This window comes from Hyperolius riggenbachi, chromosome 6 (genome assembly GCF_040937935.1).
Source record: "Hyperolius riggenbachi isolate aHypRig1 chromosome 6, aHypRig1.pri, whole genome shotgun sequence".
NCBI classification, from domain to species: Eukaryota; Metazoa; Chordata; class Amphibia; order Anura; family Hyperoliidae; genus Hyperolius; species Hyperolius riggenbachi.
Window position 1 is genome coordinate 21,402,692 of NC_090651.1, and position 60,948 is coordinate 21,463,639.

At 47.3% G+C, this 60,948-nt stretch overlaps 1 protein-coding gene across 1 annotated transcript; it reads right to left on the bottom strand.

Moving 5' to 3' along the window:
* Nucleotides 1-49,211: 49,211 nt before the first annotated feature.
* COA7 (cytochrome c oxidase assembly factor 7) lies at nucleotides 49,212-60,700 on the bottom strand. The gene is made up of 3 exons (XM_068242410.1): nucleotides 60,521-60,700; nucleotides 58,225-58,365; nucleotides 49,212-49,894 (listed from the first exon to the last, which is right to left on the bottom strand). The coding sequence occupies exons 1-3, from the start codon at nucleotides 60,624-60,626 to the stop codon at nucleotides 49,449-49,451; spliced, it is 693 nt and encodes a 230-aa protein (XP_068098511.1). The 5' UTR covers nucleotides 60,627-60,700; the 3' UTR covers nucleotides 49,212-49,448.
* Nucleotides 60,701-60,948: the final 248 nt, after the last annotated feature.

A 60,948-nucleotide genomic window follows, 5' to 3' on the forward strand; every position in this document is an offset into this window, starting at 1 on the left:
GCGGAATCCGCATTGGTAACGGCGGAATCCGCATTGGTAACGGCGAAATCCGCATCAGAGGCGGCCCCCGCACTAGATACATTGCATGACAGTACTGGTGTGGCTGGGACTGATAGTCCACCAAGATTCAGACTTACACGCGCGCGAGCACACAGGCAGAGTTTAAATAGCAGTTAGAAGGGAGTCGGCTGACCAGCTGGGTCAGCTGACAAATTCCACTGCTCTCATTGGACCAGCAATTAGGGAGGTCCTGGAAAGGTCCTAGAGTATATATACTGCTGGTTGTTCACTTGCTCTTTGTCTGGCGTGCGATCACATATGTGGGAGCACCCAGATCCGTAGTCAGATCCGCAAGTGTGCCGGGACCAGCTGGAGCTGTAATCCTACACTTAGCTAGATTCTGTTGATAGCTAAAGTACTAGTTTGATTGTGATTATCTGTTATGACTTTTGCTTGCCTTGACTACCCTTCTGAACTCTGATCTTGTACCTCGATAATTCTGATACTCTGTTGCCGATCTCCGGCTCGTTTCTAGACTCCGCCTCAGCCTCCTGATTCTGTACCTCGATATATCTGATACCCCGTTGCCGAACCCTGCCTGTACCTAGACTCCGCCTTTTGTCTCCTGATCTTGTACTTTATCTGTCCGTGTGTATACGACCTGGCTTGTCCGACCTCGAGAACCGACCTTACCGTTGGAGGCGGTTCCTCGCTCTGTTAGCGACCCTTCTCCTGAGGGTCACTTTCAGACATCCTTCCTACTGTCAGTCTGACTCCTCCCGTCTTGGAGAGCTCAGGTCTGCGGAAGGAATCTGTGTAGTACTCCTTGCTGCACTGAGGCCTAGTCCTCAAAGTGATACTGTTACACCAAACACTACACTCTACTCAGGTGAACAGAGGTTAGTTTGTATATCGGATTATCGGTGAGACTGCAGATCACTTATAATCTGGTATATATCTGTATTTCCGGTGATACTGCAGATCACCGGTAATCAGATACTCTCTGCGCCCACCGATCGTTACAGAACGCCAGACCATAAAACAGATGGAACGCGCTGATCCTCTGACCGTGCTTGCCACTTCGGTGGATAGCATTCATCAAGCACTGGGCCAGCACAAAGCTTTGATTGATTCCCTATCGGGCTCTGTGCGAACCCTCCAGATGTCAGTTGATTCAGTGCGATCCCCTCCTAGTGATGACATACGTATGCCTGTACCTGATAAATTTTCCGGCCACAAGTCTGACTTCCGGAATTTCAGGAGTAGAGTGTTGTCATACTTTGAGTTGAGACCCCGATCCTCGGGGACTGAGACCCAACGGGTCATTTTTATTAAAACACTGTTAAAGAGTAACTGTTAGCCCCCAAAGTGAAATTTAAATCTGTACAGCAATGTTTTATTTAGTATTAAAGTGATCAAAAAAGCCAATGCGTTCTGCAAAAATCAATATAATTTTGCTACTATGTAGCCTTTTGCCCACGCTAACGACGCAAAGCCGCATATCAGATACTGCATGCCTATGTTTGCCCTCTCCCCCTCTCCCCCCTCTCCCCCCCCCCAGGACCAGGTGCCGATCTATTTGCACCACAAACAGCTGACCGCTCTGACACGGAGAGAGAGCGGCAGCACTTCCAGCGCCGTCACCGCAGAGCAGCCGCCGCCGTGCATCTCTCACATGTGATTCTCTCACATGTGACTCGGCGGCGGCTGCTCTGCGGTGCTCCGGCTGGAAGTGCTGCCGCTCTGTCTCCGTGTCAAAGCGGTCAGCTGTTTGTGGTGCAAATAGATCGGCACCTGGTCCTGGGGGGGGAGAGGGGGGAGAGGGGGAGAGGGCAAACATAGGCATGCTCTGCATGCTCGTCATCAGTATCTGATATGCGGCTTTGCGTCGTTAGCGTGGGCAAAAGGCTACATAGTAGCAAAATTATATTGATTTTTGCAGAACGCATTGGCTTTTTTGATCACTTTAATACTAAATAAAACATTGCTGTACAGATTTAAATTTCACTTTGGGGGCTAACAGTTACTCTTTAACTGGGGATTCCCAATCCTGGGCATACAACCTGTCTCCCACAGATACAGCTCTGACCTCAGTAGAGGAATTTTTTAAGGCTATGGCCGTGATATACGACGACCCTGACCTTGCGGCAACTTCTGAGCGGAAGCTCAAACTTTTGCGGCAAGGCAGAGGGTCAGTCGAGGATTACGCGGCAGAATTTCGTAGGTGGTCTGTTACCACCAGATTTGACAATTTTGCTCTGATGGATTATTTCCTGTCTGGGTTGTCGGAGGAGGTCTCTGACTTGATGTTAACCTTACCCGAGCCCAGGATAGTCGATGAGGCCATATCATCGGCCATCCGAGTCGATCGTCGACTACGCCATCAGAGGCAGACTAGGGGCAGTCACCGGGTCAGGGTGACCTCGTATGTGGCACCTTCTGCTACATCCTCAGTAACGGCATCTCCGCCTGTGTCACCCTCTCCGGCCGTACCTCCACCCGAACCAATGCAAATTGGTCGATCAAAACTGACCCAGGTGGAACGTAGGCGGAGAACAACAGAACAACTGTGCCTGTATTGTGCAGAAGCAGGGCATAGAGTGCGAAACTGCCCTAACAAGTCGGGAAACGGGTCTGCCTAGGAGTAGTGGGGGGTGACACCCTAGGCACATCATTCTCACCCCAAAAAGAGAAGAAGTTACTTCTCCCCTGTACTATTACATGGGATAATAAGTCTGTAGCCACTGAGGCTTTTATTGATTCTGGCTCAGCGGCCAATTTTATGAACCTTGAATTTGCTCAGGAGTTGGGTATTCCTCTCACTCCAGTAAGTCCCTCCATTCAGGTCACGGCAGTAGACGATTCCCCTCTGCAACGGGATCGTCCCCTGTCCCAGACTCCGCTGATGAAGGTTACGATAGGGGTACTGCATGGGGAACAACTTCAGTTTTTCGTTTTGCATATGTCAAACTCCACTATTATCCTAGGCATGCCATGGTTACAAGCCCACTCTCCACAGACTGGGCTACGGGTCAGGTAACCAGGTGGTCCGATCATTGTCACCAACAGTGTCTAGGGAAGGTGACATTGAGTCAGACCAAGATTTACGTGGAGGGTGTTCCCGAGGTATATTCCGATTTTTCTGATGTATTTTGTCCCAAGTCTGCTGATCAATTACCTCCTCATCGCCCGTTCGATTGCCCCATTGATCTCCGTGCTGGTTGTATGCCCCCTAGGGGTCACCTGTATAACTTGTCCGGTCCCGAGAAGTTGGCTATGCAGGAATACATTCGTGACAACTTAGCCAAGGGGTTCATTCGGCCCTCTCGGTCACCTGCTGGGGCCGGTTTCTTCTTCGTTAAGAAGAAAGACGGGGGTCTTCGACCTTGTATCGATTACCGGGGTCTCAATAAAATCATGGTGAAGAATCGCTATCCGTTACCATTGATAGACGACTTATTCACGCAGGTCACTACTGCAAAGATCTTTTCTAAGTTAGATCTGAGGGGGGCATACAACCTAATCCGCATTAGAAGGGGCGATAAATGGAAGACGGCCTTTAACACACCCGACGGGCATTACGAGTATTTAGTGATGCCTTTCGGGTTGTGCAATGCGCCAGCCGTCTTCCAGGAACTAATCAATGAGGTATTTCGGGAGGTATTGGGTAGATTCGTACTGGTATACCTCGATGATATACTAATTTATTCCAATAACCTCTCCGAACACAGGGTCCACGTGAAATTCGTCCTAAACAAATTAAGACAGAATAGGCTCTACGCTAAGGTGGAAAAGTGTATATTTGAAGTGACCACGGTCACGTTTCTGGGATACGTAATTTCCACCTCGGGCCTCTCAATGGATCCTGCCAAGGTCACAGCCGTGTTGGAGTGGCCACAACCAGTGGGGTTGAAGGCCCTGCAGAGATTTTTGGGGTTCGCGAACTATTACAGGAGGTTCATTAAGGGATACTCCACGTTAGTGGCCCCCCTTACCAGTCTCACGAAAAAAGGGGCGGATACCAACCACTGGTCTCCTGAAGCCGTGGCGGCATTTGCTCTATTGAAAAAATTATTTTGTTCAGCACCAATATTGAGGCATGTTGACACATCCTTTCCCTTTATTGTGGAGGTTGATGCCTCAGAGGTTGGGGTGGGGGCGGTGCTGTCTCAACGGTCTGGGTTGCAGGGCAGATTACACCCATGTGCTTATTTTTCCCGCAGGTTTTCACCTGCAGAAAAAAATTATGATATAGGCAACCGGGAACTTATGGCCATTAAGTTGGCATTTGAGGAGTGGCGCCACTGGCTAGAGGGGGCAGAGCACACGATCACTGTCTACACCGACCACAAAAACTTGGAATACATCGAGGGGGCTAAGAGGCTGAGTCCCCGTCAGGCTCGGTGGTCCTTGTTTTTTTACGAGGTTCAGGTTCATAATCACGTACACTCCAGGCAGCAAAAATGTCAAAGCAGACGCCCTCTCCAGGTGTTTTGAACCTGAGACAGCACAGCCCCCCGCTCCTGAATCCATCATCCCGCAGAAACTGGTGTTAGCCGCCACGGAGACTTGGGAGGATTGGACAGAGATTTTGGGTCCCTTTCAGCGAGATGTTCCTGAGGGGAAACCCGAAGGGGTCTTGTTTATCCCACTGCCATTCCGGTTACAAGTTCTGCAACTCTTTCACACCCACAAGAATGCTGGTCATCCTGGAGCGGCCAGAACGCAGGATCTGATTGCCAGGTGTGCTTGGTGGCCTTCCTTGGCAACAGATTGCAAGGAGTTTGTTAAGGAGTGTGCGGTATGTGCCAGGAGTAAACCCTCCCGGCTGGCACCTGTAGGAAGGTTGCAGCCTTTGCCCACGCCGAGTGAGCCATGGACCCACCTGTCCAGGGGCGTAGCAATAGGCCCTGCAGCGCCTGCGCCCGCGGGGGGGCCCGGCCCCCCCTGGGGCCCGCTCGAGCCGTTTTTTGGGGGCTGGAGGGGTGGCAGCATGAGGGGAAAGCCTTGCCCACAGTCGGCGGGGAGAGGGGAAGTTCCCCCCTCTCCCTCACCTCGGGGCTCTCCCCTCTGCGCTCCCCTCCAGCTAGTCAATGTGTGTGGGCAGCGGGCAGCGGCGGCGGGATACATACCTTCTTCCTTGCGTTCCATCGCCGCCTTCTCGCTCTAGCGGCTGACGTCATTTCCGGAAGCGGAAGTGACGTCAGCCGCTAGAGCGAGAAGGCGGCGATGGAACGCAAGGAAGAAGGTATGTATCCCGCTGCTGCCCGCTGCCCGCTGCCCACACACATTGACTAGCTGGAGGGGGATTTTCAGGTGTCTGCTGCCCACATTACGATTTTCAGGTGTCTGCTGCCCACATTACGATTTTCAGGTGTCTGCTGCCCATATTACGATTTTCAGGTGTCTGCTGCCCACATTGTGATTTTCAGGTGCCTGCTGCCCACATTACGATTTTCTGTTGACTGCTGCACACATTACGATTTTCAGGTGCCTGCTGCCCACATTACGATTTTCAGGTGCCTGCTGCCCACATTACGATTTTCAGGTGTCTGCTGCCCACATTACGATTTTCAGGTGTCTGCTGCCCACATTACGATTTTCTGGTGACTGCTGCCCACATTACGATTTTCTGGTCACTGCTGCCCACATTGCGATTTTCTGGTCACTGCTGCCCACATTACGATTTTCAGGTGTCTGCTGCCCACATTGCGATTTTCAGGTGCCTGCTGCCCACATTACGATTTTCAGGTGTCTGCTGCCCACATTACGATTTTCTGGTGACTGCTGCCCACATTACAATTTTCAGGTGCCTGCTGCCCACATTACGATTTTCAGGTGTCTGCTGCCCACATTACGATTTTCTGGTCACTGCTGCCCACATTGCGATTTTCTGGTCACTGCTGCCCACATTGCGATTTTCAGGTGCCTGCTGCCCACATTACGATTTTCAGGTGTCTGCTGCCCACATTACGATTTTCTGGTGACTGCTGCCCACATTACGATTTTCAGGTGCCTGCTGCCCACATTACGATTTTCAGGTGTCTGCTGCCCACATTACGATTTTCTGGTCACTGCTGCCCACATTGCGATTTTCTGGTCACTGCTGCCCACATTGCGATTTTCAGGTGTCTGCTGCCCACATTACGATTTTCAGGTGTCTGCTGCCCACATTACGATTTTCAGGTGTCTGCTGCCCACATTACGATTTTCAGGTGTCTGCTGCCCACATTACGATTTTCAGGTGCCTGCTGCCCACATTACGATTTTCAGGTGTCTGCTGCCCACATTGCGATTTTCTGGTGTCTGCTGCCCACATTACGATTTTCTGGTGTATGCTGCCCACATTAGGATTTTCTGGTGACTGCAGCCCACATTGCGATTTTCTGGTGACTGCTGCCCACATTAGGATTTTCTGGTGACTGATGCCCACATTGTGATTTTCTGGTGACTGCTGCCCACATGGCGATTTTCTGGTGACTGCTGCCCACATTGCGATTTTCTGGTGAACTCTGCCCACATTACGATTTTCTGTCCCACATTACGATATTCTGGTGAACGCTGCCCACATTACGATTGTCTGGTGAATGCTGTCCACGTTACAATTTTCTGGTGACTGCTGCTCACGTTACGATTTTCTGGTGAACTCTGCCCACATTATGATTTTCTGGTGAACGCTGCCCACATTACGATTGTCTGGTGAATGCTGTCCACGTTACAATTTTCTGGTGACTGGTGCCCACATTACGATTTTCTGGTGAACTCTCCCCACATTATGATTTTCTAAAGGCCCACATTACGATTTTCTGGTGAACTCTGCCCACATTACGATTTTCTGGCCCACATTACGATTGTCTGGTAAAATGCTGCCCACTTTACAATTAATTTACAGTGAAACGCTGCCCCATTACGAATTTTTGGCACCTATGGGGGGGGGGGGCCCCATCCAAATATTCGCAGGGGGGCCCAGTGATTTCTAGTTACGCCCCTGCACCTGTCCATGGATTTTGTGGGGGAATTGCCCAGGTCTGAAGGCATGTCTGTTATTTGGGTGGTAGTCGACCGGTTTAGCAAGATGGCCCATTTTGTGCCCCTGAAAGGACTCCCCTCGGCTCAAGAATTGGCTGAATTGTTTATCATTCACGTCTTCCGGCTGCATGGCATTCCGGAAGACATTGTGTCTGATAGGGGAGTCCAGTTTGTGTCTGGATTCTGGAGGGCATTTTGTCACCAAATGGGCATGAAATTGTCGTTCTCGTCAGGCTACCACCCACAGACGAATGGGCAGACAGAACGCATTAACCAATCTCTGGAGCAATTCCTGAGATGTTACGTTGCGGAGGCACAAAGTGACTGGGTGAAATTTTTGCCCTTCGCGGAATTCGCCCAAAATAATTTAAAGAATTCCTCGTCTGGGTTTTCCCCATTTCAGATTGTGACAGGGAGGTCACCCAAATTCTCTCCTTTTCCAATTATCTCGTCTCCATTTCCTGCACTGGAGGATTGGCAGAGGTCACTCAGGGACAATTGGGGAATTGTTAAGGGGAATTTGCAGAAGGCGTTTCAGTGTCAGAAGGGTCAAGCAGATAAGAGACGGTCCGTGGAATGGAAGTTTCAGCCAGGGGATCTAGTTTGGGTGTCCACACGTCACTTGACCCTGAAGCAGCCATCTACCAAACTGGGTCCCAGGTTTGTGGGCCCATTTTCCGTGACCAAAAGAATTAACAATGTTACTTATACCATTGACCTTCCCACCAGCATGCGGGGGGTAAAGTCCTTCCATGTATCCCTTCTTAAACCTGCAGTCCAGGTGGGTCCCACCCCTCCTCCTCCCGTGTTGGTAGATACCAAACCCGAATATGAAGTGGAAAAAATATTAGATTCTCGCAAAGTACAAAACTCGGTACAGTACCTCGTACATTGGAAAGGGTATGGCATCGAGGAGAGGCAATGGGTACCTGGGAACCGTATGCATGCGGATGAGTTGGTGAGGGAGTTTCATGCCTTACACCCCGAGAAACCTGGTGGGAGTTGTCCGGAGTCCACTCCTCGGGGGGGGGGGCGGGGGTACTGTAAGGAAACACGGAAAGACCGCCGTTTCTCGAGGTGAGGCGGCTGTTTCCGCGTCCAGCATGGCGTCACAACGCGGAAAAAACGCTGCATGCCGCATAGGCAGTGCGGCGGAATCCGCATTGGTAACGGCGGAATCCGCATCAGAGGCGGCCCCCGCACTAGATACATTGCATGACACTACTGGTGTGGCTGGGACTGATAGTCCACCAAGATTCAGACTTACACGCGCGCGAGCACACAGGCAGAGTTTAAATAGCAGTTAGAAGGGTGTCGGCTGACCAGCTGGGTCAGCTGACAAATTCCACTGCTCTCATTGGACCAGCAATTAGGGAGGTCCTGGAAAGGTCCTAGAGTATATATACTGCTGGTTGTTCACTTGCTCTTTGTCTGGCGTGCGATCACATATGTGGGAGCACCCAGATCCGTAGTCAGATCCGCAAGTGTGCCGGGACCAGCTGGAGCTGTAATCCTACACTTAGCTAGATTCTGTTGATAGCTAAAGTACTAGTTTGATTGTGATTATCTGTTATGACTTTTGCCTGCCTTGACTACCCTTCTGAACTCTGATCTTGTACCTCGATAATTCTGATACTCTGTTGCCGATCTCCGGCTCGTTTCTAGACTCCGCCTCAGCCTCCTGATTCTGTACCTCGATATATCTGATACCCCGTTGCCGAACCCTGCCTGTACCTAGACTCCGCCTTTTGTCTCCTGATCTTGTACTTTATCTGTCCGTGTGTATACGACCTGGCTTGTCCGACCTCGAGAACCGACCTTACCGTTGGAGGCGGTTCCTCGCTCTGTTAGCGGCCCTTCTCCTGAGGGTCACTTTCAGACATCCTTCCTACTGTCAGTCTGACTCCTCCCGTCTTGGAGAGCTCAGGTCTGCGGAAGGAATCTGTGTAGTACTCCTTGCTGCACTGAGGCCTAGTCCTCAAAGTGATACTGTTACACCAAACACTACACTCTACTCAGGTGAACAGAGGTTAGTTTGTATATCGGATTATCGGTGAGACTGCAGATCACTTATAATCTGGTATATATCTGTATTTCCGGTGATACTGCAGATCACCGTTAATCAGATACTCTCTGCGCCCACCGATCGTTACACACTTATATTTGAAAAAAATCTCTCTACTGCTTTCTACCATATATTCTAACATTGTCAGTCAACAGGAATAGAGTCTAGAGAAGGTTAAGCATGCCAGCCAACTAGCGAGGTAAATCTGAAGGTAACATTACTTCCATAATAGCACCACCATTTGGACAATCTGCTCTGCTCTGTTTGTGATGTTTACATTTGGTTCCTATCATTGCTGAGCTACTTAACCTTAATTTTATCACCTGAGTTAGGCAAAACTCTATATCTAATGCTCACCATACAAACATCAATTTGCGATCACCCACCAGCCTGCCAACTTTGTGCCTTTGTGCCCCGCAAAATTTGAATCTGGAGCCACCACTGAATCCCATGCAGACAGAGTCCAGCCTGTGCTTCAAACCAGCCAGGCACTCCAGTGCTGTAGGAGGAAGGCGCTGACTGCTTAGCCACGCACCTGACATAATTATTTACTAGGTGATAAATTCCCCGCACTAGCATTTCTCCTGCCACCGGTGACTGTCGGGAAAAGGAACATTTGTTTCTAAGTGTATGGAATGGATTTAATTGAGCTGCACAGAATTACAGGTTGAACAGGACAGAGCCTCAGAGGTGATGAATAGATCACAGAGCACACAAACAAAGTGTATACAGCATGGGGGGGCTCAGAGATGATAAATAGATCACAGAGCACACACACAGAATATACGGAACGGGAAGGGGGCGGAGCCTCAGAGGTGATGAATAGATCACAGAGCACACACACGGAATATACGGCGCCGGAAGGGGGGCCTCAGAGGTGATGAATAGATCACAGAGCACACACACGGAATATGGGGCGCGGGAAGTGGGGCCTCAGAGGTGATGAATAGATCACAGAGCACACACACAGAATATACGGCACAGGAAGGGGGGCGCAGCCTCGGAGGTGATGAATAGATCACAGAGCACACACACAGAATATATGGTACGGGAAGGGGGGCGGAGCCTCGGAGGTGATGAATAGATCACAGAGCACACACACAGAATATACGGCACGGGAAGGGGGGCGGAGCCTCAGAGGTGATGAATAGATCACAGAGCACACACACAGAATATATGGCACGGGAAGGGGGCGGAGCCTCAGAGGTGATGAATAGATCACAGAGCACACACACAGAATATACGGCACGGGAAGAGGGGTGGAGCCTCAGAGGTGATGAATAGATCACAGAGCACACACATAGAATATACGGCACGGGAAGGGGGCGGAGCCTCAGAGGTGATGAATAGATCACAGAGGACACACACAGAATATACGGCAGGGGAAGGGGGGCGGAGCCTCACAGGTGATGAATAGATCACAGAGCACACACACAGAATATAAGGCGCAGGAAGGGGGGCGGAGCCTCCGTGGTGATGAATAGATCACAGAGCACACACACAGAATATACGGCACGGGAAGGGGGCGGAGCCTCAGAGGTGATGAATAGATCACAGAGCACACACACAGAATATACGGCACGGGAAGGGGGGCGGAGCCTCAGAGGTGATGAATAGATCACAGAGGACACACACAGAATATACGGCACGGGAAGGGGGGCGGAGCCTCAGAGGTGATGAATAGATCACAGAGCAAACACACAGAATATACGGCACGGGAAGGGGGGCGGAGCCTCAGAGGTGATTAATAGATCACAGAGCACACACATAGAATATACGGCACGAGAAGGGGGGCGGAGCCTCAGAGGTGATGAATAGTGGGCGCGCTGACGTCATCGGACGTCCTCCGGGCTGTACTACGCATGTGGGACGCAGAAGAGCCCGTCCTTGGAGCGCAGAAGAGCCCGACCTGGCAGCCGGCCTGGCCAGGTCGGGTCGGCCACCGAAGACGACCGGAAGCCTCTGGAGCGGCGGCGAGGGCACCTCCTGCCTGCCACGGGCTGGAGGAAGCCCCAGGTAAGTGGATAGGGATTTTTATTTTTTTACAGGTTTCCCTGAACCTTTCCTTTAAAAGCTCCCAGCATGGTTCATTACTCAAAACCGCAATCATGGGTAAGACTGCCGACCTGACTGCTGTCCAGAAGGCCATCATTGACACCCTCAAGCAAGAGGGTAAGACACAGAAATAAATTTCTGAACGAATAGGCTGTTCCCAGAGTGCTGTATCAAGGCACCTCAATGGGAAGTCTGTGGGAAGGAAAACGTGTGGCAGAAAACGCTGCACAACGAGAAGAGGTGACTGGACCCTGAGGAAGATTGTAGAGATCGATCGATTCCAGACCTTGGGGGACCTGTGGAAGCAGTGGACTGAGTCTGGAGTAGAAACATGCTGAGCCACCATGTACAGGCATGTACAGGAAATGGGCTACAGGTTCCGCATTCCCCAGGTAAAGCCACTTTTGAACCAGAAACAGCGGCAAAAGTGCCTGACCTGTACTTGACGGTGGACTTCAGGCATTTTGGCATTTCCCTCTCCCCAGTCTTCCTCCAGACTCTGGCATCTTGATTTCCGAATGACGTGCAAATGTTGCTTTCATCTGAAAAAAAGTACTTTGGACCACTGAGCAACAGTCTAGTGCTGCTTCTCTGTAGCCCAGGTCAGGCACGTCTGCCGCTGTTTCTGGTTCAAAAGTGGCTTTACCTGGGGAATGCGGCACCTGTAGCCCATTTCCTGTACATGCCTGTACACGATGGCTCTGGATGTTTCTACTCCAGACTCAGTCCACTGCTTCCACAGGTCCCCCAAGGTCTGGAATTGGTCCTTCTCCACAATCTTCCTCAGGGTCCGGTCACCTCTTCTCATTGTGCAGCGTTTTCTGCCACACGTTTTCCTTCCCACAGACTCCCCACTGAGGTGCCTTGATACAGCACGCTGGGAACAACCTATTCGTTCAGAAATTTCTTTCTGTGTCTTACCCTCTTGCTTGAGGGTGTCAATGATGGCCTTCTGGACAGCAGTCAGGTCGGCAGTCTTACCCATGATTGCGGTTTTGAGTAATGAACCAGGCTGGGAGTTTTTAAAAGCCTCAGGAATCTTTTGCAGGTGTTTAGAGTTCATTAGTTGATACAGATGATTAGGTTAATAGCTCGTTTAGAGAACCTTTTCATGATATGCTAATGTTTTGAGATAGGAATTTTGGGTTTTCATGAGTTGTATGCCAAAATCATCAATATTAAAACAATAAAAGGCTTTGAACTACTTCAGTTGTGTGTAATGAATCTAAAATATATGAAAGTCTAAAGTTTATCAGTACATTACAGAAAATAATGAACTTTATCACAATATGCTAATTTTTTGAGAAGATCGTGTATTTGGCTCTTGGTGTCCATATCTTTATACTATATCCAGAGGATTACTATATCAGAGTTTACTATAACGAGATTCTACTGCATTTGTAGCAATGTGTATTGACAATAAACACTATACAAATCTGTATCTGCATGCCTCCAGTGCAGGGTCAGAACTACTATTCATACCAAGCATATTTGAGACCTTTTCCATTTCGGGCCCGTTTCCACTAGAGCGAATCTGCTTGCTTTTTTTGCATGCAGATTTGCATAACCAATACAAGTGGATGGGGCTGTTTCCACTTGTCAGGACTTCTGTGCGGTCTGCTGTGCATAAAAAATCTGCATGGCAGAGCCGTCAGAATTCGCATGCCGCACGCGAATCGGCGCTAATGTAATCTAATAGGGAAACCGCAAGCATGTTAGTCTTGCGGTTTTCCTGGCGTTTCCGCGTGAAAACACATGTCAATGCTTGCCGGCATTGACATGGTAAATATCGCATAGCGCAAACCGCGAGCGATTCCGCGTTAAAATCCACATGGAAACATCAAAGAATCCGCACCCGCATGCGGATTCGTTGATGCGTTTTCCGCGACGGGATCGCAACGCACAAGTGGAAACGGGCCCTTAGAAATACAATGTAATTGCACTGCAATGCACTCGCGTTTCTCCTTACTTTGCAGTTTCGCAATTCCGCCACAATCGGGCTGTGCACTGTCGGGTATATGGTGCAATTGCTGGGCGTTTTGCTTTCACGATTTGCACCGGGGCAAAAAAAAAAAAGACAGTTAACTGTTTTGAATTGCTGAATCGGGGGAAAAATCTCATAGCAGTGCGATTGCTCTGCTGAATGGCAACAAAAATGCAGCATTGGGGGGGGTTAAATGGCGACACAAATGGATTGCACCAATGGAAATGGTCCAGGCAGTTTCCCTTCCTTTAACTGTAATTTTTTTGCAATCTGCAAGGGATCAGATTTGGATCGCAAAGCACCAAAAGGACGCAGCACTCAGAAGCTGTGTTCAGCAACAAGCTGTATTGGAGCAGAAAGGTAACACAAACAACGTTTTGGGCGGAGCCCTTCCTCAGGCGGGGAAGGGCCCGAAATGTTGTGTGTGCTACCTTGCTGCTCCAAAACAGCTTATTGCTGAACACAGCTTTTGAGTGTTGTGTCTGGATAGTGTAATGGTTAAAGGGGAACTGAAGTAAGAGGTATACGGAGTCTGCCATATTTATTTCCTTTTCATCAATACCAGTTGCCTGGCAGCCCTGCTGGTCTATTTCTCTGCAGTAGTATCTGAATAACACCAGAAACAAGCATGCAGCTAGTCTTGTCAGATCTGACTTTAATGTCAGCAACACCTGATGTGCTGCAGGCTTGTTCAGGGGCTGTGGCTAATAGTATTAGAGGCAGAGGATCAGCAGGGCTGCCAGGCAACTGGTATTGTTTAAAAGGAAATAAACATGGCAGCCTCCATATCCCTATACTTCAGTTCCCCTTTAACCATTATACTATCCAGACACAACACTCAAAACCTGTGTTCAGCAATAAGCTGTATTGGAGCAACAAGGTAGCACACACAACATTTCGGGCCCTTCCCCGCCTGAGGAAGGGCTCCGCCCGAAACGTTGTTTGTGTTACCTTTCTGGTCTGCCTCTGACACAGGCAACCTGGGTTCAAATCTCAACTCTACCTGTTTAGTAAGCCAACACCTATTCAGTAGGAGACCTTGGGCAAGACTCCCTAACACTGCTACTGCCTATAGAGCGCATCCTAGTGGCTGCAGCTCTGGTGCTTTGAGTCCGCCAGGAGAAAAGCCTGATATAACTGTTCTGTGTCTTTTGTTGCTTATTGTACAGTGGTTTACAGGAGTGGTGTTCCTGTGGTCATTGGTCACCGGCTGGCCGGACTAGTACCAATTTTTCCCAAGGTTGGAAGCACCTGTTTGTTTCTGTATGTCCCTCTTTTGGAGGGATAGTCCCTCTTTGAGAACCCAGTCCCTCTCTCCCTCTTTCTTCCTCATTTGTTCCTCTTTCAGGACTGATGTACAGATCTGTGTGAATGTTTGTATTGTATTCCTCTGTGCCTAACAATATGTTCCAGTGAGAGAGAGGAGAGCTGTGATTCAACACTTTAACGCATACTGACAGCACTTACAGTTGCTTGAGGAAGGTGGTGCTATGAGCGGCTAGGTGGCCGCGAGGTCAAAGATCCCTGGAAAATATTTGTCTGTAGTGATTACAGAAAGGACCCCTGTGGTTTGAATCATGAAAACATGGGCTTGACTCACTTAGCTCCAGTAATATTGGCGTGCACTACCTGCACACGGCTGCGCTTAGCAGCAAAACAAATGACCACAAATTACAGCAACACCGAGATGGAAACTATCAATGTGAATAAAGAAAATATGTATTGTCAATTAATGCAAATACAGCAAAGTCATAACTCCCAACTTTTTGAGATGAGAAAAAGGGACACTTAAGCCACACCCCTGCCACACCCCTAATCACACCCCTGACACACCCCTAGTCACGCATACCATAAAGATTTCAGAGGAAAAATGTGCTGTTTTATACTTCAACCCACACTGGTCCTTTCTATCCTGGTTCATTTTCCTTCATATTCACATTTTACAATTAGAAATATATCAATTTACACAATGGGAATAAAGTTTAGAGTCAATCAAACACATTTTTTAGTAGAGAAATATATATATTTACATAGAATGAGGGACAAAGTCCTGAAAGAGGGACAAATGAGGAAGAAAAAGGGACAGAGAGACAGGGCTACCAAAGAGGGACAGTCCCATGGGCAACCGAAGGGGGTGATTACAGCTGCCCAGAATCCCCCCTCAGACCAGGGCCAGTGCAGTGTCTGGGGACAGGCCCAAGGTGAGACACCAGAATATCTGTAGGCATCCTGCAGCTCACAGCACCGCCCCCTTTCTTTCCCTGCTACAGTTGACTTTGGATGTAGCAGCAGTGTGTGTACAGAGCATGGAGCAGCAGTGTGTGTACAGAGAATGGAGCAGCAGTGTGTGTACAGAGCATGGAGCAGCAGTGTGTGTACAGAGCATGGAGCAGCAGTGTGTGTACAGAGCATGGAGCAGCAGTGTGTGTACAGAGCATGGATCAGCAGTGTGTGTACAGAGCATGGAGCAGCAGTGTGTGTACAGAGCATGGAGCAGCAGTGTGTGTACAGAGCATGGAGCAGCAGTGTGTGTACAGAGCATGGAGCAGCAGCGTGTGTACAGAGCATGGAGCAGCAGTGTGTGTACAGAGCATGGAGCAGCAGTGTGTGTACAGAGCATGGAGCAGCAATGTGTGTACAGAGCATGGAGCAGCAGTGTGTGTACAGAGCATGGAGCAGCAGCGTGTGTACAGAGCATGGTGCAGCAGTGGTGTGTGTACAGAGCATGGAGCAGCAGCGTGTGTACAGAGCATGGAGCAGCAGCGTGTGTACAGAGCATGGAGCAGCAATGTGTGTACAGAGCATGGAGCAGCAGCGTGTGTACAGAGCATGGAGCAGCAGCGTGTGTACAGAGCATGGAGCAGCAGTGTGTGTACAGAACATGGAGCAGCAGTGTGTGTACAGAGCATGGAGCAGCAGTGTGTGTACAGAGCATAGAGCAGCAGTGTATGTACAGAGCATGGAGCAGCAGTGTATGTACAGAGCATGAAGCAGCAGCGTGTGTACAGAGCATAGAGCAGCAGAGTGTGTACACAGCATGGAGCAGCAGCGTGTGTACAGAGCATGGAGCAGCAGTGTGTGTACAGAGCATGGAGCAGCAGCGTGTGTACAGAGCATGGAGCAGCAGTGTGTGTACAGAGCATGGAGCAGCAGTGTGTGTACAGAGCATGGAGCAGCAATGTGTGTACAGAGCATGGAGCAGCAGTGTGTGTACAGAGCATGGAGCAGCAGCGTGTGTACAGAGCATGGTGCAGCAGTGGTGTGTGTACAGAGCATGGAGCAGCAGCGTGTGTACAGAGCATGGAGCAGCAGCGTGTGTACAGAGCATGGAGCAGCAATGTGTGTACAGAGCATGGAGCAGCAGCGTGTGTACAGAGCATGGAGCAGCAGCGTGTGTACAGAGCATGGAGCAGCAGTGTGTGTACAGAACATGGAGCAGCAGTGTGTGTACAGAGCATGGAGCAGCAGCGTGTGTACAGAGCATGGAGCAGCAGTGTGTGTACAGAGCATGGAGCAGCAGTGTGTGTACAGAGCATGGAGCAGCAGTGTGTGTACAGAGCATGGAGCAGCAGTGTGTGTACAGAGCATGGATCAGCAGCGTGTGTACAGAGCATGTAGCAGCAGCGTGTGTACAGAGCATGGAGCAGCAGTGTGTGTACAGAGCATGGAAATTGTCAACCCAGCTTTGTGAATGCTTCTCTTTCCCCTTCATTATCAATGCCAGCTGTCCTCATTATTATCTGTATCCAAACTTTGACAACGGCATTGGTCGGGAGCAGATCGGACATGACAGAAATTATCATCAGATCCTGACAGTCGGATGGGAAATTGCATTATGTGTACCCAGCATAATATCCTATCATATTATACTGTATTGTGCGAGGCTAAGGGAGACCTTTCAGTAATCCCCCCCTTGAAAATCCTGGGTTTGCCCCTGCAGTCCCTCCAAAAGAGGGACAGTTGGGAGCTATGCAAAGTCCCCGTTATCTGAAACTCAGGCTACCAGAAGTCTCCAATAACCGGCATGCCTGAGGGGATAACGTAGACGCGCCGGAGACCGGGAGCGCTCTGCACACGTGCACTACGTCACAACTTTGTAGTGCGCCTATTAAAAGTTAATGGAAGGGTTGGAGGACAACGGGGGGATGGAGGGCATGAGGAGAACACCCTACACATGCCTGCTCCTCCTGTTTTTATATTTGTGTCAGCACTAAGGTACCGTATATACTCGCATATAACATTGACACTGAGGCGCTATTCCTGATACTACAGATTTCCTGTTACCCCCTTGTTTGCCTGATGAAGCGGGCTTGACCTGCGAAACGCGTTGCATTTCTGTCTGGGGTATCGTATAATAAATGTATTTACTTATATAAAAAACAGGACGTCTTGTCTACTTTTGGGAGGTAAGCCCACCACTTCCTCCAAGTACTTTTAAAACTTTTATGAATTTTTATCCTGCTGGCGCCTCTGTTCAACATACAAATACACTACGTCCACTCCTGGTGGAGGGGAGTGCTACCCCTTTTTTTCTCATTTCTACAGAGAGCGACTTCTTGGCCCTGAGTGAGGACAGGCTTACTCTCCTCACCTGCCTATATAGTGGTTACCTGGACGGTAACCCATGTTTGTGAGTATAACTTTTCTCACTTTACCATTTGATCTAATAATCCTAACATACTACACCATATTGGGCTCTCGGTTTCTCGTTTTATATACTCGCATATAAGCCGACCCCCCAACTTTTACCTGAAAAACCTGAAAAAAATTATTGACTCCCATATAAGCCGGGGGTAGGAAATGCTGGATTGGTGCAGGCTGAGCGCGGCTCTCTGTAGCGGCGATGTGTATCGCCGTTACCAGGGGAACCGCTCTTTCCTGCCTCCTGCCTCGTCACAGCAGCAGCGCCGGGCGCGCTGCCGTGAAACACTTATACGCATGGAGAGGGGAACCCGGATTAGAGGAAGCGGCCGCTGGCTGAGCAGGTAAGAGCAGCGGCGGCCGCGGCGGGAGCGGGGAGGGGGGGCCGCGGACCACCACGGACCAAGACTCGCATACAAGCCGACTCCCCAACTTTTGGCCCCCTTTTTGGGGGTCAAAAATTCGGCTTGTATGCGAGTATATACGGTATCCTATAAATGCACCAGTAGCTGAGCGCATGTGTCAGACGCCAGATAATGCCGACAAGCAGTGCATCATTTCTGACTGTTAAAGTGTAACTGTCGGGCATGAAATCAAAAATCAATTCTTTATTTTTATCTGGTAAACAAGAAATAAGGATGCTAACCAGGCAATCCAAAAGTTAAAATCACTATTACTTTTCTTGTTGATAAATGATCATTCCCCAGTTTACCTGACTCTTATTTGGTACACACAAAAAGGAAGTTGCAGGGCATGCTGGGCTTTCCTTTTTTGCTTCTCTTCTTTCCCCTCAGACTAATGCAGCCTGATTGGCTGAAGCCTCTTTCCCTCCTGTTTTCCCCTCCCACACCTCTGTTCATGCTGAGACATTTTCTATAGTGAAGGGCGGGCTATGCATACACAATCAGGCAAAGGAGAGTAAGGGAGGAATTTACACCAGGATTGGCTTCAAAATAGCCACAGTTAATATGGGAAATGCTAAGAAGGATTTTCTCTTTTTTTTACTGTAGAAAAATCACTCAAATCAAAACGTGGACAGCGCAATACTTATGTTATGTAAGAAGAGCAAGTATTTATCTCCTTAACCCTCCTGGCGGTATAAAAAAATACGCCAGGAGGCAGCGCGGCAGTTTTTTTTAAATTTTTTTTTTCTATATCATGTAGCGAGCCCAGGGCTCGCTACATGATAGCCGCTGCTCAGCGGCATCCCCCCGCCCTCTTCGATCGCCTTCGGCGATCTCCGATCAGGAAATCCCGTTCAAAGAACGGGATTTCCTGGAGGGCTTCCCCCGTCGCCATGGCGACGGGGCGGAATGACGTCACCGACGTCACTGACGTCGGGTCGTCATTGGGAGTCCCGGGCCACCCCTCGGCGCTGCCTGGCACTGATTGGCCAGGCAGCGCACGGGGTCTGGGGGGGGGTCGCGCGCCGCACCGTATAGCGGCGATCGGGCGCGCGGCGGCGGCGATCAGGGTGCTGGCGCAGCTAGCAAAGTGCTAGCTGCGTCCAGCAAAAAAAAAATTAAACAAATCGGCCCAGCAGGGCCTGAGCGGCACCCTCCGGCGGCTTACCCCGAACTACGTTGTGTTTTTTTTCTGAGATAGTATGCCTGACAGCTCCTCTTTACAGCACGAATAAGGAATGGACCAAGAGGTGTTTTACTAATCGCACCTGAGTGGCGCCCCCTGTAGCCCGTTGCGTCGCAGAGGTTTCGTTTCCCGATACATCACTGGCTGAGGGATTCCTCTGCTGGCTTCTCGTGCTCTTTTATTGAGCGGAACTTTAACACGCTCGTCATAAAACATGTATGATTGCACAGCATTCATCACCAGAATCTCCCCCGAGAGTCTCTCCAATATACTCTGCAGCTGATGGAAGAGTGGTGGAATGGATTGCCGTACTGCAGTCCAATCAATACTACTTTTTACTACCTCAAATAACTCAAGGAAGCGTCATTGGACAGTGTGTTAAAGCAAACCTGTAGTGAGAAAAAAAACTTATGATATAATGGATTGTCTGTTTAGTGCAGATAATGAATAGAACATTAGTAGCAAAGAAAAGAGTTTCGCATTTTTATTTTCAGTTATATAGCTGAATAACATTGCATCAGACTTTCACAGTTGCTGTTTTAATACCACACTTTGGGGTTGATTCAGTAACCAGAATCAGAGCCGGGACAAGGTCCTCCAGCACCCAAGGCTGAGACACCAAAGTGCGCCCCTCCATCCCTCCCACCCCAGCCGTCACACACTGATTGCTAAGAGGCACCCCAGGGTATCCCCCCCTCCCCCCCCAACTAGTTATCTGGCTTGCAGTCACTGCCATGTATCCCCTATTCTTATTTCTCTATGCTTTAAACAGTGATAGCTGAGTGAGTTGTGCTCCCCTCCTACACTGCGCCCTGAGGCTGGAGCCTCTCTCGCCTCTGCCTTGGCGCTGACCAGAATAAAGAGCGCTGCTTCAGCAGCAGTCGTTAAAAAACAGCTAGCGGGCGCTATGGAGGCTACACTTGCTCCTTGCAGTGTAGCGTGCCTTATTTTGTAACGCGCGTTGCTTCCTTAGCAACACGCACTCCTTTAAACGGCCGCCTCTGTGAAGTATCGTGGTACTTTACAACCGTGATACTTCACTAGCACGGCCGCTACTATGTTAATTAACATAGTAGCAGCCACAGAGGCGGCCGCTATTTAAAGGGAAGGTCCAAGTTCTAAAAAAAATAAAATCCACTTACCCGGGGCTTCCTCCAGCCCCTGGCTGCCGCCCTGTGCCCTCGCCACAGCTCAAGTGGCTCCCGGTGTCCTGCGCTGCAGAAGCAGACCTCGCCAGTTCGGCTTCCTCTGCGCTCCACGGCGCGAGTCACGTGGTCCAGCTGACGTCATCAGGTCTGTACTGCGCAGGCACAGAATTACTGCGCCTGCGCAGTACAGACCCGATGACGTCAGTCGGACCACGTGACCTGTGCCGTGGAGCGCACAGGAAGCCGACCAGGAAGCTGACCTGGCGAGGTCGGCTTCTGCAGCGCAGGACACCGGGAGCCACTTGAGCTGCGGCGAGGGCAAAGGAAGGCAGCCAGGGGCTAGAGGAAGCCCCAGGTAAGTGGATTTTTTTTTTTTTTTAGAGCTTGGATGTTTCCTTTAACCTTTTGTGGACCGCCTCTATGAGATCCTAAATTGCACTTGTGGCTGTTCTAGCCTGATGCGGCGTAGGATTTACGCCACCTGACGTTTCTGCTCCTGACGCAAACGTGTGCGTCCGAGAGGGGAGATTAAGCTGTCATATGACAGCTGGCATCTCCCCTCAGTGATCAGCAGCCATTGCGTATGGCTTCTGATCATGTGATCACTATGGTCGCCGGCGGATCATAGTGATCACTGTGATAGCAGTGGTGAGGGGGGACACACACACTCACCTTCCTGATGTTTCCACGATGATAGGTGCTCCCCTCTGCACCGGCCAGCATCCCCGCTCGCTCTAACGTCAGTGTCGGGTCCCGGCTTGATGACGTCATCAAGCCACGACCCAGAGCTGAGAGTCAGTACGAGCGGGGATGCTGGCCGGAGCGGATGGGTCCACTGTGGCTCATCACTGGAGCCTGGGAGGTGAGTAAAGGCTGCCAGCTACAGGGGGGACACCTGGCCACACAGCCCAGCAAGCCCTAAGAGGGATCCGGCTGCATGACCCCCCCCCCCCCCCATGCAAAAAAGCCTGTTTTTTAAGGGGGGTTAGGCGGCTAATCCCGAAAGGGTTAAAGGAGGGCGTGTTGCTAAGCAACACGCGTTACAAAATAAGGCACGCTACGCTGCAAGGAGCAAGCCTCCATAGATGCCCTCTGTTTTATAAAGGGACCCTGAGCAGACCCTTCAAATGAAAATCTACACTTCCCCGGGGCTTCCTCCAGCCCCCTGTAGCCCGCGAGCTCCCTCTGCGTTCTCTGGGCCCCCTCCGTGGTACCGCTGGCAGCCCCGTTAGCCCGGTGACTTTGGGTGAAGTTGTGCGACGTAAGCAGGGCGCTTTCAGAGACGGGCTCGACCTTTTAGCCTATCACATTGTTAGTGGGTGTGGTTATAGATTATGGCAGTTGGCGCTGTCTGTTTCCCCCCCCCCCCCCCCTTGTCTGCCCGCAGTAAAGATGATGACCTGAAGGCTAACAGTGTATCAAACAATATGAATTAATTAAATAGTGATTATCAACCATTTCTTGCTTCTCCTATTGTTTAAGTTCTCACTTTGCAACATCTTGGTTTATTTTTTTTCTACCTACTACGATCTTTCCGTAAAGTTCCTCTTTAAGCACTGAGAGCACCATAGCCGGCAAATTTACATAGTGGTCTTGGTGGCGCCTAATTAGCCGATTGGTGCTGGCAGTGGCAACCCAAATTACCCGTCTCGGTAATACAGGCTCTGTCTTTCCTTGGAATTCTTCAGGCAATATCCACCCATAAAATGATTTCCATGCACAAGCAGAGCCTCGCAAGCCTTTGGTCGGATTCAGCTGTGAAAAACGTGATAAAAATGTAAAAGCGCCACACAAAGGTTTCCGTTACTATAAAGGCTGTGATGTGGTCTCCAGACGTGGCGGCCACATTACAATTTCACTTTGATGGATTGGATGTATCTTGTTTAACCTCTTGAGGACCGCAGTGTTAAACCCCCCCTAAAGACAAGGCCAATTTTTACTTAACTGACCACTGCATAGCTGCAGGGTCGCACAACTCACCACACAAGTGATCCCCCACCCTTTTCCCCCCACAGAGCTTCCTGTTGGTGGGGTCTGATCCAGCCCCGCCCTCCCCTCCCACCCCAACAGTGTTCATTTTTTATTATAAATATTTACATTGGTGTTTTAGTGATAAATTTTGTTATTTATTTATTTTTCTAAAATCCCTCCCTTCCCCCAGCCAGCCAATCCCGGCTATCAGCTGTCATAGGCTTCTGCCTATGAGAGCCGATCGCTCTCTAGTGTCCCAGGGGGGCAGCCGTTTCACACGGCTGTCCCCAGTACAGCGCTGCTGCAGATGACAGCGCTGTACAGCCCTATTAGATGGCGGTTAAGCCGTCTAACAGTCTCCCGAGCAGCGATCGCCACTCGGAGACTGAAGGCGGGGCTGAGCTCCACCCCCCAAGCAGGAGATGTGCGCGCAGCCTACGCATGATCTCCTGCAGTAGCCGGCCCCAGGACTTGACGCCAACAAGGGCGTGGCCCGGTCCTTAGGTAGTTAAAGTGAACCTCCAGACTAAACATCTACTCAGCAGCACTTAAAAGGCTTGGTGTTTCTTTAACAGTTTCACAGCATCAGAATTTAGTTTTTCTTACCCAAGCCTAATTTTTAGCTGCACAAAAGAAAACTGCCCGGGCATTTTTCCCCTTTTTCTGTGCAAACCATGATGGGATTTCTGATGTTGTTGTTCTCCTTCTGCTGTTTTGGTGCAAATTTAAAAAAAAAATTGAATTTGAGATTTGAAGCCTAGCGCACAGCTGGGCGGGGTGATCAGGACACAGAACAGTTGGAACTGTGTCTCATGCTCCCTATTACCTCCTTTCAACCAAAAAGATGGCTGCCCCCATGAAATCACAAACATTTGCCTATTCTTTTAAAACAGGGTGGGTAAGAGATGATATTACCTATCTATTTTAATTAAAGAGATGGACTATTTAATTGAAGAGATGGACTAACCCAAAACCTGTCAGTAATGTCAGATTTCTACTTCTTACTGTAAGTGACAGCAACATAGGAGAAAAGTAATTTATTTTACTCTGGAAGAAACGTACTTATTTGTGTATGTTTACATGTATTTAAAATTTTAAGATTTCGTGACAGAGGTCCTTTAGTTAAATTTGATGTCTGAGGTTTGGAGAGCAGCCATTTTATTGTGATGTACAATCTGGTTCAACCAACTGACAAAAAAAAAAAAGAAATAGCAAGCATTAAAACTATTCAGCTCTCTTTTGTTATCCGCAGTATTTGCTCACCCAGATAAAAGTAATTTGCTTCTGCTTTGCTAGATACACACCACACGTTTTTTCGTTCGATAGATACGATAGATTAATTCTGTCATGTCCGATATTATTTCCAATCGTTTTATCGTTTTTCTGGTCGATTTCGCATAGAAGGGAATGGAAATTGATAAGAAAAGATACGAGAATCGAGCGGAAAACCGAGGGGAGAATCGATCGGACGGAAAAATGACCAAAAAAACGCATCGCGTGTACGTAGCATAAAAGCAGCAGGGACAGCCATACTATCCCATGAAAAAAAAAAACACATACATAAGTAAATAAATAAATACTTGTTCTCCTTAAATAACACATGTATTGTACTGTCCACGTTGATTTCAGTGAATTTTATATAGTAAATAAAGAGAAAACAGTTTTAGGCATTTTCCATCTTTTGTGCCTCTGACTGAAGCCAATCCTGTTGTCACTTCCCACCTTACATTTTTTTTTTCTCCTAGAAACTGCACTGTCATATCTAGCTTGCTTTGTAAACACATGTGAGCACAGCACAGATCGTATTTCTTCTACAGCTTCTCACTTCTCTGTCACACGGAGCTGCCCTCAGCCAATCAATGGAGCAGGAATGTGGGAGGAGTGATGATGATGACAAGCTTCCTTCTTGTCTGCAATGTACCAAATAGAACCAGGGTGACTGAGATAAGATTCATCACAGCAGTGACATTTATGATTATATTGAAGTGCTTGCAATGTAGGGTCAGGTTGTAGACTGCACAATAAACGCAGAGCAGTGGGTAAATGAAAATTGAGTTTATGGCTCACAATCCCGCTTTACCTCTTCAGGAGAGCTGAGGCTGCATTGGACTTTCTTTTCAACTGCCCTCTTAAAGCAGACCTGAACTCAGAACTTCCTCTCAGCTCTAAAAGATAAGAATCAGCATGATAACCTTTAACCTCCTTGGCGATATAATTCCCGCGGCTGCGCGGCCGCGGGAGGGTTTTTTTCACTTTTTTTTTTTTTTTGGCATGTAGCTAGCCTAGCGCTAGCTACATGCTTCCCCCCTCCCTGCACGTAGCTAGCCTAGCGCTAGCTACATGCTTCCCCCCTCCCTGCGGCGTTCCCCCGTAGCTTCTGATCGCCGCCGGCGCCGCTTGCCCATAAGGAAATTTCCTTGAGGGCTTCCCCCGTCGCCATGGTGACGAACGTCGTGACGTCATCGACGTCGTGACATCACAGGGAGTCCCGATCCACCCCATAGCGCAGCCTGGCGGCGATTGGCCAGGCTGCGCAAGGGGTATGCAGGGGGGGCTCTGTATCGCGGCGGGTAGCGGCACATCGGCGGCGGGCGGCGGCGATCAGACCAAAAACGCAGCTAGCAAAGTGCTAGCTGCGTGTTTGAAAAATAAATTATGCAAATCGGCCCAGCAGGGCCTGAGGAATCCTCCGCGGCGGGTTACCCCGTGTCCAGCACGGGGTTACCGCTAAGGAGGTTAAAGAAAAACATTTCTTTGTTACAGCTGATACAAATCCTACAAAAAATCTGCAGTGTGTCTACTTCCTGCTTTCATGGAAGCAGACATAGGGTTAACGCCCTGTGTTTACAAATTAGCTGCTTTGCCAAGGCAGCCAGCTGACTCATCTGAGATTTCAAATTACACTTGTGATTAGACACAGATGGGGGGGGGGGGGGGACTAGACAAGCTAAACTCTCTGAATAAATACAGGGTACATTTATCTATGTTTTCCATGTGCAAGAGTTCAAGTCCACTTTTAGGGCCCATTTTCACTAGAACGAATCTACATGCGTTTTCTGCATGCAGATTCGCATAATCAATATAAATCAATGGGCCTGTTTCCACTTGTCAGAAATTCTGTGCGGTGGACTGTGCAGAAAAAATCTACACAGCAGAGCCATCAGCATTCGCACACCGCAAGGCTAGTATGCGATTCACCTGTAATGTATTTAATAGGAAATTCGCCTGCGTTTTCGTTATGCGAATTTTCCATGCAAATTCGCGTACGCTTTCGCTTATAATCAATGTAAAAGCACACAGGCACTGATACGGTTAAATTCGCATACTTACAAACAGATGCGAATTTTAATGCGTTTTCACGTTAAAATTTGTATACAAACGCATACGAATGAGTTTTTGTGTTTTCCACAACGGAATCGCACCGCAATAGCCCTTAGAATGCAGAAAAGTAAGGAGTGGACACAGGCAGGTTCTAAAGGTGCGTACACACATGCGACTATAGTCGTTTGTAACGATCGTTCCCCGATCTTTACCAACGACGATCGTTACAAAAAACGAACCACCGACTATTAAGGCAAACGACGAACGAGCCAAATCGCTACAAAAGAAAGTTCTGTCTCGGCGGATTTTAACCAACGACGATCGTTTGCAAAAGTAGTACATCGTTGGAGAACGGTCGTTAGTACTAGGCTTGACATGCGCATTTCACTATTTCTCCATGGAACTTCTCATTTTTATGCGCAGGCGCAATAGTTGCTTTCTGTGATGTAACGTTCGTTCTAACGATCAGATCGTTACACACATTTTAAAACTATCTTTACTTAGGTCGTTCTTTCATCAATTAAAAGTTCGTTCGTCGTTCTTAACGAACGATCGTTGTCGCATGTGTGTACGTAGCATAAGTAGGCTTACTACTACAACACTATATTGCCTATATACACACATGAACTTTAATGACATGCAATTTTTAATCCATAGGTTTTACTATGAAGTTCACTCACCCTCTGCAACTTTAACAGCTTCAACCTTTGGGAAGTCTTTGCACAAGGCTTAAGGCTCATACACACATCAGACTATAGTCTTTGGAAAATGAAAGATCACAGACCAATCTTACCACCCTTCATGTATTATGAGAGCCTTACTCTACACAGTCTTTTCTATGGAGCTGAACTCCACATCAGAAAAAAATCTCTGCAAGATGCTGCACACACAGATGCTGTACAGACACAAAAGATCAGTATCTGCAAAAGATCTGTTCCTGCCAAAAATCCATTCCTGCAAATTGCAATGATAGTCTATGAGATCTGCAGATCATCATACACACATGATTTAACTGACATTCATCTGCAGATCAAGCAATCATCTGCAGATCTGAAAATCCATCCTGGTGGATCTGATCTGCAGATGAATGTCAGTTAAATCATGTGTGTATGATGATCTGCAGATCTCATAGACTATCATTGCAATTTGCAGGAATGGGTCTTTGGCAGGAACAGATCTTTTGCAGATACTGATCTTTTGTGTCTGTGCAGCATCTTGCAAAGATTTTTTTCTGATGTGGAGTTCAGCTCCATAGAAAATACTGTGTAGAGTATGGCTCTCATAATACATGAAGGGTGGTAAGATTGGTCTGTGATCTTTCATTTTCCAAAGACTATAGTCTGATGTGTGTATGCACCTTTAGGACTGTGTTTATGGACATTATTGACCATTCTTCTGGAAAAGCATTTGTGAGGTCAGGCACTGAAGTTGGAGGACAAGCCTTGACTCGCAGTATCTGTTACAAATTATTCCAGAGGTGCTCTTCTCAGGTTGAGGTCAGGGCTTTGCGTAGGCTAGTCAAGTTCCTCAACACCAAGCTTGCTTATTCATGTCTTTACTCGCCTAACCCTAAGGCCACATACACACATCAGACCATAGTCTTTGGAAAATGAAAGATCACAGACCAATCTTACCACCCTTCATGTAGTATGAGAGCCATACTCTACACAGTCTTTTCTATGGAGCTGAACTCCACATCAGAAAAAAATCTTTGCAAGATGCTGCACACACAGATGCTGTACAGACACAACAGATCAGTATCTGCAAAAGATCTGTTCCTGCCAAAAATCCATTCCTGCAAATTGCAATGATAGTCTATGAGATCTGCAGATCATCATACACACATGATTTAACTGACATTCATCTGCAGATCAGATCCACCAGGATGGATTTTCAGATCTGCGGATCTGCAGATGAATGTCAGTTAAATCATGTGTGTATGATGATCTGCAGATCTCATAGACTATCATTGCAATTTGCAGGAATGGATTTTTGGCAGGAACAGATCTTTTGCAGATACTGATCTTTTGTGTCTGTACAGCATCTGTGTGTGCAGCATCTTTCCAAGATTTTTTCCTGATGTGGAGTTCAGCTCCATAGAAAAGACTGTGTAGAGTATGGCTCTCATACTACATGAAGGGTGGTAAGATTGGTCTGTGATCTTTCATTTTCCAAAGACTATGGTCTGATGTGTGTATGTGGCCTTAGACACCATTGGTGGTGCCTCTCCTAAATCTCCCCATCCTGACACCTAACTATAAGGCCAGAAACCCACTAGGAGCTCTTTCTAAGCACTTGTGATTTTAAAAAGCTCTTGCTAATGCAATGCTATGTGGGATTTTTATAAAATCACATCGGTCAAGTGGGATCACACCAATAGCATTACATTAGCAAGAGCTTTTCAAATCACAAAGCGCTCAGAAAATCGCTCCTAGTGGGTTTCTGGCCTAAGACTCCCCTGGTGATGCCTAACCCTAGAACCCCCTTCCTTATGCCTACCCCTAAAAACCCTTTCTCTGCTGCAAATAACGTTAACATAAATAGCGATAAAGTTCTAAAAAATAATTTACGATATGATTCTCAAAATGAATTTCAAAACAATATTTATGCTAACACTAATTCTCAAAATGAAAAATTTCGGTTTGACAGGCCCATGCGCCGGCTATCTATCGGGTGTCTAAATTTCTTTGTTGGCGCCCAATAGCCGATATTTTGGCTATAGGTGCCCAAATATTCCAATAGTCCCAGGTGCCCAAATTTCCTGATTCCAAGAGCACTATGCGGCTTGTCATTGTCAAATCAAAAGGGGAGAGGAGTGCCCATGCCCAAGCTATATGGCATAACCACAATGGACAAATAGTGAGGTTACAGAGCTGGTTGAACTGTTCCATAATTGGCTGGACACAAGGCTGGGTCGCCCATAAGGCGGGGTGAGGTGGGTTCCTCAGGCGGCAAAGTCAGGGGCGGCAACCGCCTGGCCATGGGTGGGGGTTGCCGAGCTGGAGGAGGTAGCAGGCAGGAAGGGGGGCAGAAGGCACAGTGACGGAGAGGGGGATCGGACTCCCCCTCCCTCACCTGGGTCCCCCTCCAGCTATTAAGTGCAGCAGCGCAGTATTATCAGGCAGCGGGCGGGGATGACTCACCTCTTCCGCGTTCCAGTTTGCGTTCCACACTCGTCACTTCCTGCAATGCCGCCCACTGTACTGCAGTAAGTGACGAGAGTGGAACGCACGCTGGAACGCAGAAGAGGTGAGTCATCCCCGCCCGCTGCCTGATCGTACTAAGTTGCTGTGCTTAATAGCTGGAGGGGGAGCGCAGATCGTGGGGACCCAGGTGTGGGAGGAGAGGGGTCCGATCCACCTTCCTGCCACTGTGCCTTCGGCTCCCCTTCCTGCCTGCTACCCCCTCCAGGCTACCTGTTCTGGGGGATAATTATATTGGGGTGTGCGGGGGTGCAGCATCTCACAAGTTTGCCTCAGGCAGACAGAATTAAGAATAATTAGGCCTGTAGTTGACAATCAGATATGTATCTCCCTTTCTCTGTATGGTTCTGCTCTGAATGATTCCGAGGCAAGGAAACAACCTATATAGTGCATCAATGTTTACAAGAGCTTAGAATATCAATGAAGTTATTGCTCTGACATCTCCTGGCACACGGTTTACTTACACAATCGGCTCGTGCCAATATCCATTACCGAGAAGTGCTTCAGGCCATCTCTGTGATGGAAATGGAAGGCGGGTCAGAGAGGGGGCCAAGTAACAGCACTCACCCGTACTGCGGAAGGACGTATACATTAATTTACCACGCAAGCAGCCTCAGCCTTGCTGGAGATATATATATAAGTATATATCATACACATTTTGCTTACATATCCTCCCACCAGAAACACATAGGAGCAGGATTACTTTCTAAGAACGATTCACTGAACGGTTGAAGTGACCCTGAGCAGAGCAATGAAATCGAAATCTGAACTTACCTAGTAGCCCGCACAGTCCCTCGTGACAGACAGATTCACAGGCGGAAATGCCTCATCCGTGCAATCACAGGAAAATTGGGCACAAAAATATGAGTTGGAGTGCCCCTTTAATTCATTAGCCTGGTTTTAAGAAACCAGTGTTTAGCATTCAGCATTCAGTGTTCAGCATTCAGCATTCAGCACGGCGGCGAAGGGGTTAGCGCTCTCACCTTGCAGCGCTGGGTCCCTGGATCAAATCCCAGCCAGGTCAACATCTGCAATGAGTTTGTATGCTCTACCTGTGTCTGTGTGGGTTTCCTCCGGGCACTCTGGTTTCCTCCAACATCCCAAAATTATACAGATAAGTTAATTGGCTTCCCCCTAAATTGGCCCTAGACTACAAAACATACACTACACAATACATACATAGACATTTGACTATGGTAGGGATTAGACTGTGAGCCCCTCTGAGGGACAGTTAGTGACAAGACAATATACTCTGTACAGCGCTACGTAATATGTCGGCGCTATATAAATACTTAAAGAGGAACTGTCGTGAAAATCTTAAAATTTAAAACACATACAAATAAGAAGTACATTTCTCCCCAAGTAAAATGAGCCATACATTACTTTTCTCCTATGTTGCTGTCACTTACAGTAGGTAGTAGAAATTAAGAAAGACTGAACCACGCAGTTGTGCACGACTTCAACCAAAGTCACGCACCTAACGCAGCCACCAGTTGGACCACGGAGGACACACAGGGACCTCGTGGTCTACAAGGGGCTGGAGGAAGCCCCAGGTGAGTTCAGATTTTGAATTTCATTCCTCTGCTCAAGGTCACTTTAAGATAAAATACTCATTTTAGAAAGTTTATCACAGAGGCCCTGTAGTGACATAGAATAGATTGTAGTAAATTACCAGAAACACTTTCTACATCTATATATTACTGTATATTGGTATGTAGCCCTCCCAGTAATGCTTAGCCTTATAGCCTACGCTGTTTAGCTGTGCGGAAATCTCCCCCAGAGCATTCTGGGAGATCAGGCTTCAAATTTTCTACTTTAGTGCACACATTGGTCATGCAGCTATACTGTAATAAGAAAACGTATAAATATAAGAAATATTAGACACGTAGCAACAATATTAGGGGTAGAAAGCAGTGGCGTAGTAATAGGGGGTGCAGAGGTTGCGACCGCACCAGGGCCCCTGGAGCAGAGGGGCCCACTACAGGCCCTCCCTTATCCGTCTTAGATTTTAATTGGTGCTATACTGGTAATAAACACCTTATCTAACTGAAACTGTCCTTGGTAGGTTTTGGTGCCCCATATCAATAGAGTACTTGGGGCTCCATGTAAAACTTGCACTGGGGCACCAAGCTAAGCAAGTGGTAGAAAGATCTGATAAAACTAAATACAGGAGTTTATAAATCTCATTAGAGCACAGTGCCAAATTATTGTTTTTCACTTTTTGAAAAATTGCTCAACTTTAAATTTATAATATTCATGAACTCATCAGAGTATATTGACTGAAGCTTAATGGAAATTGTTTTAAGGCGATGCTGTGCTGATGTGGGCTAATAGCATTACTGTAATGTATAGAAAATGCAATTATGCTCTGGCATACTAAACGTGTAATTTGATTTTTTATTATGTTGAGCCTGTACTTTCAAAGAATTTGAGTTGGTGGGTGTCTATTACGTTTTATGTGTGTAATTTGCGTTTTTATTCACGCAAGGGAAGAACAAGAGAAATCCTTGGCAGTGGAAGGGTCAAATAGCTGCACCTTAACTCAAAGAAAATGCATTTTTTTAGCAGATTCATATGCAGCAACCAGTGAATGTCATTAGTGCAAGAGTGCCCCCTACTGACCATCATCAGGAACAACATTTGAAGGAATGGATGTGTAGATCTTGAGACATGCCAAAAACAAAATCGGAGAACCACTTCTTGAGGAGTACTAGTATCAGGGGAGTAACAATAGACCCTGCAAGGGATGTAGCCGCAGGGGGGCAGAAGTCACAGGGGGCCCAGTCCTGAGAGACTGACAAGGGCAAGGAGAGGAAAAACACTTTCTGCTCTCTGCACAATTGTTCTAATGACTGCATCTCCTCAGCCACTGATAAGTCATACAAAGTTTTGCAGACAAAGATTTGTAGACAGTCCCTATTCAGTGTGTAGCAGGCTCTTCTGTACAGCGTCCAACCCCCAACCTCTCTACCCAACCGGGACATGTGCAGCAGCAGGATCCGCCATATACCAGCTGTATCCTGTGCCCAAGTCTACCGACGGCAGAATCATAGGTACACTAATGGATGGCCACCTATGAATGATCAAAGGAGGCACCAGATTCTATACACTATTAAAGGAATCTTTTAATTTTTCTATCTTTTCATTCATTTCTTGTGCCCTATGCTGTGTAAGATGGTGTTTACCATCACTATTCATTTTATTTGCTTTCATGTGCTGGTTTTAAATGCCACAATTCTTTTTAGCTTAGAATTAATGGTGCATGTAACCAGCCCAGTTACAATTTGAACTCGGAATTTACTATCTCTCTCCAATGGAGAGTCTCCATCACCAGAGTCTACTTTATGTTGTGTTGAGGGAACTGTTGATTTTATCAATTTCACCAGGATGCCTGGGAAAGCCTCCTGAGTAAGGCCCCGTTCACACTTGCGGTTTAGTAAAAACCGCACCGGATGTCCGGACCGCACCGTATCCGGACCGGACCTGATCCGTACGGTTCCTATCCGGATCCGGTCCGTTTGCATCCGGTTTCCGTGCGGTGTGAACACGGTTGCGGTCCGGATCCGGTTTCTTAAGGAGATACACATCCTGTAAATACCTGGGGTCTGGGAGGTCAGCAGAAGGGTCTGGGGTCATTGTTGGAGACAAGTGGACGTGTGGAGACCATCCGTGGATACAGAGACTGCAGTTGGGACCATGGATCCAGGCATTTTTTACTCGTAAACCTGGGAATTCTCTCCTTCCTGTTGTTCGCCTCCTTGTCAGACATATCAGACATGTTGCTGCCAAAAAGAGCTCCAGCATGAAATCGCTGCTGCCCCACTCTTTGAACGCTGTGGTCCCCATCCAAAATGCATAGGAAGTGGGGTAGAACGTCCGGTTTTTGTAGCCAGTGTGTTGTGCGCTGTCCGGCTCTCATTGCTTTGTATTGGCCGGATGGTGCAGTCCGGCTCCGCCCCGGATACGGCTGCCGGAGGAGCCGGACCAAAAAATAGCGCATGTTGGAACGGACGCCGGAGTCCGGATCCGGCCCGGATCCGGTCCGGCTCCGGTCCGGCAGAACGGACGCATGTGAACGGACGCATAGGCTTTCATTGCTATGCCGTGCGTCCGTTCTGCAAGCGGTCCGGCTCCGGCACGGCGATTCCGGATGGCCACCGCTAATGTGAACCGGGCCTAAGGCTTAGTGCACACCGAAAACCGCTAGCAGATCCGCAAAACGCTAGCGGTTTTTGTAGCGTTTTTTTTTCTTATTATGAGGCGTTTTATGTAGCGTTTTTTTGTGTAGCAGATTACAGATATTGTTACAGTAAAGCTGTTACTGAACAGCTACTGTAACAAAAACGCCTGGAAAACCGCTTTGATCTGGCATTTTATCAAGCGTTTTGCGTTTTTCCTATACTTAACATTGGAGGCAGAAACGCCTCCAAAATCCCAAAATTCTGCAGCCCGGGAGTATGCGTTTCTGCAAAACGCCTCCCACTCTGGTGTGCACCAGCTAGTGTTGGGCGAACACCTAGATGTTCGGGTTTGCGAACGTTCGCCGAACATCGCCGCGATGTTCGGGTGTTCGCGCCGAACTCCGAACATAATGGAAGTCAATTGGGACCCGAACTTTCGTGTTTTGTAAAGCTTCCTTACATGCTACATACCCCAAATTTGCAGGGTATGTGCACCTTGGGAGTGGGTACAAGAGGAAAAAAAAATATTTGAAAAAGAGCTTATAGTTTTTGAGAAAATTGATTGTAAAGTTTCAAAGGAAAAACTGTCTTTTAAATGTGGAAAATGTCATGTTTCTTTGCACAGGTAACATGCTTTTTGTCGCCATGCAGTCATAAATGTAATACAGAGAAGAGGTTCCAGGAAAAGGGACCGGTAACGCTAACCCAGCACAAGCAGCAGAACACGTGATGGAACAGGAGGAGGCGCAGGAGGAGAAGGCCACGCTTTTTGAGACACAACATCCCAGGCCTTGCATGAGGACAAAAAGCGTGCGGATATAGCAATGCTTTTTGCCGCCATGCAGTCATAAATGTAATAAAGATGAGAGGTTCAATAAACAGGGACCGGAAACGCTAACCCAGGCCAGCAGCAGCAGCACACGTGATGGAACAGGAGGAGGCGCAGGAGGAGAAGGCCACGCTTTTTGAGACACAACATCCCAGGCCTTGCATGAGGACAAATAGCGTGCGGATATAGCAATGCTTTTTGCCGCCATGCAGTCATAAATGTAATAAAGATGAGAGGTTCAATAAACAGGGACTGGAAACGCTAACCCAGCAGCAGCACACGTGATGGAACAGGAGGAGGCGCAGGAGGAGAAGGTCACGCTTTTTGAGACACAACATCCCAGGCCTTGCATGAGGACAAAAAGCGTGCGGATATAGCAATGCTTTTTGCCGCCATGCAGTCATAAATGTAATAAAGATGAGAGGTTCAATAAACAGGGACTGGAAACGCTAACCCAGCAGCAGCACACATGATGGAACAGGAGGAGGCGCAGGAGGAGAAGGCCACGCTTTGGCCGAGCGAGCGGTGTACTACTATTCCCAGCAGACACAAAGTGGCAGTAAACAGAATGCTATATAGTGTGGCTGAGCGAGGTACACAGAGTGGCAGTAAACAGAATGCTATATAGTGTGGCTGAGCGAGCGGTGTACTACTATTCCCAGCAGACACAGAGTGGCAGTAAACACAATGCTATATAGTGTGGCTGAGCGAGGTACACAGAGTGGCAGTAAACAGAATGCTATATAGTGTGGCTGAGCTAGCGGTGTACTACTATTCCCAGCAGACACAGAGTGGCAGTAAACAGAATGCTATATAGTGTGGCTGAGCGAGGTACACAGAGTGGCAGTAAACAGAATGCTATATAGTGTGGCTGAGCGAGCGGTGTACTACTATTCCCAGCAGACACAGAGTGGCAGTAAACAGAATGCTATATAGTGTGGCTGAGCGAGGTACACAGAGTGGCAGTAAACAGAATGCTATATAGTGTGGCTGAGCAAGGTACACAGAGTGGCAGTAAACACAATGCTATATAGTGTGGCTGAGCGAGCGGTGTACTACTATTCCCAGCAGCGACACAATGACTGGGGGGACCCTGGCTAGCGTGGCTGGAGCGCGAACTACCCTGCCTGCCTACCCAAAGCTAAACCCACAGACAAATGGCGGAGATATGACGTGGTTCGGGTATTTATTTACCCGAACCACGTGACAGTTCGGCCAATCAGAGCGCGTTCGGGTCCGAACCACGTGACCCGTTCGGCCAATCACAGCGCTAGCCGAACGTTCGGGGAACGTTCGGCCATGCGCTCTTAGTTCGGCCATGTGGCCGAACGGTTTGGCCGAACACCATCAGGTGTTCGGCCGAACTCGAACATCACCCGAACAGGGTGATGTTCTGCAGAACCCGAACAGTGGCGAACACTGTTCGCCCAACACTAGCACCAGCCCATTGAAATACATTACCCTAGCGTATCCACATCCGCAAGCGGTTCTAAAAACGCTACCAAAACCGCTCAGTGTGCACTAGGCCTAACAGTTAAGGCATCTAATTACATTTATGTTTGCTAAAGAATGTTTCTCCTCTGTATATCAGTATACTGTATATAAGCTGTGTTTTTCAGTGTTTGTCAGGAACCAAGTCAGAGGAAGGCTTTTTATAAGCCGAAAGCTCACTGTTTATTCATCTCTAAGTTAGCCAATAAATGGTATCATCCCGATTCAAAACTCCTTGCTTTTAAAGGAACCCTGAAAAGCCCTCAAAAATGCAACACTGAACTTACCTGGGACTTCCTCCAGCCCCCCGTAGCCAATGAGGTGCCACGGTGTCTTCTGGGTCCCCTACGTTCTCCTGCTGGCGGCTCTTTTAGCTGAGCGACCCGGGAGTCGTGCGCAATTGCACATCTGCTGCCCGTCTTTATCGCGAGCCCCTCACTGTGAGCTTTCTGCACGTGTCATTCTTTTCAAAAACATGCATGCGCAGAATGCTCACGGCGACAGGTGCGTGACTGAGATGGGCGCACAGACAGCCACGCATGCACAGTTGCACGCGACTCCCAGCCAGGTCGCTCAGGTAACGAAGAAGCCAGCGGGAGAATGGAGGACCCAGAAGAATGAGGTACCTCCCAGGCTACGTAGGGCTGGAGGAAGCCCCAGGTAAGTTCAGTATTGCATTTTTGAGGTCTGTTCAGGGTCCCTTATATCCTGCACTGCTAATTATTGCATGGCACTCTGTAGATCACAGTAGGTGTCCTGTGATACTGATAATGCGCACTGGTGCTGCTTTTCTACTGGGTGGCTCCAGGACAGCTGCAAAGAAGTACAAAGGAGAGAAAGAGCTCCAATAGTGCATTCATCTTCTTTAAAGAGAATCTGTATTGTTAAAATTGCACAAAAGTAAACATACCAGTGCGTTAGGGGACATCTCCTATTACCCTCTGTCACAATTTCGCCTCTCCTCGCCGCATTAAAAGTGGTTAAAAATAGTTTTTAAAAGTTTGTTTATAAACAAACAAAATGGCCACCAAAACAGGAAGTAGGTTGATGTACAGTATGTCCACACATAGAAAATACATCCATACACAAGCAGGCTGTATACACCCTTCCTTTTGAATCTCAAGAGATCATTTGTGTGTTTCTTTCCCCCTGCAGCTATCTTCCACTGAAGTGTCAGGCTATTTCTTCCTGCAGAGTGCAGACAGCTGTGCCTGTATGTAATTCCTCAGTATGTGAAAGCCCAGCCAGCTCAGAGGAGGATTTATCCAGCTTGTAAAAGATAATAGAACAGAGAGAAGCTGCACTAATCTAAATATCACACCGGCAGTGTGCAGAGAGGGGCCTGGATGGGGGAGTTCATAGCAGAACTACAACACTGAAGAACTTGGCAGCCTTCCAGACACAGGCCTGACAAGTCTGACAAGAGAGAGATAAGTTGATTTATTACAGAGATGGTGATAGTAGAACGTGCTACAGTAAGCCAGAACACATTAGAATAGCTTTTGGAACTTGTAGGATGATAAAAAACAGGATGCAATTTTTTGTTACGGAGTCTCTTTAATAAAAATTTGCAAGGAAAAATTGCACTTATATCAATGTGAGGTTAAAGGGAACCAGAGACGAAGCACCCTCATGTATTTTATCATATAGATCAGTGGGAACATTAGAGAAAACACCTACTCTGCTCTCTGTTTCATTCTGCACTGTACAGCTTGCTTCTAATCAGCCCTGATAAAATCCCCGACTGAGCATTCAGTCTGGCTTTGCTCAGGAATATTTATAGCTCAGTCTGTGTTCTCTCATGTCTTTTCAAGTCCAAGTCTGCCCCCTGCTGGCTCTGCTCAGGAATCATTATAGCTAAGTCATTATAGTAAAGCCAGACTGAATGCTCAGTCGGGATTTTATCAGGTCTGATAAGAAACAAGCTGTGCAGTGCAGAATGAAACAGAAAGCATGGTAGGTGTTTTCTCTAATGTTCCCACTGATCTATATGGTAAAATACATGAGGGTGTTTCCTCTCTGATTTACTTTAAAAACCCGTGAAGTAGGCCACCCACGTTTCGAATCTCCAGCCAGGGGTCTGGCCAGGACCGCGATGGTGTATCCCCGGCGATAGCATCAGGTGCAGAAGATGCGGGGGCGTGGCCACTACTCGTCTGTGCCGTCACATCAATACTGGTTTCGGCGTTTGCCATTCCTTCATCTCTCGCACCTCCTGACGTTCTCGCCAGGGATGGATGGAGATTCGAGACGTGGGCGGCCTACTACACGCGTTTTTAACCTCACATTGATGTAAGTGCAATTTTGCTTTGCAAATTTTCATTAAATAACATGAATGCACTATTGGAGCGGTTTCTCTCCTTTTCACTTTTTCGCAGGATTTAAAGTCAGTTTGAGATAGAAGAAGGGAGGTGATGGGTATTGGGAAATGGGTAATGCCAAAAAATGGCTCGCTCTGCTGTAGCCAAACTCCGCCCATGCTAAATACTATTCCCTGAACGAGTTGTAGCTACTTGGGGGGGACATGTAATGTGGGCTCTGGCTATTCGATAATAACTCACTGAACACCACGATAGCTGTAATTCGCATTACGGCCTATGGCGGCACCCAAATCAGCCATGCAGCTCTGTGACAAAATTAGCTCTCTAAGGTGGATCCACTTCCTCTAAAGAACAACCACAGCAAAGTATAAAAAATCTCCACTGAACACAAAGATCATTCAATAAATTATTATTGAGGAAACTCACTCCAGGATAGATACATATGTGGAGGGAAGACTCCTTCCTGTTCTTTGGTCCGTCTTGACGTTCCTGCTCTGTCCACCATTGAGGTTCTACAACCAGTTGTGTCTTCAGTACTCCTCGGGCAGCCTCGGCAGTAATCATGCCTTCAAGTGCTTCCAAAGATGGTCACATCAATACTATGTATGCGCAAGCTGGGACTCACGATTGTGCAGTGCACATGGGCTCATCTTTTGAACCACTTGGGAACTTGAGTACTTCCGAAGGCTGCATGAAGGGCCCCGAAGAGATATTCAAACTAGCAAATCAAATAACTTCAATGGAAGAGATATTCAAACTAGCAAATCGAATAACTTCAATGGGGGAAGGTGCTGGAAGGACAGGATGAAGAGAGGACCAGGTATACAGTACTCTATGCCAGTGTTCCTCAAGGCCCACCAGCACTGCATGTTTTGTGGAAATCCACTGAGGTAGTTAACCTTCCTGGTGGTAAGCCCTAGCTGAGCTCGGGCTATGCCGCGCAGGAGGACGTCTCAGCCCCTGGTGGGGCGATTCGCCCCATTTAAAGTGCTGTACGCGCAGCTAGCACTTTGCTAGCCGCACGTACAGTTTGATCGCCGCCGCCCTGCGGCGATCGCCCACACGCAGCGGCGGAAGAGACCCCCCCGCCAGAGCCCTGCGCTGCCCGGACCAATGAGTTCCAGGCAGCGCTAAGGGCTGGATCGGAGGCGTCTGACGTCAGGACGTCGGCTGACGTCCATGACGTCATTCCGGTCGTCGCCATGGCGACAGGAGAAGCCAAACAGGGGAACGCGTTACATACGCGTTCCCGTTTGCTATTGATGCCGGCGACGATCACACTAGAGGGACACATGCGCCCTCTAGTGTTGTTTCATGTAGCTACCACTCTGGTAGCTTAACATGAAACAAAAAAAAAAAGTGATTGTGTTGTTTCCTGCAAAACATGCACTGTTGGTGGGCCTTGAGGACAGGGTTGGGGAACTCTGCTCTATGGTAAACCTTCCTTCCCTCTACATAGGGCAGTATCTAACAGGAGCACAACTAGAAATCACTGGGCCCCCTGCAAAACTTTGGATGGGTCGAGTCCCTCAGGGGGATTGGGGAGACGTATAGGTTGCACGCAGAGCTCCGATGCCTGGAGCAAGGAAGAGGTGAGTTAGTGTCCCCTGCCTGCCCGTTCTGCTAATTACTGGAGGGGGGAGCGTTGAAGGGAGGGGACCCTAGGTGAGGGATGGGCAAGGCGGGCCTCCTTCCCCACTGCTGTGTGCCCCCCCCCTCTCCCCCACAGCCCTTTCACCCCCATGGGCCCCCCCTGCGGCTGCATCCCTTGCAGGGGCGGTAGTTACATCCCTGGTATCTAACCCAGGGATGGTCGTAGTCAGCCAACTTTGCTACGCTGGAACTACGCGTAGTTTTACCCAATTACGCTTCGTCAAACTACGGCTTCGATATTTGAAGTGTAATGTATACATATGCTTATGCGCTTATGCAGAAATTTTTATGCATTAATTCCTTTCATCTTCTATGCGTACATTCCCCTTTCCCATGCGTAAATTTGTAAGCATACAATCGCACGTGAAGAATTAGACGCAAGTAACGCATTCGTAGTTCACTACGCAATACACATGTTAACTACGCATAGTGGATGTAAGCTACGCGTAGCGGTACTTTGCTACGCGTAAATTCGTAAGCGTAGTTTTGAAACTTCACCTACGAACTACGATGCGTAAATTTGCACTGGCGTAGTCCTGATCTAACCTGAAATGAGCGTCCTCACTTTAGGTTCAGTTTAAACATCAGCAGTTCTTTCAGTGTTTAAATTTCGCCTTCCAATAACCATGTATGCAGATTAGTGATGAAGTGTCGCCCTCCAGTGGTGAGAGGCATGGCTTGCTTGTAATAAGTGAACAAAGTCTGCCGTTGGCACTGTTAACGGAAGCAGAGCAGTATTATTATTTATATAATGGTAGCATCTTCTGCCGTGCTTGATTATTACATGCTATTTACATTGGGTATATAAATCTTTGGACTCTGACAATTTCTTTTGTTTCTGTATATAACCACAATGGCACTGATATGAAAGAACTGAGAGTCAGTTGAAGTGTAAACTCTTGGCTTTAATTTAAAGCGGACCTAAACTCAGAACTTCCTCTTTGCTCTAAAAGATAAGCAACAGCATAATGACCTTTAAAGAAAAACATTTGTGTTACAGCTGATAGAAATCCTGCAATGAATCTGCAGTGTCTACATCCTGCTTTCATAGACGCAGACATATTTGTTAACATCCTGTGTTTACCAATTAGCTGTTCTGCTATGGCAGCCAGCTGACTTTATTCAGGTTAGTCACAGATGAGGGGGAATTAGACAGGCTAAACTCTCTAAATACATACAGGGTGCATTTCTCTCTGTTTCTCTTCTGTCCTGCGCAAGAGTTTAGGTCCACCTTAATGTAAATCTCTGTGTCAGAGCTGCAAGGATCAGCAGGTGACAGCAGCAATAACTCCCCCACTCACCTGTAAATCATTACAGGCCTGAAACTCAGCTCTACTCTATGCGCAAAACTGCCGTGGTGTTTTTTTCTAAGGCCTCCTTTCCACAAACTGTTGAGCTGTGTGCTCAGCAAGCAGTTACCAGGCAGAAGTAAGCAGTTGTCATGAAGCAAGAAACAGTTACCAGGCAGCAGTGAGCAGTTACCAGGCAGCAGTGAGCAGATACCAGGCAGCAGTGAGCAGATACCAGGCAGCAGTGAGCAGATACCAGGCAGCAGTGAGCAGTTACCAGGCAGCAGTGAGCAGTTGAGAGAGTTTGAGAGGCATTTCACTGTATCAAGAGTTCTTGGAAAGGAGGCCTAAGGCTGCATTTCCACTTGTGCGGTGCGAATCGCCGCGGTACAAATTCGCATGCGGATGCGAATTTCGCATGCGGGTCTATACGAATTTTCATGCGAATTCGCATGCGAATTCGCATGGATGACGATGTATGCGAATTTAACCATGGCAGTGCTGTTGTGCTTTTCCATTGTTTCTATGCGAATTCGCATGAAAATTCGCATGCCCAAACCTCATGCGAATTTCCTATTAAATACATTGTATGCGATTCGCATAGCGGTATGCGGTATGCGAATTCTGATGGCTCTGCCATGCGAATTTTTTCTGCACAGAAAAACGCAAAGGAATCCTGACAAGTGGAAACAGTCCCATTCACTTGTATTGCTATGCGAATTTTCATGCGAAAACCGCATGCAAATTCGCTATAGTGGAAATGAGCCCTAAGTGTGCCGGTCCGTCTCCACCCCCACCTGGGTTACCTTAGCCCACCTCCAGCTGCGGTAGCTCTGCTCTGGGCTATAGGGGATGATGAGGGGCCTTTTGTAAATAATATGTGTACAGCATTGTATTGTATTATATTGTATAGCACTCTCTGAGGAAGCCCTTTTAGGTGAAATATGGACATATTAGAGTAACTCTGTACAGCACTATGCACATTTATTAAGCACCTTGTTTATGGTCCCCCGTTCCACCTTTTTTGTGGGATGCGTTTGTGGATACGGGGCCTGTAATAATTGGCGTCTGGGTCATACTACTTTCACCCTGCGCAATGATATTCCGATATCCACATTCACCCCAGTGAACCTGTCACTCATACCGTGGGATAGCTACACCCCACTTGTTATACTATATGAGTGGAGGGGGATCAGCCAGGACCCCCACAGTATAGTGGTGACCTTAAGTCCCCGTCTACATATATAGGGGGTTCACAGCAGACCCCCAGATATCGTTTTGGGGGTCTTTACTAACCAATTGGTTTTTACTTTCAAAGCATATACTACTTTGAGGGTACCTATAGGGCCTGTCTTTTTAGACTACAGTGTATGAGTTGTTAAATGGGCACAGAGTTTTTTTCATGTGCTCTCCCCCGTTGCCAAGTCCGGCTATGCTGCGTATCTTTGCGGTTCTCCACCGTTCACTTCCTGGTACATCCAATCCCTGCCCAACTGGCTTCATCACTCCTCGTGACTCATCAGGAGCATGAGTCAGGAGGGAGTGACTGGTGACGTGTGAATTTTTAATAAATAAAAATTTTAATAAAGTAGAGTTGTTTTTAAACTGTATCACGCTATGGGAAGCTTTTGTTTGAGGTATGTGGACATAACAAAAATGAAACTAAGCCGGCACCATCAGATGTATATATGCTCTTTTAATCAGATAAAAGCATGCAAACAGCCAATATGCGACGTTTCGAGGAGACAACCTCTTTTTCAAGCTGAGCTGTGCATGACCAAACAGTCCTATATATCTACGACATGGACACATGGCAGCCTATCAGCACTGTGCTAAAACATTGACCAATCAAGTCAGGTCCTACCTAGTGGACCTGATGGAAAACCAGAAAACTACCTACCTGATAGGGTCATTTAAAGTGGAGTCACTCCACCTCCCCATCCACGCCAGTCCCAAGTAGGGGCAAACGGCTACTCTTTGCTGGGCAGAGTCATGCGGAAGTGCGTCCCCGCCAGGCCACGCCCATCGGCGGACCCGAGAGGGGACACCCAGCACTACATAAGGGAGAGGGCGGCAACAAGCCGTCCGCTCCCCTTCCGCCCAGCAACGTGTCCTCCCTTTCTTTGTCTCCTCCCTCCATCTTCCCTGCCCTTTTTTTTGGTCATGCACAGCTCAGCTTAAAAAAGAGGTTGTCTCCTCGAAACGTCGCATATTGGCTGTTTGCATGTTTTGATCTGATTAAATTATATATACATCTGATGGTGCCGGCTTCGTTTCCTTTTTGCTACCAAGATTCTGGAGTGTTGACAGAATAGCCGAGGCACATCGCTGTTTGAACCAAGGGGAGTGCTCCACTACTCTTTCTACAAAGGTATTTGGACATATGAACTTGGACATGTGGAATGAACAGTAACAGTGAGACCAGAACCTGAGGCACCAGGGCACCCTGGAAGTGTGCGCTTTCTGACCAGTCTGACAGTGGTCACATTGAAGTTGGTGAGTGCGTTTCTGTTGGGTGCTACCTGGTGGTGGAACACTGAAAGATTTCAGTATCAAAGACAGTGTGAACCGAGATTCCAATCGTGCAGTAATGGACTGGATATGTATTTAAAGCGGAACTATAAATACTTTTTAAATACTCTGTTTCACTTACCTGGGGCTTCTGTAAGCCCCCAGCAGCCGTCCTGTCACGTGCCGGTCCTCCACGAGCCTCTATTGTCCTGCCGCCGCTCCGTTCTGTACCTCGACTTGTAAGTCGAGTCCAGCGCAGCCTGCCAAGCGTATCTTTTCTTCGCATTCCCCTCTGCAATAGCGCTATTGTGGACTGGAACGCGAAGAAAGGATACGCGTGGCAAGAGCCGCGCAGGCGCAGTGGCCCGGAGGCAAAACCGAAAGTAGCTGGCAGCAGGCAAACGGAGGCTCGTGGAGAACCCGCGCAGGACAGGACGACTGCTGGGGGCTTGAAGAAGCCCCAGGTAAGTGAAACAGTGTATTTAAAAAGTATTTACAGTTCCACTTTAAAGGATGGGCGCCGGACTACACATATACAAATAAAGTAAAACTTCCAGATGCTGGGGAAGTGAGTCTTCCCCAACCTGGCAAGCTCGGCAGGGAGGGGAGCAGTTATGGTTACCTGTCCAGATGGATAGAACAGCTTCTCTCCTCCACCGCGGCAATGTAATCCCGGTAGGTTTTCTCAGTTCATGTCATTTCATGTGATCGAGATACAGGAGACCATGTTAGCATTACAGCGCCACCCGGTGTCTTACACCTCTTCCATCACCCCCTCTTCCGGAGATGTAACGCTGAGTCTCCTGGATCCCGATCACGTCATATCATGTGATCGGGACCCAGAAGACCTGCCGGGGAGTTCAAAGCTACCAGTGAAGCTGCTAATGAGTTAATCTGCATTCAATGGACATGAGAGCAGTCATGCACACTACATGGAATTCCAATTTTGACACGATTTTACATGTGATTCCGAATTTGAATCGGTACTGCATGCTGCATTTTTATTTTTATCTTGATAGCATCCAGGGAAAAATCAGAACTGCAAATCGGATCGGCAGAGTGCCTAAGGGCTGGAACCCACTAGAACGATTTTCTGGATGGGCCAAATTCCCCTGGAGCAGGACATGCAGCATTTTTGAGTGTTAGCGATTAGCGTTTCTGCAATGTAAAGTATATAATCGCTGGCATAATCGCTCGTCAAAACCTACGCAGAACAATTTTGCTAGCGTTTTTACATTACTACACACTGTAACAAAAATAAAATTAATTGAAAGGACCAATCAGAATTAAAAACACTAATCGCTACACAACCGTTGGCAAATTGATTACGCTTTTTTTTCGCTACCCAAAACGCTCATGAAATCGCTTACAAACCACTCATACAAAACGCTAGTGATTGCGATTAGTGATAGCGGTTTGTAGTGGGTCCAAGGTCTGATAGTGTTTTTTTTTAGTGTGTTTAAAGAGAAACCGTGACCAAGAATTGAACATCCCAATCAGTAGCTGATACCCGCTTTTACATGAGAAATCAATTCCTTTTTTCAAACTGATCATCAGGGGGCTCTGTATGGCTGATATTTTGGTGAAACCCCTCCCACTGTGTGATGTCAGCACCATGGTCCTGGCAGTTTCCTGTCTGTGAACCCGGGCTTTGGAGTTGGTACAAAAATCTTCTGACTCCAACTTCTCAGTTTATGAAACCACCGACTCCAACTCCCCAAAATTGCTCCGACTCCTTAGTCTAATACTTACCAGGGCTGTGGATTTTGTACACAAATCATCCGACTCAGGCTCCTCAGTTTATAAAATCACTGATTCCGACTCCCCAAAATTGCTCAGACTCCACAGCCCTGCTGTGAACCTCATTGCATTGTGGGAGATAACTGTTTCCAACTGTCAAAAAAGCAAGCAACAGCTACATCCAGTGACATCACCTGCCAGCAGTAAAGATGTCACCATGTGATGATTGTCAGAATGTAAATGAGGGAGAGGAAAGCTTTTACAATGGGCAAACACTTTCTAAATCATTTATATATAATTATTGTAAAAATTAAGCACTTTTTTATTACATTATTTTCACTGGAGTTCCTCTTTAATGCATTAGAGAAAAAAAATGATTTTTGCATATAATCCCACTTTGACGTCTCAAAGGGGAAAGAAAAACATCTATAAAATATAAACATTTAATGTTATTAAATATTAACATTTCATTGCAATTTCCAGCAGCCGTAAATTTACCAAAAACATCAATAATTATATTGCTTCAAGTAAATGGACAAGGAAAGAAAAAAATAAAATAAAATAAACCACCACCAATACTGGGGGTCTCCCAAGAGGCAGCCACAGCCGATAAATGGCAGCCACCCCACCTGGTGATTGTCAGCGATTATTAGAGGATGGTCATGTGACTGTGCATGCTCTGCAATCAGTTCCTGTCCAATTATGAATTATTGTTCCCCGACTGTTCATCCAGTGCAAGCAATGTCTATGCAGCAGCCACACCCCTCTCCACGGGATAAACATTAAGGCATGCCCAAGACAAGCATTCCTGTTTACACATGCCAATAGCAGTAGAGTGTTGTACCGTGTTAGCCATCAGTAAGAGCAAGAGGTTTTGAATCAGGATGATACCATTTGGAAGTTGGGTGCCTGTATTTTCGATTGCCAACCCTTTGGTTGAGCGGTCGGTCACGAAGAGGAATTGTCGATCCTCTTACCCCCCTGCATGCAATTAACTAGCGGCGAGAAACTGATGTTTTGCGGGATACGCCGACATCTGATTGGCTGATGCTCTCGTGACGCACTTCCGGTTGATGGAGCGCATTGCGACCAGGAAGCGGCATGGCGGCCACTCATAGCGTGGACTGACGGAGTCCGGCCTGCTTGCCCTATACAGGCTTCAGGTACACTAAGCTGGGGGGGGGGGGGGGGGGTTCTGAGGGGCTCGGGTGTCCTGATGAAGCGCTCCATGTGAGGGTGCGAAACAGCCGTCGACTGAACTTGCTTATCCCTTCCCTCTCTCTCCATGTTGCCTATTGCATTTGTGGAACTGGATTTTAATGTGATTTAGAGTCTGAAGCCTCCCTAAATCACTGTTTTTACTTCACAATCCTGTTAGGCTTGATTGCCCCCTCTGAAACGCCGCATCCCCGCAGCTGCAGTCTCAATTACAGGGGCAATACAGCGAAAAACTGTAAAACTTAAAATATGTGCAAACATATATAAATAAGAAGTAAATTTTTTCCCAGAGTAAAATAAGCCATAAATTACTTTTCTCCTATGTTGCTGTCACTTACAGTAGGCAGTAGAAATCTGACAGAAGTGACAGGTTTTGGACTAGTCCATCTCTTCATAGGGGATTCTCAGCAAGGCTTTTATTCTTTATAAAGATATTCCCTAAAAAGGATTTAAAGAGGAACTCCAGTGAAAATAATGTAGTAAAAAAGTGCTTCATTTTTTACAATAATTATGTATAAATGATTTAGTCAGTGTTTGCTCATTGTAAAATCCTTCCTCTCCCCGATTTACATTCTGACATTTATTACATGGTGACATTTTTACTGTGGGCAGGTTATGTAGCTGCTCCTAGTTGTTTTGGCTGTTAGAGACCACTGTAAACCGCTATTTCCTGTCTGTGAACCTTGTTACATAACAAACTGCCAAAAGTACCGCGGTCCAAGAGCTTCTTGTGGGAGGGGTTTCAGCACAAAATCAGTCATACAGCACCCCCTGATGGTCTGTTTGTGAAAGGCATTATATTTCTCATGTAAAAGGGGGTATCAGCTACTGATTGGGATAAAGTTCATTTCTAGGTTGGAGTTTCTCTTTAATCAATGATGCTGGCCGGCTTCCCTGCTTGCTATAGTTTTTTGGCAGTTGGACAGAGCAACTGCCATTCACTAAGTGCTTTTGAAAATAAATATATCCCTCAGAAACCCCTATAAAGAGATGGACTAGTCCAAAACCTGTCGCTTCTGTCAGATTTCTACCTACTGTAAATGACAGCAACATAGGAGGAAAGTAATTTATGGCTCATTTTACTCTGGAAAAAATGTACTTATATGTATATATTTGCACATATTTTAAATTTTACAGTTTTTTTTGCTGTAGTGCCCCTTTAAGCCCCCCCCCCCCCCGAAATCCCCGGGGGAAGATTAGGGGAGCGCTTTCATATAGAAGCAAAGCTTTGGGCTGTAGCTCTGCCTCTACTTTGTCAATCTGCGAGGATCTCTGCCTCTCCACGCCCCTCTGTCTTCCGTCACTGAGAGTGGCGGGGAGAGGCGGAGATCTGCGGGCAGATTGACTCTAGCAGGGGCAGAGCTACAGCCCAAAGCTCTGCCACCCCGGGCAGCAAAATCCACGACCAGAAAAGTCGTGGATTTTTGCCCCGGGATTTTAGGGGGGGATTCAGTGAGATTTCAGCCGTGGGGATGCAGCGTTTCAGAAGGGGCAATCATGCTTAAGGTGAACCTCCGGACTAAAAATCGTCTCAGCAGCACTGAAAAGGCTTGGTGTTTCTTTAACAGTTTCACAGCATCAGAACTTTGTTTCTTTTATACAAGCCTCATTTTTAGCTGCACAGAAGAAAACTGCCCAGGCTTTTTTCCCCTGATGCTGTGCAAAGCATGATGGGATAACTGATGTTGTTCTCGTTCTGCTGTTTTGGTGCAATTTTTTTTTTTACATTTTGAATTTGACATTTGAAGCCCAGCGTGTGCAGCTGGGAGGGGTAATCAGGACACAGGACAGTTGGAACTGTGTCTCCTGCTCCTTGTCACCTCCTTTCAACCAAAAAGATGGCTGCCCCCATGACAGAGATGGCAGCCCCCATGACAGAGATGGCAGCCCTTATGAATCACAAACATTTGCCTGAACTTTTAAAACAGGGTGGGTAAAAGATTATATTACCTATCTATTCTAATTAACCTAACGAATGTAACTTGATGACAGTATGTTTGTTTAGGCTGAAGTTCACCTTTAACAGGACTGTGGAGAAAAAAACAGTGATTTAGGGAGGCTTCAGAGTCTCTTTAATAAAGTAGTGTTTTAATCTGGATGTGCCCAGCCGCTATTTTCTACTATTGATACTGGACGGACTGCATTTTGGGATTTGAGCACTCTGGTGAGTTTGTTAAAGCTGATCCGAGATAAACTTTTACTCATTGCATAATTTTGTTCCTTTCCTATTGTTTATAGGGCATTCCTCAAGCCAAATACTTTTTTGTTTTTGTTTTAATACTCTAACTCCCTATAAACTACACAAGCCACGCCCACAGGTTTTCAGAGAGCCAAGGCACTTTCAGACAGTAGCAAGGGCTCATGGGAGCTCAGTCTGGGCAGGAGGAGGGGGAAGTATTATTAGCCAGAGATTTCAGAGGCAGAGGGGAGGAGGGAGGGATTAGGTTTTTTTGCTCAAGATACAGATAAGCCTGCCTCTGTGTAATGTTTACAAACAACATGGCTGCTGTCATTGTATCACAGGAAGAAATAATTATATTCTATTAAAGCCGTTTGCAACTAGATTTGCTGTGTAAACGATCTAAACTTTAGATAAGATATATAGACAAGTTACTTGTTATAGTTAGTTTTTCATCTCGGATCAGCTTTAAGCTTGGGCCTGTGCACCTTTCTACCTCATTACTAATAAATAGAGATGTGGCGAACAGTTCCCAAACCGTTCGCTGGCGAAAATCTCTAAATCCATTGGCCTCTTTCTACTTCCGGGTCGCAATGACCCAGAGTAGTACGCCTGCACTGCCCGGCGGAGCGCGTCCTAGATCACGCTCCTGTTGCCGGACACTCTCTGCGCATGTGCGTGACGTCATGAGTAACGTCACGCTCATGCGCAGAGAGTGCCCGGCAACAGGAGCGCGATCTAGGACGCGCTCCGCTGGGCAGCGCAGGCGTACTACTCCGGGTCATTGCGACCCAGAAGTAGTAAGAGGCCCAGAGAGGTTCGCCAGGCAAACAGTTCGGCCCATCACTACTAATAAATGGTATCATCCTGATTCAAAACTTCCTGTTTACACATGCGCAATCCCTAGCAGATGGAACTCTTGAGAACATTCATATTTGTCATCTCTGTTATCTTTGAGCAGCTCACAGCACGATTTCAAGTCTCAGTCTGTATGTTGAGCAGATTATTTGCAGCCCTATTTAGTGGCTTCTACTCTCCGAAGGTGATCTGCTCGGCCTCCCTTTGTTGCCGGAAAAGTTCGCTAGCACGGTTTTTCAACTTTTCCGCTTTCGTGTTGTCCTTAGTGACCCCGTCGCCCAGTTTGTAGATGCGGCTGGCGTTGGCGCAGGCCCATATGTGCCCAAGGTCGCAGGCTCTCTCAGAAAAGTGCAGCGCCTTACTCATGTCCTTGGGGAGTCCAGGCGCCCCCTGCAGGTACATAGTGCTGAGGTTGAAGCAGCTGGCGGAAAAGTTGCCATCGCAGGCCTTTGTGTAATAATCTCTGGCCTTCACAGGGTCCGGCTCCTTGTTGTTTACATGGCCGTCATGTAACAGCAAGCCGACATTATGGCAGGAGTCCAGGGACTTCCTCCCTCCTTTCTGACAAGACTTCAGGAAGCAGTTATAGGCGGCCTGTAGATCCACCGGTAGTCCTCCTGCAGGACACAGGCACATATTACAAAAGACATGCATGAGTCACTGACACAAACAGTATTGCTTTAATAAAGTACACCTGAAGTGAGAGTGATATGGAGACTGTCATTTTTTATTTCTTTTTAAAGTGAATGTTTACCACTTTAAAAATAAAAAAGTCAGATACTCACCTAAGGAGAGGGAAGGCTCGGTCCTAATGAGCCTTCCCTCTCCTCTCCCGGTGCCCGGTCCCACGCAGGATCCCCCGTAGCAGTATTCGACCAGTTCGGTCAAATACTGTCACTGAAGGGAGGTTTCGGAAGCCTTCGGAAGCACTCGGGCTCCCGAAGGCGGGCCGCTCCATAGTACGCATGCGCGAGCGCCCTCTATGAAGCACTCGCGCGTGCGTAGTATGGAGCGGCCCGTCTTCGGAAGCCGAGTGCTCCCGAAGACCTCCGAAGTCCCTGCGGCGGCGGACGCGAACGGGGGAGCCAGCGCAGCACCGAGGGCACCGGGAGAGGAAAGGGAAGGCTCCTTAGGACCGAGCCTTCCCTCTCCTTAGGTGAGTATCTGACTTTTTTATTTTTAAAGAGTTACCTATTGGCTTTAAACAATACCAGTTGCCTGGCATTCACTGAGCGTCCTGCACAGGCGCCGTATGAGGGTTTCTCGTACTGCGCAGGAGGCTCCTGGCCATGGGAGTGTGAATGAGGAAACGTGCGGCCAGGGCAGTGCAGAAGCCGTCGACTTGTAATTCAGCGGTAAGGAAAGTGGGCCACAGCGGTGGGACCGGAGGATCTTTGAGTACCGGTGCGAGACAGGACGGCTGCACGGGAGAAGCCTCAGGTAAGTTAAAGCGGAACTGTAAATTTGTTTAAACCAAACAGTTTCACTTACCTGGGGCTTCCCCACGCCCCCAGCAGCCGTCCTGTGCCCTCGCCGGTCCTGCCCGAGCCTCCGTTCTCCCGCGGGAGCTGCTTTCATTACCACCGACTTGCAACTGCGCCTGCGCGCCCCAGGCAATGCGACGCTTTCCTCCGTTCCCACCCGCTAGAGCAGCTATAGCGGGCGGGAACGCGAAGAAAGTGTCGCATTGCCCGGGGCGTGCAGGCGCAGTTGCAAGTCGGCGGTAATGAAAGTAGATCCCACAGGAGAACGGAGGCTCGGGCAGGACGGCTGCTGGGGGTTTGGGGAAGCCCCAGGTAAGTGAAACTGTTTGGTTTAAACAAATTTACAGTTCCGCTTTAAAACTTCTTTTTTTTCCAGATTAGTTTTGCTTTATATGGAACAAAGTAAAATTATGTAAAATAAACACATGGGGCTCAATTCGGGTAGCCATGTGAGGTTAAGTAAGGAGTAGTCGGGAAAATACCTCATTCGGTTTTTGTTTTTTTTAAATCTTGCACATTTTCCTGCCTTCCGATCACTCGGAAAACAGTGAGGTATTTCCACGACTGCTTGTGGGAGTGGAAGGAGGAGTGAAAAAGTGTAGTCAGATCCCCCCCCCCCCCCATATACACCTAGTATATGGGTAAAATACCTAAAATACCCACAACAATCCCTATCTCTCTGTCTGTCCGACCAACCCCCCCAATCCCGGGCACCGCCACTCGATACCCGTACAGCGCTGTGAGATGGGCATGGGGGGGTGTTTATTTGGACAGAGAGATCGAGATTGTTGGGGGTGGGTGTGGGGGGGATGAGGAGGGGGCAGTTCCGAGCACCTTTAGTTATTTCACCTATATACTAGTTGTATACAGGGGGATCTGACTATATATACTAGCTGTATACGGGGGGGATCTGACTATATATACTAGCTATATACAGGGGGGGGGGATGACTATATACTAGCTATATACAGGGGGGGATCTGACTATATGCTAGCTATATACAGGGGGGGGGGGATCTGACTATATGCTAGCTATATACAGGGGGGGGGGGATCTGACTATATGCTAGCTATATACAGGGGGGGATCTGACTATATGCTAGCTATATACAGGGGGGGATCTGACTATATGCTAGCTACAGTGCTGTGAAAAACGATTTGCCCCCTTCCTGATTTCTTATTCTTTTGCATGTTTGTCACACTTAAATGTTTCTGCTCATCAAAAACCGTTAACTATTAGTCAAACATAAAATAATTGAACACAAAATGCAGTTGTAAATGATGGTTTATTATTTAGTGAGAAAAAAAACTCAAAACCTACATGGCCCTGTGTGAAAAAGAAATTGCCCCCTGAACCTAATAACTGGTTGGGCCACCCTTAGCAGCAATAACTGCAATCAAGCGTTTGCGATAACTTGCAACGAGTCTTTTACAGCGCTCTGGAGGAATTTTGGCCCACTCATCTTTGCAGAATTGTTGTAATTCAGCTTTATTTGAGGGTTTTCTAGCATGAACCGCCTTTTTAAGGTAATGCCACAACATCTCAATAGGATTCAGGTCAGGACTTTGACTAGGCCACTCCAAAGTCTTCATTTTGTTTTTCTTCAGCCATTCAGAGGTGGATTTGCTGGTGTGTTTTGGGTCATTGTCCTGCTGCAGCACCCAAGATCGCTTCAGCTTGAGTTGAAGAACAGATGGCCGGACATTCTCCTTCAGGATTTTTTGGTAGACAGTAGAATTCATGGTTCCATCTATCACAGCAAGCCTTCCAGGTCCTGAAGCAGCAAAACAACCCCAGACCATCACACTACCACCACCATATTTTACTGTTGGTATGATGTTCTTTTGCTGAAATGCTGTGTTACTTCTATACCAGATGCAACGGGACACGCACCTTCCAAAAAGTTCAACTTCTGTCTCATCGGTCCACAAGGTATTTTCCCAAAAGTCTTGGCAATCATTGAGATGTTTTTTTTAGCAAAATTGAAACAAGCCTTAATGTTCTTTTTGCTTAAAAGTGGTTTGCGCCTTGGATATCTGCCATGCAGGCGGTTTTTGCCCAGTCTCTTTCTTATGGTGGAGTCGTGAACACTGACCTTAATTGAGGCAAGTGAGGTCTGCAGTTCTTTAGATGTTGTCCTGGGGTCTTTTGTGGCCTCTCTGATGAGTTTTCTCTGCGCTCTTGGGGTAATTGTGACCGGCTGGCCACTCCTGGGAAGGTTCATCACTGTTCCATGTTTTTGCCATTTGTGGATAATGGCTCTCCTGTCTTAGCTATATTGGGGCACTTAATACCTGTCTTAGCTAAAGTCTTAATCACAGAAATGTATTTACCGTGTGGTAGAGGTAGGTCTAATTTGTACCTGCAAATACTTACCTTGCCGTTAGTTCCTCTCAGAAGCTTTTCCTTCCATTTCTGACAAGATTTTGTCAGAACTAAAATATATCAGTTGCTGTCAGTTATCACTGAAAGGGCAACTGATGTGCAAGGCAATGTCCATGTTAAGTGGACAAACAGTAAGCGGGGGAAGGGGTTGGGGTGGGAGGCATTGCTTACCTACAGGGGACAGCTCCTGTGGCCCCTCTTCCCTAGGAAGGTTGTAAGGAGTCTTCTCCACAGAGAGTCCACACAGGGCCTCATTTTTCCCACCACAATGTAGTGGATGGATCCGGGTACAATGATGTGCTTGAATTCATGGACTACATCAACCAGCATGCATTGCGGCAGGAAAATGAGAACGCAGCCCTGTACGGGCTCCATATAATGAAGATGATGACCTCTTTTTTTTTTTGCTTTTCTTGATTATGTATTTGTAAATAGCCGCGTCTACTTTCTATTATGCACTTTGCACCCTAAGCACTTTGTTACTGTAGCCCTGACGACGGCTCTATTTTTAAGGAGCCGAAACAGGTCGGTTTTAGGTGGAGGGTTTCTTACTATTTAGAAGTAACTCAGCATATACGATTTCAGTGCCTAGTACTGGGATAGACAAGAATTGACTATCAAATATAGAATGGTCTTTCTAAATTGTATTTTTATTCCACACGACTACCCAACTAGGTTAATGTGAATTTAATTATGAATATAAAATCAAAATGTTTTTTACTGTAATAAATTAAAAGTTATATTTTAGGCGGTCTCGTATAAGGTCTGCTAAGTGTGTTAAATTCAATAAATCAGATTTGTGTAGTTTTTTCAGATCTAACAATGTCAGAGACGCTTAACTTTTAATTATATTATAAAATTCCCATAGGAGACATGAATGACATATCAAGGCAGGATTCCACTATTTGTAGATCGTATTTGTAGATTCCCCCATCCAGGCACATCTATTTTTGATCCCAAAACTCTATCCCTTGACTAATACTTTGTCTGACATATAAAAATTATCCCCCCACCAATCCGACGCGTTTCAACTACTTAATTGGAGCCGTCGTCAGGGAAAAGTGCTCCGTGCTAGGGTGCTAAGTGCATTAGAAAGAAAAAAGCATTGTAATCACATCACATATACAAAATAATAAATGAGAGCATGTGCTCTCCTGCTCAGTCAGCAAACAAATTGCTTGATTGCTGACTGAGCAGGAGAGCACATGCTCTCATTTATTATTTTTCATATGCGATTACAATGCTTTTCTCTTTCTAATGCACTTAGCAATTTTCCCTGACGACGGCTCGAATTAAGGAGTTGAAACATGTCGGACTGCTGGGGGATAATTTTTATATGTAAGAAAAGAAAAAAGTATTACTGTAGTCAAGGGACAGGGTTTGGAGATCAAAAATAGATCTGCCTGGATGGCGGAATCTACAAATACGATGTACAAATAGTGGAATCCTACCTTGATATGTCATTAATGTCTCCTATGGGAATTTTAGAATATTCTACTGTATACTAGTGACCTTAGCCCGTTAAAAACGGGCTAGGTCTGTCTCCGCACGCATGCGCGCTCCTGCCCGTCACGCGTGCTCCCGCCGCCCGCCCGCCTGGCTGCGTCCTTCTCGTCCTCCCTATGTGAGGCTGGGTTCGTGGTGCACACATGCGCAGTAGCAAAAAGCACGGACCCAGCTACACTGAGACAACTGTCCCTGCTACGCAGGGACAGTTGCCTATTATTATAGAGGACACTTACGTATAAGCCTAATTTTTCAGCACAAAAAAGTGTGCTGAAAAGTTGCCCCCCTCAGGCAGTGGAGCAGAATGGATGTTGGAGCAGGTTGTGTTACTGGCAGAGGAGTGTAAGGATCGTGCAGTAGTGGTCCGGCTCTTGCCAGCTTGCTCCTTGCTGTGTCCATGCCCCCATCCCCTGCAACATGGTGTGCAGAGTGTGCTGCTCAATACTACCTGTGTCCCCTGGCTTGTGGAGCGGAGCGTGCAAGCAACATGTCAGCGGTGCAATGATTGGGGATTCTTCCTGTGTGCCAATCCCTGTGTCTCATATCTATGACGCCATCTAGTGGCGTCCTAAGACACAGCTGTCACTCTTGGGGCACATCTGGCTATGGGGAGGGGTGCTGACTTGTACTGGGGAACATCTGGCTACTGTGGAGTTGGCTATACTGGGGAGGGGGCTTATATGCAAGTCAATTACTTTTTCCTGGTTTCTAAGGGGAAAATGGGTTCCTCTGGTTATAGACGGGTCAGCTTATATGCGAATATATACGGTATTTAAAAGTTACCTTTTATATATACTGGTCCTTCTAAAAAAATTAGCATATTGTGATAAAGTTCATTATTTTCTGTAATGTACTGATAAACATTAGACTTTCATATATTTTAGATTCATTACACACAACTGAAGTAGTTCAAGCCTTTTATTGTTTTAATATTGATGATTTTGGCATACCGCTCATGAAACCCAAAATTCCTATCTCAAAAAATTTGCTTATCATGAAAAGGTTCTCTAAACGAGCTATTAACTTAATCTGAATCAACTAATTAACTCTAAACACCTGCAAAAGATTCCTGAGGCTTTTGAAAACTCCCAGCCTGGTTCATTACTCAAAACCGCAATCATGGGTAAGACTGCCGACCTGACTGCTGTCCAGAAGGCCATCATTGACTTGTTGTTTTGCTGCCGTACTACTCTTGTCCTGCTGTATTATTCTGTCTGTTTGTACTACTCTTTCTGTGCCAACCAATGTGCCAAATCCAATTCCGGGCATGGTCCAACCGTGCTTGGCGAAATAAACGAATTCTGATTCTGATTGACACCCTCAAGCAAGAGGGTAAGACACAGAAAGAGATTTCTGAACGAACAGGCTGTTCCCAGAGTGCTGTATCAAGGCACCTCTGTGGGAAGGAAAAAGTGTGGCAGAAAATACTGCACAATGAGAAGAGGTGACCGGACCTTGAAGAAGATTGTGGAGAAGGACCGATTCCAGACCTTGGGGGAAATGCGGAAGCAGTGGACTGAGTCTGGAGTAGAAACATCCAGAGCCACCGTGTACAGGCGTGTACAGGAAATGGGCTACAGATGCCGCATTCCCCAGGTCAAGCCACTTTTGAACCAGAAACATCGGCAGAAGCGCCTGGCCTGGGCTACAGAGAAGCAGCACTGGACTGTTGCTCAGTGGTCCAAAGTCCTTTTTTCGGATGAAAGCAACTTTTGCATGTCATTCGGAAAGCAAGGTGCCAGAGTCTGGAGGAAGACTGGGGAGAGGGAAATGCTAAAATGCCTGAAGTCCAGTGTCAAGTACCCACAGTCAGTGATGATCTGGGGTGCCATGTCAGCTGCTGGTGTTGGTCCACTGTGTTTTATCAGAAGATTTTGGAGCACTTCATGCTTCCATCTGCTAAAAAGCTTTATGGAGATGAAGATTTCATTTTTCAGCACGACCTGGCACCTGCTCACAGTGCCAAAACCACTGGTAAATGGTTTACTGACCATGGTAGTACTGTGCTCAATTAGCCTGCCAACTCTCCTGACCTGAACCCCATAGAGAATCTGTGGGATATCGTGAAGAGGAAGTTGAGAGACGCAAGACCCAACACTCTGGATGAGCTTAAGGGCGCTATCGAAGCATCCTGGGCCTCCATAACCCCTGAGCAGTGCCACAGGCTGATTGCCTCCATGCCACGCCGCATTGAAGCAGCCATTTCTGCGAAAGGATTCCCAACCAAGTATTGAGTGCATACCTGAACATAATTACCGTATATCCTCGGCTGTAAGTCGAGAAATTTAGGACTGACTCACAGTGTAAAAGTGTGTGTGTGTGTGTGGGGGGGGGGGGGGGGTGGTCGACTTGTACTTGAGACAGTCCTAAATTTACCAACTTATAGCTGGGGACCAGCGCCTCTCTCTCTTAATTATGCTATTCTAAACTGCCTCCCTCTCTGGCTCTCCCTCCCTCCTGCCTCCACCTACTAATAATTATGGCCAGTTTCCCTAACAAACCTCCTCTCCCTTCCCAGCCGCTGTGGTGCCTCCCTGTCTCTCTAGCTCTGAGTGCCCGCTGCCCTCTCCCTACGGATGCCCGCCTCTCTCTCCCTGTTACATGAATGCAGTGTAAGCCGGGCTGACATACATTACCTAATCCCCCGCTGCGCGCTGTGTCCTCTGATCTCCTCTTCGCTGATGCCGGTAAGTGTACTATAGCGTCTCTCCCGCTTCCGGGACCACAGTGGCTGGTAAGGGAGGGGAGGTTTGAGGGGAAACTCTGCCCTAGGAATGTATGCCTGCTGTGCTGCAATGTGCACTCTGCATACAGGGCACTTGGGGTGGGGGAGAGAGAGAGGGGTCTATAGGTGGGCAAATTAAGGAATCACAATGCACACAGAAGGGAGGACACAGCTGCAGCCATACAGGGCACAGGGGTTCAATGTTGGGCAGGTGCTGGCTGCAACTGGGGAGTTAGCTATTAACCTCTCCTAGTTTCCGAGTGCAGACATTACTTCTGGTCCCCAAGTGTAGAACCAGTAGCCCTCCTAGTCCCCACCTGCAGCTATCAACTTTCGTGGGCCGACTTATACTTGAAACATTGAAAAATACCAGCTTAAGCGGGTCAAATTTTGGGGTCGACTTATACACGAGGTCGACTTGTATCCAAGTATATACGGTATTTGAATGTTGACCTTTATTTTGTTTTAAAAACACTTTTCTTTGTCGGATGAAATATGCTAATTTTTTGAGATAGGAATTTTGGGTTTTCATGAGCTGTATGCCAAAATCATCAATATTAAAACAATAAAAGGCTTGAACTACTTCAGTTGTGTGTAATGAATCTAAAATATATGAAAGTCTAATGTTTATCAGTACATTACAGAAAATAATGAACTTTATCACAATATGCTAATTTTTTGAGAAGGACCTGTACATACTTCCGCAAGGATCAATACTGTGTTGTTCAAAATGACCATGAACGATTGTTTTTATAATGATTTAAAGTGTGAATATACAGTATAGCGTGAGTCTATACACTATACACGTTCCATAGCAATATACAAGCAGCGCGTTCAGCCACACTCACCTTTTCCTGTAGCGTAATAGGCTCCCAGCTTATAGCAGCTCTGGCCATGTTCATGCTCCTCACAGGTAGATTTCACTAATTTGGCCGCCGCTTCAAAGTTTTTCTTAATACTTTCAAAATATTCAACTAAACGATAACAGCCTGGAATAAATGAAACAGAATTCCTCAGTGAGCATTTCAATAACCTCCCCAACACCCCACACTGTGCACCCCGTTACTGTACAACACAGCCTCGTCTCCCCCCCCCATTGCACCCCATTCTCCTCCATACTACACACTATATTCTTCTCCCCTCTAGAGCTCTAGAGTCCCAGGTTCAAATCTGGGCAAGGACACTATGGCCTTGTGCACACCAGAGGAGTTTTTCTGAGCGTTTTGAGTTTTTAAATCTGCTGCTAATGTTATCCTATGTGTCTGTGCACACTGGAGCAATGAGGTTTTGTAAAAAAAACCATAGCATTACATTGGGAAGAGCTTTTGAAACCTCTAAAAGCTCTTCCCAATGTAATGCTATTTGGTTTTTTACAAAACCTCATTGCTCCAGTGTGCACAGACACATAGGATAACATTAGCAGCAGATTTAAAACCTCAAAACGCTCAGAAAAACTCCTCTGGTGTGCACAAGGCCTATATGCATGAACTTAGTGTGTTCCTCCCACACCAAAGTTACAGATTGCCCCGCAAGCTCAAGCTTGTTAAAGTGTAACTGTCGGGCATAAAATCAATTCTTTATTTTTATTTGGTAAACAAGTAATAAGGATGCTAACCAGTCAACCCAACAGTTAAAATCACTATTAGTTTTCTTGTTGCTAAATGATCATTCCCCAGTTTACCTGACTTATTTGGTACACACAAAATTTGGTACACGAAAAGGAAGTTGCAGGGCATGCTGGGTTGACCTTTTTTTTTTGCTTCTCTACTTTCCTCTCAGATTTAAAGCGGATCCGAGATGAAAAACTAACTATAACAAGTACTTGTCTATATATCTTATGTACAGTTTAGATGGTTTACACAGCAAATCTGTCTGCATACAGCTTTAATAGAATATGATTATTTCTTCCTGTGATACGACAGCAGCCATGTTGTTTGTAAACATTACTCACAGCCAAGCTTATCTGCACCATCAGCACACAGACTGTGATAAAAACCTAATCCCCCCTCCTCCTCCCCTCTGCCTCTGAAATCTCTGGCTAGTAATACCTCCCCCTCCTCCTGCCCAGATTGAGCTCCCATGAGCCCTTGCTACTGCCAAGGCTCTCTGAAAACTGTGGGCGAGGCCTGTTTAGTTTATAGGGAATTAAAGTATTAAAACAAAAAAGTATTTGGCTTGAGGAATGCCCTATAAACAATAAGAAAGGAACACAATTATGCAATGAGTAAAAGTTCATCTCGGATCCACTTTAATGCAGCCTGATTAGTGGAAGCCTCTTTTGCTCCTGTTTTCCCCTTCACACCTCTGTTCCACTCTGATTGGCCAATATTTCTCATGCTGAGACCATGCACTTTCTATAGTGAAGGGCGGGCAAAACAGGCCAAGGAGATTAAGGGAAGAAACAACATCAGGATTGGCTTAAAAATGCCACAGTTAAAATGGGAAATGCAAAAAAGGATTTCTCTTTTTTTACTGTAGAAAAATCACTAAAATCAAAACGTGGATAGTGCAATACATATGTTATGTAAGCAGAGCAAGTATTTATCTACTTATATACAGTATGTGTTTTCTTCTGAGATAGTACTCGGAAAAGTACTGCAGAAGATGTCAGTGCTACATAAATACATAGTATAATAGGACATTATACTATAACTATGGTAGGATTAGATTGTGGGCTCCTCTGAGGACAGTCAGTGACATGACTATGTACTCTGTAATGTGCTGCAGAAGATGTCAGTGCTATATAAATACATAATAATAATATAGTTGGACATTAGATTATGACTATGGTAGGATTAGATTGTGGGCTCCTCTGAGGACAGTCAGTGACATGACTATGTACTCTGTAATGTGCTGCAGAAGATGTCAGTGCTATATAAATACATAATAATAATATGGTAGGACATTAGACTATGACTATGGCAGGATTAGAGTGTGAGCTCCTCTGAGGACATTCAGTGACATGACTATGTACTCTGTAAGGTGCTGCAGAAGATGCCAGTGCTATATAAATACACAATAATATGGTAGGACATTAGACTATGACTATGGCAAGATTAGAGTGTGAGCTCTTCTGAGGACATTCAGTGACATGGCTGTGTACTCTGTAAAGTGCTGCAGAGGCTGATGCCCCTTCCCTCTCACCATCCGGATCCCGCTCTTTGTAGCACTGGTAGGAGTACTCTGTGCCCAGGTTATCCAGGTATTCCTTCACTTCCTCCTCGTTCTTGAAGTCAACCAAACCAGCCATGATGACTGCTGCACATGCCCGTACTGTCCTCTAGCGCCGTGCTCGCTCCCGCAGCTCTGCCCTTCCGTGCGCGCGCTCCACAGGCAACGGGATGCAGCAGCAGCCGCAGGTGGGGCGTGGCCAGCGCACGGGGGTGTGTCTGTATAAGGAGCATATTGGGATCTCCGCTGTGATTGGGAAGAGGGAGGACGCAGATGGACCACTCCTCCATCGAGTCTCACACACACTGACGGCCATCTTGTTGGAGACCACTGGACTCTTTTACAGAGCGGCCTCTAGCGGCCAATAACCAGTCTGCAAGATGCATATATTTTCATTAGTA

Coding starts and splice junctions, on each gene's coding strand:
- COA7 (XM_068242410.1), bottom strand. CDS start 60,626: ATGGCTGGTTTGGTTGACTTCAAGAACGAGGAGGAAGTGAAGGAATAC. Junction 58,366..60,520: donor CAAAGAGCGGGATCCGGATG/GTGAGAGGGAAG, acceptor CATTTATTCCAG/GCTGTTATCGTTTAGTTGAA. Junction 49,895..58,224: donor CTATTACGCTACAGGAAAAG/GTGAGTGTGGCT, acceptor TGTGTCCTGCAG/GAGGACTACCGGTGGATCTA.